At 41.6% G+C, this 72089-nt stretch overlaps 1 long non-coding RNA gene across 3 annotated transcripts; it reads right to left on the reverse strand.

The window, feature by feature from the left end:
* Positions 1–2428: 2428 nt before the first annotated feature.
* Positions 2429–57922, reverse strand: LOC116438579. 3 transcript variants are annotated; one of them, XR_004237823.1, is made up of 4 exons: positions 57797–57922; positions 42731–42885; positions 5735–5913; positions 2429–3897 (listed from the first exon to the last, which is right to left on the reverse strand). It is a non-coding gene; the product is annotated as an uncharacterized LOC116438579 (long non-coding RNA). The 3 variants fall into 3 exon arrangements; XR_004237824.1 differs by lacking the exon at positions 42731–42885; XR_004237825.1 differs by lacking the exons at positions 42731–42885; positions 57797–57922 and adding an exon at positions 25943–26094.
* Between the last annotated feature and the right edge of the window lie 14167 nt (positions 57923–72089).

Here is a 72089-nt window from a genome sequence, read left to right on the forward strand (position 1 = left end):
AACCTCCATCCCCCAGCACTACGCTGGCCTATAGCCCGAGCCATCGGCCGCGGGCTGCGCGGGGGATCAGGACTCGGCCGAGGCAGCCACAGCCTCTCCCTCCACCCCCGTCCTTGCAGCGGAGCTGGCGCACAGCGCCGGCTCTGCCCAGCCCGGCTGCTCGGGCACAGGTTGCTGTCGGGCCCTGCCCACCCTTGCTGTGGAAAGGGCTGTTCGTGCCGAGGGAACCCTGGCTGCGGGACCTGCGGGAGCATCACCCCTGCTCCCCCTTTGCGAGCGAGAAAGGCGGCGCGGGGGCCTCCGAAGGCGGCGGGCAGACAGCAGCCGGGCAGGGCAGCACGGCCGAGGCGCTCCCAGGCACAGCTGTCCGCAGCGGGGCAATGCAGGGATGCTCCCGCACAGCTGGGACAACCGCATGGACACTGCTGGGAAACTGTGCCAGCCTCCCTCAGGAAGCAGCCAAGGAAGGGGCTGTCCTCTGTTAAGCAAGGAGGCGGCAAAGGCACCCGGCGTCTGACAGCACCACCGGCAGCTTCGATGAGACACCTTATCCAAGGCGCTAGGTGCACTTAACCTGTGTCGAAATTCATGGAACAGCTCACTGCTGAAGGAGGCAAAAACAGTGCTGATTCCCTCTCTCACACATATTCACACTGGCCAGCAAGTTTTGTGCTTCTCTTCTTAAATGAAAATGCACAGATATATCCTCACCCTGTGTATTTATTTTTTTCAGAAAAAAAACCCCAAAGAAATAAAGAACAAAGAAATACTGCATACATCATATGGTCACTTGTCACAGTTTTGTTCCCATTCCCTTGTACCACAAATAGGTACAATGCAAGGCATATCCCCATCTTGAAGAGTGGGTTTCTGATCTGCAGGCTTCTGCTTTGGAAAGGTCAACAGCTGCGTATGCAATTGCCATTCTAGGGGTTCCTGTAGATTATGTTTAAATTTTTCATTTTCCATGAAAAGACTCAGTTTTTTCCATGTTTTCTTAGAAATATGAGGGTTTTCAGAACACATGACAGCTTGGGATGCAAATTTCTGGGCATAACCACTGGGATATAACCGTCAGACACAGAGGGAACAAACAGGCACAAAGCAGCCCGTAGTCAGACACAACAGACTGACCATACACGTGGCACCAGTGACTGGGCCATGTAACACAGCCACAGTCAACATAAGCCTGAGCGTGAGTTTAACCAGGACTCATTTCCCATTATAGAAATCCCCAAAGCACTTTGGAGATGCAGGACCTCCAAAATCCTGAGTATGTAGAAGAGAGGTCTGGGTAAATGGTTCTTACAGGTCATTAAACGGTCCCTTTCTGTGTAACAGCTGCCCCAGATGACACTGGTGGGTGGAGAAGAGGGAAGGGTTGATTAGGATTAGAGAAGGGCATTTACATACACAGGCATCCCACAAATTCTTAGAGTGTCCAGGCTGAAACGGGAGCACCCAGCTGCCAGCACTGCATGGTACATCAATAAAAAAAGCTCTTAAATGCTGCTGTCCTTGTTGCATCGGGAAGTGCTTCATGACCTGGCCAAAAGTGCAGAGAGCACTTTAACTCATTCACAAGTACATCTCATGATGGACATATTCCAGATAGAAAACTGTATTTTATTTAAAATTTTTGAGGGCTGCTGGCTGTCCCAACCCCAAGCACCCAGGGCTGCAGTCCATCCTTCCACATCAGGACCTGCCAGTGCTGCCTCACATCAGCTCCACCATGCAGGCAAACTCACACGATCACCTTCAGGCCTGCCTCTGACATCCTGCCCTGTGCTTTGCTGCTGATGTGCCCACTCACCAGACAGTGGCTGGGCCACGCCTTTCTCTGAACCTTGACTCAAATCTAGGGCAGAGAAGGATTCCAGAATATTTTTGCAAACATATAATCAGGATGGAAAAAGTCAGTCTGACCAATTCTGCACCAAAGCAACAGCTGCTAAATGGGTTATTCAATCGGTTATTCCTAAGCATGCTGTTAGGCAAGTGCCACAGAGGTGATGGTCTGTCAGCTGTCTGGCTCTTACTGGGTAAAAGCTCTCTGTACACTGCCTTTCTTCATGCTGCTCTTGAATGATCATCTCCACTTACCCCTTGCAAGTCTAATGCAGTCCAACATAATTTTTTATAAATTAGAAATATAAGAACTATATATTTTCCATAATTTATATTATAATAATATATATGTTTATATAAAATAAATATTCACGCTAATACTATATATTAAAATATAAATTAGAAAAAAATTAGCAAATTAATTTGTCATTTAGTCAGACATTAAATGTGTTTCTTATCAAGCAATCAAGCACAAGGCAACAACAACATAAGCTAATAAAGTAGTCCATCAGGAACATGCTAACAGAGGAAGAAGATTCTACAAACTTAAAGAAAAAGAACAATTATGACATTTCAGTAGACTAAGAAATTGTCATATATTACTGGTGCGATAATGTGTACCTGAAACAAAACCTCCTATCTGTTACAGGTTTATGCACTAAAAGCTGTGTGAACAGGCTGTTGTAAAGGGAAGCATTTTCCCTATTTTCTACAGGTAGCTGTTTATTTGGTTTGGTATTTTAGCCCAGCTCCCAGAGGGGAAGAAAAATGAAATTATTTCATCCACATAGTGAAATCTTACAAGAGTCCTGATATCATGCTGTGAAAATGAAAGTTTTAGACATGGAAGGCAGTGAGGAGGAATTTTTTTCTCAGACTTCCTGGTGCTTCCAGGTCAGTGCCAAAAAATATACCATCTCTCAGGTTCAGGCTGGTGACTTCACACAGAGAATTTCCCTGAGAATCAGAAAAGAAGTGCCAGAATAAAATGGAAGATACTGAGATATAGATAGATAGATAGATAGATAGATAGATAGATAGATAGATATACCCCATTGTCTCCATGCGTAAGTTTACAACACTTCTCTGGAGGCAAGGGGTGGACAGGGAGAGGGGAGGAGGGCACAAGCAAACCAGGGAAAAATAAAAAAGAAGGAGAAACAGATCCAGACCACCAGAATCTATTTTCAACCATATGTGCAGTAACAGGTCTGGCTGAAACACGTGTAGGAAAACCTGCTGCAGAAATCATATCATGTTCAGGGTTAGATGTCAAGTTTTCTTAGCCAGGGATTAAAAAATGTTTGTTTCCAAATAAGTTTATCCTGCACACTGTCAGGAAATAGTTTAACGACAGCTGTCACTCAGCCCTGTTTCTTTTGCCATGAAGTAAACAGTAGCACTACTGGGAACACTGAGAGTGGCCACTGGTTTCTGTGTTATCTGCTGGAACTTGTTCCTGGTGCTTACCCAGCTCTACCTGATTGACTGCAAGCTTGAATAAGAGCTAGCACTAAGAATAGCTCTAATCACTGCTCAAACATTTCCCTCTGCAGGCAAACCAACACTGATACAGTTGGTATGATTCTACTTCAAACTTCGATAAATGTCCTCTGTTTTTGGGGTACTTACAATGTTTTTATTTGGTTGCATGGTAAAGCAGAAAATCTGTGCAGTTACCTGTGGAAATAGCATGCTGAACACACTATGCAAAATAGCTTTGCCATAATTGTAAAGCTTGAAAAAACATGGATCATCCTCTGCTTCACCAAAAGATGGGAATGTGTATTTTGACTGGTAGGTCGATTTATATTGTTTTGTATTGACAGTGCTGTCTAGAGGTGGAAGAGAGAGAAAGAGGGATGGAAGTATATATATGGAGAAGACTTACACTGAACAACGTACAATGCAAACTAAAAGAAACCTGCGAAAACAACAGTGTCTTAAGGAAGGAAAAGGAATCTGAGCCAAAATGTGACTGCTCAATGGGAGAGACTGAAGCAATCAGTGCTTCTTTTTTGCTTGCAGAGGGCCTCTGTCACCTGCCTGTGAAAACACAAACAAAGCAGATTAATAGGCAGACAGTGTGCAGAACTGACTGTGGCTGAACCTTAAAAATATGTCAGTGAGATAACCGACAAGTTCATGCTTTGATAGCACAACAGTGTTACCCCGAAGCTCTGGGCTGTCTGGCTGCACCAGGACAGAGAGGAGCAGGGAGGTCTCCCCATGGTTCCTTGTGCCCCGCAGCCAGGAAGGTTTCGTTTGCTCACAGTTTCCTCACACCACATTCCAAACAGAGACATGGGATTTTCCCCTCTGCACGGCCAAGAATCACACTACTGATTACAGGACTAAGGCAAGCCCAGGGCTGAGGCACTCCCCAGCCACCACTCATGTGCCTCACAGAGCAGAAACACAGACTCTGGGGCAGGCATGTGCTCTGCTGAACTGAAGCCTGAGCTGATGGCCCAGGAATGGTGGTACAAGAAATGTTTCTTACATCCAAAGGTTCCAGACGTGGCTAGAAATGACCCAAAAAAAAGCTGGTGTAACAGAAGTGCAAAGGGTCTTTTTTTGTGATCATCTCCAGGCTTTCTACCTCAAATACTCCTGAAAAATTTGCCCTTCCAGTTATCTGAAGTGGAATTTAATATTCATACAAGTGGTATTTTGTTAAGAAAAAAGCCACCCATAACATTCTATAATTAATATTGACATTTTTCATATTTTGTCTTGGTTTCATTAAGCCTGCTTTATTTCTTCATCAAAAATACCATTTCACATTTTGTCTTTCATTCTGCATTTTAACTTCACCAGGAATAATCAACAGCAAGTGTCAGTAATTCTGCCTTTTCTTCTGGGACCCCACCTCCCCTGCTTTTCTTTAGGTTATACTCCAATAGTGATAAAAATAATTTCATCCCTTGTTTAATAAACTTATGTATTACAGATACAAAACTAGCCACCACGGAGAAGTGTTATTATGTCAAAATTTTAATTGAAGCCTTTGAGAATTTTGAGTGAGTACTTAACAATGTCTTGCAAGAAAGCTATAAAAGTTTGATACAGTCTTTAATTTTGAACTCTTTTTTTTTCCCCCAAATAAGCTTTGTTTGTGTTTTTATATATTTAGGTGTTTTTAATGTATAAAAGAACAATGTATAAAAGAACAAATGTCAGGATTAGCAATAGTAAAGTATACCTTGACATTTTCAAGGCTTTTGACATCCAGAACACTTGCAAACAATTTGAAAATGAGGACGGGCTGAGTGACCCATAGGGTAGGCTGAGGAACTTTAAGGAATGCTCAGGAAAAATTCACAGCCTGGCTGGCAACAAGTCAGGTGTGACGTTTCTCAGAGGAGAAGGAGGCTCCTGGAACTAAGCACCTCCCCAGTGCCCTGGGCAGTGGGACACAGTGCACCCTCAGCAAGTCTGGGGAGGGCAGCAGCGGGTGCTGGCAGTGCCCCACAGCATGCAGGCTGGCTGGGCTGCACTGGCAGACTGAGGGAAGGGGTGATCCCCCTGCTCAGTGCTCCTGAAACTCCCAGCAGAGTACTGTTCCTCCTGTAATCACCCAGGCATTAATAGAGCTCATCAAAACATGAGCAGTTTTGAAGAAGTAAAATACTGAGGGTTCAAGCTGAGTTCTCAAACCAAGCTCAAGAGTAACTTTGGACACTAACCAACTAAGAAAAAATGACTGAAGAGTCAAATGAGAAAAAATGAGGCAGGATTATTTTTTATAGTACCTCCCTCGCCTCTATCTGTTTTGCAGTTTTTCAGTCTGTGTGTAAATCCTCTTGCAGTAACAAAAATGATGTGATAACGAGGTAGTATTAACCTCTTGATAAGCTGAATGTCGGAGGTGAGAACACACCTTGGAAATATCAGGCAGATGATACCAGCGATGTGGATGGAGAAGGAAATGCTGTCAGCAAAGCTTCATGTTTTGATCCACTGAGTGCACGTACAACATAGGCTCCTGCTCTTATCTTGAGGAAGCTTTTTCTTCCTATGTCTCTCACTTGTTCAAGAGGTGAAAGTAAGCTGGTCTGCCTGAAAACAAGAAGAAAAGGATAGCAGTCCAAGTTTTCTGGTGGCAACAAACCCTCTAGTCTAGCCATGTTCTGCAGTGCCCCTCTTGCAGTTTGTTCCCCCAAAGGCCTTTCCTGAGGCTCCTGTGCTCCCCTCCTCCTGCATGCCAGACCAGTGCTCCTCCTCTGTGTTCACATCAGCAGCAGAGCCAGCTCACACATTCCTGCTGAGCTGCCCATTCCTGCGCTTCACATGTATAAGGCCACCTGACAGATCAGATGCGTGAAATGATGGGGGCTCTTCAAAACCTTGTCTGGAAATCCTAATTCCGCCAATGTACTTGATGAATGCACTCATTTCTATTTAATTACACTTTGAACAAATAAGATCAAGGGTATGTAATACTAGTTTTATCAGACTCATACAGCTCTGAAAAATTATCTTTGATTATCACGGAAATAATTTCTTCTACAAAAGTACACAGAATAATATTTCACAGTCTGTTCTCCATGTACACTGGTGTGCTGCTTTCTTTCAAAGAGTTAAAAAAGAAGAATTATATCATGCAGCATAGGATAAGATGTTTCAGTTGAATAATCTTTTTGGCAAAAATGCAGATTTGGGTACAACTATAACTGTTTGCAGACAGGGACATGATTAGTTGATTAGCTTCAACTGAAACAGCCCTAAGAGAGGGAAAATGTCAATAAATGTTTTGATTTTTCATTTTAAAAATAACTTTGATTAGAAATGTTTCTGGATATAACACTGAATTTAAAAAAATGCAAACAAAAAACTCCTAAGGTAATAATATTTTTACGTCTTTGTCAGTTCAACAAAATAAGAATATATGCTTAATTTTAATCACAGACAAGATTTAAAATGAGAGTTCATCCACAGACTAAAATGACTCCTAGAAAACCAGTTGCAAGGCGACACACTAGAGAAATCTCCCACAGCCTCAAGAACATCAGTTGCTTGAGATTTAAGCCTGCTTATATATTGAACCGTAAACTCTTATGAGTCTACTGCCAGCATTAAACAAAACTTGAGACAGAGCTACACTTCTGGTTAAGTAATCTCCCAGTTCAATACAGTCAGCTTCCATCTGGCTGCTGGGTATCTTAAAAGAAAACAGCTTGAGATTTGGCCTTGCACAACAGGACTGAAATTTAAATAGCAGCTCCCTTTGGTGCTACTATTATATTCTATTAGGTTATGTGAATGTTTGCTCAGGAAATTAAACGTTATTATCTTTTTCTTCTCATGCAGACCAATTAGCAGTGGAGAACATTTAAAGAATTAATACTGAGTTATTTGCTTGCTCCTGAAGGAATGCTGAGTCACCTGTGGGGTTTTTGACTATCCCTTATTAGAAGCAATTATTTTAGTTTAAAAAAATGGATAAATAGATAATAAACTTCCAGGAGAACATTTTTCCAATGGAAAATATCTATTTATGTATGTCCAGATGTTTTGAATAGGGATTGCAAAGAAAATTCAGGAGACGGCTGCCAGCAAATTCCCTGGACCCCCCAGACACCTGCCTGTGAGGCTGCTGAGAGTCCTGCCCTCTGGGACTGATATATCTGCACTATATACCCTCAATATGGGAAACTGATTTTCCTAAGAAGCAAGATCACATTTTAACAGCTTTGCTTAATAGAGTGTTTCTCAGGCCACAACATACTTGTGATACAGTGGATCACTCTGACACTCTTCTCTGTGCCAAAAAGGTGGGTCCGGAGCATGGCTCGTACAGCTCACCCCACCAGGACACAGCTTTCAGCCAAAGCCACTTCACAGAGCAGCTGCCGGGTTTATCCTCATATGCTGCCTGCCTTTAGCACCTTCATTATCTTATCAGTTTCAGCATCATATAGTTATCTAAAGGCACCTGTGAGAAAGAGACAGTCTTGGGAAAAGGGCATTATCCCTCCTTTCAGGTCTGACCTCAAGACTTTTTCCCAAGCCTCAACATTTGTTATGACACCAGTTTCAAACCTTTGCAATAACTCACTGTGATCGAGGAGGCAGAAGCCAGAGCTCACACTCTTCCCAGGGCCAGGAGGCTGGAAAGCCCTGCAAATCACCCTGCCATGTTCTCCACGTGGCAAAGGGCTTTCAAAACTCAGTGGGCCAGCATGTGTTGCTACGAAAAAGTAGAGGCCAGTTCTGCTGTGTGTGTGCAGGATGTGAACACTGCCACCGAGGGACACTCTGGAAGGGCACACAGGTGCACTGTGTGAGGTTGGGACAGCATCCGTGCCTAAGGGTGAATCCTGCACACACAGACACACCCAGGGGGAACTGGAAGTAATTTCTTCATCCCTCCACCGGGTCTTGCAGTGTCCCTGCCTGTTGTGTCGCTGTCTTGCATGATTATGGATGCTAGCACATGCTGCGAAATGTCAGAACTAAAGGAGGAAGTAGGCAGCCTCCAGCTTTACAAGAGAGGAAACAGACTCACTGAGCTCCTTTGGGGAAGGTCACACACAGAGAAATACACTGTAGACAATAAAAGCAAAACAGGTCCAAGGAGCATATCCAGATTAAAGAGAGCAGTACACAAGAACTAGGATGATATTTGTATGACATTAACATGGATTTGATTCCATATTGATATGGCATCATAGTGATGTCACCATCTCACATCACTACATAAAGTGAGAAAGTGTTTTTCATAATATTTATGCTAATCATTTGGCCATTGAACAATAAGTGTGTTGTGAGCTTCCTACAAACACTCTGCAGTAAACACGGGCAGCAAATACTGCCAGCAAATACTATTTCTTGGAAAACAGAGAATAATGGGTTACATGAAAGACACAGGCCAACATCACGCCTTCAGCTGCCCTACAAAGGCAAAGTAACCTGGCAAGCTCCTGCATTTCAGCAACTGTAGAGCAAAAAAGGAATTTTTATTCCAATGTTACTTCTGGTAGAGCACAACATAAATGCTATAACCCAGGTTCTAGCCCTATTAATATTCCTGTTCATGTTTTTTTTTTTTACATACAAAGTGCTAAGAAATAGTCTGTAAGGCATGTTTTCCATTGCCTGCAACAAAGATAAACAAATCCTGCCACAATCCTCCACTCCAGGCTTGTGGTACTTGGGATGCTAATGGTTTCCCAGAAGCCTTTTCTGCTGACCTTCAGACTTCTAGAAAGAACTTCTAGAAAAAGTGCTTTGACCCCTGTTGGTGTTGCTTGATCACAGACAGACCCAAACTTTTACGCACCTCAGTCTCCAATTGCTCTTTAAATGTCCCATAAAATTCCAAAGAAAAGTAAACCTCACTTGAAAGTACCCATCAGACCCTCAGACAAAAAAATATTCTTTTCACTTTGTACATTCTCTCTAATATTTCCCAAAGCCTATACTGACTCAGTCTTAAAGTGGTTTTTAATGTTACACCACACTATTTTTTTTGAGACTTTTAACCTCCTCCTCCCTTGAAGGAATAAAATTTCCATTTCAGGTTTATGTCTTTGCTTTGATAGATAGCATGCAAGCAAGTAGTTCATGATGACACACTGGCCACACACTTGCTACCAGATAAACTGATTTTTCATTAAGGATTTTTAACTGCTTAGAACTTTGTCCAGCAAAAGCCATGGCAAACTGGAGGGAAATCTTATTCCTCATATGTGATGCCAACATTATGCAACTATTAGAGAAGAAAGACATTGATATTTTACTTAATCTTATGGACTCCTGGCAACTTTTGACTTTGAAGTATGACAAAAGACTTGGTATAAAACCAGTGTAATTGATTCTCCACAGGGAATATGAGGGAGCATATGGTCTCCTGTCTGTAAAACTGTTTTTGCTATATACACAGAATACACTATATACACCATAGTGTAGTCTCTGGTACTGGTACTACAATTGCCCCAACACTGCCCTAGATCATTAGTCCAATGTGTCTTCCCTAAATGTCAGGGCAACAGCAAATACTCTTCCCCTCCTGCTGATTGCAATTATGTCTTTACACAAAAGCATAGAAGGGGAATTTCAATTCAGTGTTTATAAAGGCCCTGTTATATAGGTGTAGACAACAAACTGTGACTTATTGCTCCTTTCTCTCTCTTTTTAAAAACAACTTTCTAACAGCTTTTTATGACAAGTTTGAAAAACCATACTTAAAATTATGCCTGAGCACCATATTCACAGCACGTTCTGAGGACATATACTGCCAGATGACATTATGAGAGTGAGCATCCTTTTTACCATATGCAAACCCAGTGCTTCAGCCAAGGGTGGCTATTGCTAGTAACCAACAGACCTCATTTGTAATTTGTTGCCTCTGTTTCCACTGCTCATTTCTAGCAGTAACTGAATTTTGAGTCAGTCAGTCAATGCCTGTGAAAGAATCAATCATTGAATATGTTCATATGTCATAACTAAAATATGCTGGTAGTCTGAAATTGTTCACATGTGGGGATAAACTGCTTCACAGGTAGCAGGAATAGCATGGCAATGTTTATCCAAAAATTTTAAACACAGTCTACTGTGACCAAAACATAATTTTTTAGGTGAGGTTTTACAAAGAGTGCTTTAGAATGAGAACACAAAACCTCTTCCTTGGAGAGTATTTTCTGGTTTCATTTTAAGACTGAAACCAGTGGCTGTGAGAATCACAGTTGTCCAGGAGAATGGATATATCTGTTACAGTTGTCCAGTTCACAAACCAGCTTACAGGCAGCTCTCTGGAAAATAACATATCTCCCCACAAATGAGCAAAAAAATAGCCATTCTCCTTGAAACATTTGGTGGAGAAAATTTTCATGCCCTAAACTGGTGTAGATTGCCTTAGCATGGAAATGCAGGGTGGCAGCTTGCACTATTTGGCAAGATGGTTCAAGCGGTGCATTATCACATGTTAGCTATAGAGACCTGCCCCGATCTGAGAGATCTGAGTATCCCCATCATGATCTACCCTGAAGAAATCGAGCTAGGCATTCCTGTTTTAATGTTTTCAATGTGAAAAGAAAATCAGGTGAGATGAGGTTTTGGGGTTTATTTTTTTTCAGAAGTGAAAGTTTTCTGTGGAATTTCCCAGGGGTTTTTGTTTGGTTGGGGTTTTTTGGTGGGTGGCGGGGCATATTTGGGGAGAGATTATTTCCAGAGAAAGTTTCCCTGCTTTGCTAACAAATTGTATCCAGTAATGTGCAATCTCACCACAGAGGTATCAGCTTTAGAAAAGAATGTGTGAGGATATCATGGTGCTCAGCCATTTTAAGACTTCCATTATTACAAAGACATCCTAGTTATAAAAATGCAGGTGCAGACACAGCCTCATATTTGCAACAGAGCCCACATCTAAAGGCAAAGCTCAGCCAAGAAACACAAATACAAAAACAACCTGCATAATTTCAAATAATTCTACATTAAAGATCTGGTCTTATTTGCACCAGCATGAGTACACTGAAATCATATGTCAAGTGAGGAGATGCCGAGCCAGAGCAAAAGAATCCTTATGCCTTACAATAAATTATGTTATTGTGTTTAAATACTGTACCCTTCTGGTAGGCAATACACAAACAGAGTCAATTTTATGTGGGAGCGGCTGCTATTATAAGCTCTGATATATAGCAATCAGAGACTAACAGAGTCAGCTGACAGGCAGAACAGGTTTCAGTATGTTATTCCAGACCTTTCTACCACAAAATCAGCTGTCTGAAATGAGAGAAAAATACAAAGAAACCAAGTTCTATTGAGCGATGTCAGCTGTCAATCCTGACACAAAACATGATCTCTGCATTATCTTTTGGAGCTTTTGCCAAAAGCCTGCAGACCCTACAGTCCTTCCAAAAGAGCATGCAAGAATACATTTACCAAGTTTTAAGAATCTGCAGGATAAGGCTTCAGATTTCACCCAGAAAGATAGGATTTAATGTGGGTGCCCATCCGTGCTGAATACAGGTCACGTAGAGCAACACAGAGATTAGCAACCCATCAGCTAGGCTATAATCTTGAGCAATCCCTGATTACAGAATACTTTGAAGATTTGGTACATCTTATTTTGCCATAGAGTGTTGCCCAAAGCTCCCAGTCATTTGGGCATAAAACCCTTGATCCACAGAATGTGGATTGAAAGCATATTCCCATGGACATAGTGGCCCAGGACAGGGGAAACAATGCAATCTGAGCAGTGCTCCTGGCTGCTAATTTCTCATCGTGAGGATGGCCAAGTATCCACACTTGTGCTTGGGTTTGGATTGGAGATGTTTGCAACACAAACTGGCAGATGCAGGCCAGCTCCGCCCATGCTCCCAGCCTGAACAGGGTAATGTAACCGTGTCACCATCACACCAAGCCCAAGGTAATACATCCTGTCATTGCACTCCGTCTCTCTCAGCAGGCTTAATTACTTCAGCCTCAAGTACCACCCTGAAGTGGTCTGTGCTGGGTTCCTGTAGTAATCAGTAGACACAAGCATCCATCACTTCCCAAACTCCATTTCTGCTGGTCCTCTTATGGCCACACTTCATACTCACTCTGCATTTCCTGACCAGACAGCTAACACCAGCTTAGCATTCATCCCACAAGGCCTGTGTCCTCTATACAATTCATTCCAGCTCTCCTAGGCAGATCACCAGGCTACCTGGCAAAGCATCTGGGGAAGCTAGTTCCTGGGACAATGTGGACACACAGCAAAGGGAGAGCACTGCTGGTGACTGCCTCCCTCCCATGAGCTCTGAGGCATCTGATGAAGTCTTTGCTTCCCACTGACCCCGGGCCCATGACCTCTCTGTAGGCAGCTGGCAAAATGGAGAGAGGAACCAGGACATGTCAGCATGCAGAGCAACCTCTGAAGCATGGCAGTGCAAGGAAGATTAAATGTGTGAGGAAGAAGCTTTCCACTGGCAAAAGGGAAGGGGGAATTCCCCAAGGCATCTTTGCTTAGTCTTCAGCATAAGGCAGCAAGCAACAGGCTCAAGTGTTTTCCATTTCAGGATGTGTTTTACTTGCCTTCATTGCCATTTAGTTAACAATAAATCAGAGGTTAACTTTTTATGTGGCTTGAAGGAATAGGAAATTTAGTCTTCTTCCTACATGAGCTTTATGTAATCAAATATTTGTAGTATTTGAAAGAAAGCCAAGGTAGCACACATATTCAGAGCCTGCTGTGCACAGCACATCAGCCTCATTCAAGGAGAAGCTAGAATGCAATAGTGCTATCCATGCTTTTCCTTTTTTCCAGATTTATAGAACAGAAGACTATTAAACCACACCCAAAGATCTAGAATGCTCATTTATAAAACACTAACCATAAAATTTCATTTAATTATCCTGTATTGAACTCGACAACATGCATCTGATTAAAACATAACTTTTCTAGCTGAAGCTTACCTCCTGTGAAAATGAACTGTCTTGTTTTGAAGGAATGAAACTGTCCGTTCTCCTCTTCCTCATTTACTCTATTGCCATTTGCTTTCCACAAAAAAACCATGCAATGTACAGGCAATTAAATATTAATTGTAGCTACTTAAAAAATTTATATCAAGTACTACTCAGCCCTCTTGTGCTAAATAGATTGCCTAAGTTTAGGCTGGTCACTGACAGACTGTCCTTTCAGCCCTCCAATGGCTTTTGTAGCCATTGTCATCATTGTCTTCAAATTTGTTCTGCATTTTAGGTGGACTGTGGAGGTGCATACTGTATTGAAGCGTCAGTGCCCTTTCTCCCTTCCCTCCTTGTCTTTACTGCACTCCTGATTACAGCATCAGCCCCTCTTAGCCCACAACTGTGGTGACAGGGTATGGAAAGGGAGAGACTGGCTCCTACAACTTTTACAGACTTAACACTTTGGACTTCTCATTCAAGGTACATCCTTCGTTGCCTGGTTTGTCCTAGCAAACTGTCTGTATTCAGGCCTGCTGTGCTGAGACATCCTGACTCCTCTCTCCAGCTCTAATGTCCTCATCATTGATTAAAACCCTGCCAGACTTCATAACATAAAATCACAGTTATTTACAACATCAGAATATTTGCGCCTAGATCACTGACGAAAACACAGAATAGTTTAAGGTTTCATGATAATCTAGGACATGGTAGAAATAATTGCATTTGGTGAGGTCTCCCTTTTTGGGACAACTTTTATTTCATGTCACACTTGTTTTTATTCTGTGTTAATTTTAAGTTAGAATGTTATACAGCACTAATACTGTTACTGTTTTTGTATGCATTTTAATGAAACAGTCAAATTAGGTTTTCTTTCTACCAAATAATGGAGAATAATTCCTTTCTTCCAAAATTATACTGAATTTCATTAAATACATTCCCTATACTTTAATCTCTTAATCACTGAATCCCCATATTTCTTCTTTTCTTTCTTTGCAAGGGATGGCAAGACAATAGACTAATAACTTACACAGGACATTACACTTGTCTTTTTCAAACGTCAGTCCTCCCTCAGACTTCCAGTATATACTTGCTCAATTTTTACTCAGAGATGCATGACTTCTTCACAACTATAGAGAGTACTTTTCACCAGTCAAGCAAAGCCCATCCAAGCCAATTTTTCTTGTCCTAATTTATCCAGAACAGCTTATTTAAAACAAAGGAAAGAGGAATAATTTTCCAACACACGTTCTTCAGATATCCTCATGCCTATAAATTTTAAGGCAGTTTTCTACCTCTTCATGACCCGAATACATCATCCTGATTCTTTCCAAACAAAACAAAAACACCAAAAGCACAACACACAAGAGACAAGGAAAAATCATGCATGATTTCCATATTTTCTTCATAGATGCTGACTCTTCAGCACCTTGTAAAGTGAGCAAACTAATAAAGGGAAAAAACTCCACTGTGACAACAAATTATGATTCTCTTTCAGTTGAAACAGAGACTCCACTGTGGTTAATTGAGCTGTGAAAATGAGAAGTGAATACAAACAAGTTCTCAAAAATTCAATCTCAAGTTTGGATTTACTATATACACTCCTTTTATTACCCTCTCTTTGCATGTCCATGGTTCTCACAGGGAGACATGCTCCTAATGGACCACAATTATTTATGCAGTTGAAAGTAGCAGTATGAAGAAATCATGATGCAAGTACTGTGAAGACATCCCATCTCCTTCCTCACCTATAATCCCAAAGTAGGGAGTCTAATGGTAGTTGGGTCTTGAAACAGTCAACAGGTCTGTCAGAAAAGACTTTCCTTCATCGTTCAAATGTACAAACATCAAAGAAACACAGAAAAAAGCATTCCTTGGTATGACTGTGCAAACCTTCATTCCTGAGCAAGCTTTTAGGTCAATCCAACCAAGAAAGAATATAAGGGGTTTGTTTGCATAAATTCTTGAGGAAAACAAACTTTGAACTCAGCACATAGTTCATTGGAAAAATATCTTTTCCACAGGTAAATGGGAGTAGTTCTTTACTAAAGCTACAAACTGAAAGCTGCTACAAAGTTGGGATGAAATTAGGACTTGTGGCTGGCATCAGCATTGTCCCAAGCCAAGTGTCTTCAACAGAAGAGAGGCTCTCTGAGGGCAATATTTAGATTCATTTTCTGTTCATTGTGTTACTAACCACAGACAAAGGTAAAACTGTAAGAAAGTTTAGGTCTAGTGTATCATGTTAAGCAAAGATGTTACTACAGCTACCCAGGTACCTCACCCACTACTGGAACCACACAATTATTACATCCAAAACATTTTAAGCATTGCATGGTAAAAACATGCAAGGAAAGAATTATAGAAGTTGACATTAATCCATATTGGGTTTTTTATTGCATGTATGGAGTAAGGTTTACTAATATTTAGGCCATAATCAGTTGCACTACTTCTGAAAAATCTGCAGTTAGTACCAGTACTTTTCTGTGAGATGCAATTCCTATGCAAAAAGCTATCTAGTACAATACACAGCACCAGACAATTTTTTTGTTGATCCAATAAGCCAGATAAGGATCTGAACACACCTTCACAGATGCAATTACTTCATGAGACAAGAGCAGATTAATTTTAAAACTCACTCTACCTGTACTATCTCAGGAGACCAAGCTCCATACAGGCCACTCCTCTGCCAATCCCCAAACAAAACAGTTTCGTGTTCTTTAATGCTCCCGTCCTCTGCACTGAGGGTGCATGCAGCCTCTGCCAGCTGTTCACAGCCACGCAAGGGTTGGTCTACAAGGACAGCCCGTGCTCTGCCCCCACGGGTCTGCTACACCACTGCAGCCCTTTTTTAACCCAGGAAACCCCAGCAGCACCACCCCAGGTGGTGGCAGCCCCTGGCATCCAGAGCACAATCTGGGGAGCCTCCCTGACATCAGCAGCCCGACAGGAGGCCTTTCACCCTGCGCAGTACTTCCATATCAACAGCTCCCACTACAGTCATGGACATGGAAGCCCCATATAGGCACCTCTGGTCTCTATATAGACCATCATCTGTAATCACATCTCTAAACCAAACCACAGCCACATGTTGCTGAATTGGTGCGAACTCACTTTTGTGGACACAAACCTATTCCAAAGCATCTAGAGGGGGAACTTTTTCCCCAAACACCTTGCCAGGTCAGGCACGATCCCAGGGGAGCAAACAGGCAGCACAGACTGTGTTAACCACACTTTCTAATGCAATGACAAGGATGTTGGTCTGTTGCAGACCGGTCTGGCTGTCAGGTGCTCTGAAGCACACAGGTTAGTGCACACAAATAGTGAACTCCTGCCACTCCCCAAACTGCTGTGAAACCACAGCCTTGCTCCTTACTGCAGATCCACAACTTCTAAAGCCAATGTTCCTCCTGATTCCTCACATTCCTCTACTGAGATCAACATTTCAATGAGAGTCAATGCAGAAAGAATTTTTACCATTAATGGTAAATTTTGCACACCATGTAGTCTAACAGTTATGTGTAACATCTCTAAATTGTCATTTGAAAATATGAAAGGACAGAAATTTACTGCCGTTCTTCCAATGGCTAGATTAATTCTACTTTTTTTGACAGCAAAAATTTGTGAAAGGGGAAAAAAAAGGACAGGTGCTGAAAAAAACTGCTTACAGGTGGCTGCTCTTATTCTCCACCCCAAAATGGGAAAAAAATAGGAAAGTAAAAAGAAACCTCACCCCACTCCTCTTTATCTAGTGAGGATCTATCAAGCTGTAGCCCTGTATTTAGTACTGGTTTCACCTCTCCTCAGTCACTAGCTCTCACTATCGATACACAGTTTCTCTTCCTTCTCTGTACATTGGCCTCCAGATTAAAAGATTCTTTACAAGTTTTTCTTCTAACTTTTTGCTCATTTTTGTAAGTACTGAAGAAAAAGAATTTAAAAGGCAATGAAGCCATTATCAGAATCAAAAAAATTCCAAGTTAAAGTCCTTTTAGACAAGGTATTTTTCTTCTGAATTTCTAGAGGCACAGGGTACTCTATCAAACAAAATAGAAAATAGCTTTTTTAAAATCTCACTCAAATAGGCTTATTCCTTCAACAACAAAGAAAAAAAAAGTGCTCTGTGAGCTACAGAAAGAGGCTTTGATCTCAGCCCTGTTTAAATAATAGGACTTTGGAGAAAAGTTTTTCTGAAGTAGAATTACCATAGGCAATCAACCATAAAAATCACTATTTAGCTTATATAAAAAAGTATTTTATCAGCAACTTGTATTGGACAAGACTTAAATGCTAAAAAAAGGCCTTTTATTAATCATAGAATCATAGAATGCCTTGAGTTGGAGGGAACCTTAAAAATCATCTAGTCCCAAACCCCCTGCCACGCACCACATTGCTCAAAGCCACACACAACCTGGCCTTGACACTGCCAGGGATGGGGCATCAGCAGCTTCACCAGGCAACCTGTGTCAGTGCCTCACCACGCTCACAGTAAAGAATTTCTTCTTACTACTTAATCTAAATCTACCCTATTTCTGTTTAAAACCATTACCGCACGCCATATCACTACAGTCGTGGATAAAGAGTGCCTCCCCATCTTTTCTGTAGCTCCTCTTTAGGTACGGTCTCCCTGGGGCCTTCTTTTCTCCAGGCTGAACTATCCCAGCTCTCTCAGCCTGCCCTCATAGGGAAGGTGGCTCAGCCCTGGGAGCACCTTTGTGACCTTGTCTGGAAACTAAAATAGCCTGAATTTATTCTTTCTTGGATCACAGATGTCTGGGAAGTCTCATGTCCAGTGACCCTTCCTGTAGACATCCCAGCTGCCATGAGAGCCACAGCTCTGCCCAGGCAGAGCTCATGGTGGCCTCAACCAACTGCAGAGGTTTCAGTGCCCTTGTTACTAGGTACACCTTCTCAGCAGACGCCTGCACTGCTGTCTCTATGACAAATTGCTCTTCCAGCTGTGGTGAGATCATGCCGATAATTTCAATTAAAAACTCACCAAATTCTTCCCTTCTGTCACTTGTCCTCCTCTTCCTTGCAAACTACCCATGAGAAATCTTGTTTGTTCAGGGAATCACAGTCAGAGAGAATAGCAGGGAGTGCCTGGAGAATTTTGTCATCTGTGTTTCTTTTTGAAGAGAAAAGTAAAAGTGGGCATAATCAAGGAAGGAGACAAGACATAGTTGCCAGGATGGATGGGGTTTGTTTTCAAAACTTTTATAGATGTGTTATTTTAAGAAGACTAAAGGAGAATTAGCCAAAAATCCAAAAGGAAGGTACGTTTGTTATATGCAAAAAATGCATATATGTATATATCCGATTTTGTTCTTTAAAAAAACGGAAGTTATTTCTTCACTGACATGTACCAGATATTCTTGGAATGAGCAGTGAAAAACAAGGTAGAGGAGGTTGCTGCAAACACCAGAAACTCCATGAATGTGGAGAATACTTATGATGCAATAGCAGCCAATTCTTGCTATTCTGCTTCTGATTATCAAAGTTTTGAATACTGTTTGATAAAAGGTCAGACACGTAAGGAAAAAAAAAAGGATTTTCTATTCCAACACACACACTCCTGACAAGGTTGCAGAATCCAGGGCTTGTTGAAGTGACAGGTAGCTGCTGATGTGATTTTAAAGAGTTGTTATAGCAGGAGAGGTATTACAGCAGGAGAGGTATTACAGCAGGAAAGGCATTGCAGAATTTTCTGGAGTGAGGTGCAAATGTAGAAACTGGAAGAGAACTTATTCCAGGCTCACCATAACTCAGAGTAAAAAAAAGTTGCGCAAATAATCATGAGAGTATTTCTTTTAACATATGGTTTTGATTAAATGTCCTGTCAGTCTGCATCTTTAAACTTGAGGTACAGTTTATGACTAGAAGAAAAGAGCACACCTGTTCATGCCAAAAGGCAAGGTGGTCTGTCTGGGAACCCAGAGTGCAGAGAATATTCCTCTGCCTGTTTTGAGGGGTTTCACCCCCCTGAACAACACAGCTTTTGGACAAACTGCCTACTATTAGAGAAGAACTAGAAACTACACTAGTGTAAATTAGGTGATAGACTACTATGTAAGATTGTCACAGGGGGAAAAATTTAGAGGTTTTGGGTTTGTTAATGTAGTAAATAGATAAAAGCAAAAAAAATCAAAATGGAGGATTTTTGTTGTTCTCCAAACCTTATCCTCTTCTTCCACTCCATATTCCGCAGTAAAAGTAGTTTGGGATGATTGGACAAAGAATTCAGCAGTTGCTGGCTGTGTTATTAGATAATTGGCAGAAAAGTAAAAATAATGTATGTTTTAGTAACCATTGGTTGATTTACCTTTAAAAAGGCCATGAAATCTTGATAATTTGGCTTTCTCCTGCATTCTCTGCTTTGTGCTATGTCTGGATCATGCCAGAGACTGTTTCTCTGGTAAGATTTAATAAACAACTATCAAGAAGCAGCGAAGGCTGAGAGTCCTGTTTGTCTCTCGAACCCCTGGCAAGGACTTTATAAACTCTCTCCCATCAGGAGAGGTTTGATCAGTGTCAGTCTGAGCTGGAAGCTGAACTCTATCACTCACAGACCTTTGCAACAAATCACTCCTGTGAGTCAATGAGTGTGTGCACTGAATATAGTTTTTGATAGAAAAGGTTCTTCAGTGGATGCTGTGGCCAGTGATAGAACATCATCTTGTTTTTCCCACTTAGTCATTCTCCAAAAGTGATACATTTGAATCAAATCCACTGCCTCCTTCTTCACTGATGAGTTCTTAGGTCATCTAGGTAGCTACAGTAGATTACAGAATAAGTAGAGCTGCCAAGTTTTCTGGGACATTTTTTGTGAGGTCTTGTTGTGTTTTACTTTGTTTTTAATTTTCTTTCATTTCATTCCATATACAAAACAACATTTGACTGAAAACTGCCACTTGAAGACTACTTCATTAAATAGCTGTATTTAAGGATTGAGGGGGAGCTGCCTATGCACACATGGAGTCCTTTTAGCACATCAGCTCTCAGCCCCAACCCATGGGCAGGCAGGAGAGGAAGCCTTGCCATAGGTACTCAGCACTGCAGTGCTCCCCTCAAGGTTTCTTGGTGGCACAACAGATCTGTCCTGGTAACAAATGTCCTCAGCTTTGGCTTGTCAGAGGGCAAACAACCACTTCAAAACAGAGCATGACCTCGACAGTCAAACCCAAAAACTTCTGCCAAAGTCTTTCCTTAAAATTTCCAACACAAAACACAGGTTCTCAGAAGAGAAAAAAGTAATTTTCTTGAAAACATAAACATTTCCACTAAAAGATGGAAGCATCAAGTGTAGCCTTCAGCAATAGAAAAAAGTATTTCCTGTGTAAAGAAAAATAGGGTTTTGTTAAAAGATAATTCAGAAGATTTCTAATAAAAATATATATTAATTCAATATGTAGTAATCTAATCCTTGTGACTGCCTTGTTTCCTATGAAGAGAGGAGGCAAGCTTTTATATCTCGTTTACCCTCATTTATTAAACCTAAAACTTACTTAAACTAAGTTCATCATCTTTGTACACAAGGATAATTTTAAATTGGCCTAGCTCGACTATACATCACTTACTTTAGATATCCATAAGACACCCAGACATTGCACTGGTCATACACCTCCTCCCTGCTCAGCCTGGCGCTGGGCCAAAGCAGTAAGTGACAATGAGGTTCTTTCAAAGGGCAAAGCAGGTTCGGAACCAGTCTGTGTTTGTCAGCTGTGTGAGGTCCTAGTTCTTTATCCCTTACTGCCCTTTTGCGAGCACTGGCTGCGGTTGTTGTCTTGAACTGGACACTGGCCAGCAGAACAGCTGGGTATGAACGGAGAGGTCAGAGAACATCCAGCCCCATGCTCTGCCTCCAGCAGCATGACAGGAGACACCAGTCACACAAGCCTGCTACTCTTCTGGCTTCATTCTCCTGAACCTTCCTCCCACACCCTCAGATGCTGTGTCAGGGTTGTTAGAGGATACATGTCCCTTTTTGTGTCCCTTAGACCTTTAAGTTAACTGTTTCCAGCCCTATTACCCATTAAATTGTCTAATGTATATTTGAATATGCTGATGGCATCTGCTTCTACAATCTTCTGCAAGACCAAATTCAGAAGTTCACTACTCACACAGCGGAGTGTTTGCTCACAGATTTAAACTGATCTCTGACCAACTTCAGTGACTGGGACTGACAAGTCCCAGTACTTGGGACTCTAGTTCTGCATTAGGCCTGTCCACCTCCCTTCTGATTTTGTAGGCTTCAGGCGTAGCACTCCAGCTTCTTCCGCTCCAAGATGAGGAGTCTCTTTAATGTCCTGTATTTTAATATCTCCTTAAAAGACACTGATCTTGATTGCTGCCTTCTAGGTTGTTGTTGCAGTGTGGAGAATGGAATTGCACACAGAACTTAAATTGTGCACACACCAAATAAAAGAGTCCCTTTTACCTTCTTCTTATCACCCCGCTAGTGCTGACTAACATTTTGTTGTTAGCTGCTGCTGTTTCATATGGAAAGTTACTTGAAGAAAGCCCTCAACAGTGACTCCAAACCTCTTTCCAAGTTAAGCATCATGTAGACATGGTAAGATTGTTTTTTCCCAGATTCATGGCCTCATATTTATCTACTTTAAACTCATCTACTAACTTTTTTGCTTGCTTACTTATTTTTGCAAAGTTCATTTGGAGTCCCATTTCATCAGCCCATTTGATTACTTCCTCCATGATGGAAATTGAATATTAAGCCCATTGAAGCTCTGTCTTTTGCTGGGCAGATCTTCTAGAGGAAAGAAAGACTTCTCTCTTCAGATAAAATAGCACCTATTCACACTTACATAGCTCACTATTAAGCACAATACTCTTCAATCATCAAGGTCTGTCCATGGAAAGTGTTCTGTTGAAAGTGTTACAATCATATGCAGGGAGTTGAATAGTACAGAAATAAAAGAACTGGAAGGGGAAGAGATACATTCAAAGTTTTTGCATAAGAATACACCAGCCACTAAGGAGCTGTGGATTATATTTTTTCTATTTTGTTCAAAGGCACTTGCTTAATGCCACTTCTTAATTTTGCATTTAATTTAAACACTCTTAGAAAAGCATTTTACAAGAGGCTACATAAAGAAAACAAAACTTTATGATTGCAAACAGAAAATGCCTTTGGTTTCCACCACTTGTGAAAGGGAAACTTCCTCAGCTATAATAAAAAGAGAATTTGAAGTATTATTATCCAATAATAGAATTAACAGTTAGACAGGTTTTTATTTGCCTTACTTCTACTTGCACCAAGATAATTTCCCCAGGACAAGCAGAAAACAGACTGAAGTTTTCCTGACAGCAGTTCTCACCCTCCCAAGAGTGCCCTGCTCAGAATGCTACTTTACATAATGCCACAGAGTTCCTTATCCCTTGGTGCCCTAACAACATAGGACATCTGTGTCCATACTTGAGCATCGTGTCTAAAAATCAGATTGTTTTATCTCCACAGCCCACCAGAGAACTCAGAGAAGAGCTGCCAACAGTATGTATCCGCATAAATAATTTCTGTGGTAGTATTTTCCCCTCATATACTCTTCCCTCTCTTCCCTTTCTACCTGCATATTTCTGCTGTCATTGTACTGCTGAAAAAAAAAGTGGGATATAGGCCTTACAGAGGAGTTTGAGGTAGTTTTACCGTAATACTACTATTTTCCAAGGTGTGCAGTAAACCAGAATATTTTTTCATAAGGTCTGGGATGGTCCGGCTGGGATTTCAAACTTAGGTTTGACTAGGAAGTTTAAACAGGGACTGCATGCCGTGTTAAACTTCCCAAACAGTATGTATGTGCGTATGTAACACTGCATGGTGGATTTTCCAAGGACAAGTCATACCACACAAGCTGGAGCAGCAGCAGCATGACCACAGCAGCTGTGTATCTGTTCCATGACGGTTTGTCAGTTCATAACTAAATCCTCATTATTAACTAATCTCCAAACTCTGCCCTTGCTTGCACTGCCCTGGCACCTAGCACTGTCTCCCAGAGCAGAAGGGTTGAAGAAAACACCCTTTCCATCAACAGGGAAACAGGGATAGTTTATAGCACCTAAATTCTGGCAGAAGCAGGGGTTCATTCCCCAGCAGTGCCTGAAAGAAAACCACACCTGGTTATATAATGTATACAGCATTCTCATCTGCTTCCCAGGCCACTCCTTCACATTGTGGCTGCCTTGGTTCCCTCCTAAGGTAAAAAGCTTAAAAAAAAAAAAAAGAAGAAGAAGAAAGGAAGGAGAGGAAAGGGGAAGGGGAAGGGGAAGGGAAATTGGATGTTTTGAGGCTTCTCCTGTAAGACCACTTTTGCATAAGGGGGCTACAGCAGGTGACAAAGTGCAGGGAGAGCTGTGCTGTCACTGCCATAGTTTGAGCACCTTCACCCAACAACACAGCACTTCTGAGCATCAGAGTGAGGGAAGAACTCACTGGGGGACTGCAGACATTTGTTAGTGCATCCAGAAAACTGCACATCTGCAGTAAACAAACTTCCTTCTCACGTTTGTAAACTCAGAGCAGAGAAAAGGTCAGCCAGAATTCAGCCTCTCTGTGCAGATCTGATCTACTGCTCAAAGTACTAATGAAGTGACCTGGTAGAAACAGTCACTGTAATTTTCTAATTTCCTTGGGTCTCTGCTTCAAATAGGAGAGAGACAAATTAGCAACAAAGTACAAGGTCTAGGCATGTGCTCTTGAACAGCAGAATTAATAGATAACATGATTAGTGGAGATCAGTAAACACAGTGTGTCCCAAAAATAATCTCTCAAGGACTCTACCAGATAAATTTAAACTATTTAACAAGGATAGCTTGTCTACAGCAGCAGCAGATTAAACTGCAGAGTTTGTTGCAGGCTTAAGGGCTCAACTATGCAACCTGTATTTGCATTGAATTTAATTCCCTTTTGACGTAGAAGGCTTGGACAAAGTCCTCTGTGCCACATAAGCTCTGTGCGGAAGCAGGCAAGTAATCAGCATGTTGCATAGCCAAGGAAATTCTGGCTAGCCTCACAGCTGGTGGCCATGCCTTGAGCTTCAAGAGTTCTCCTAAGCAAAACAAAGGCACAGAGGCTCAGTCCTTGTCCCAGTGCCAGTGGTGACTGTGCAATCTCCTGGCTTCATCAGCAAGAAGGGGAAGGTTCTTTAAACAAAGACTTCCTTATGAATTGCCATTTTCTCCCATGTGAAGTCAAGTCTAAGTGCATAACATACAACATACATAACATAACATACAACATACAATGTGTCATGGTACAGTTGTGCCACTGACACTAGGTCAGATTTGGGCCCCAGACACAGATGGTTTAGATGCTCCAGGCACTACACACAAGGCTTCTGTGTCCAAGTTGAGAAAACAACTCCAGCTCCTCTGTTGGCATATGAATATTAATTACTTTGGAGATACTAAAACTAACACTAATAAGGGCTCAGGGAGCTAGCTTACTCTTTATCCAGCCTAATTTTCAGTGACCAGAAGGGCACTTAAGGCTCAGCACACAAGTTAGCCTAAAACATGTCATAACAGCTCCAGTGTAAAGTTTCAAATCATCTGCTGGAGAAGTAGTGGAGGAGGCACCCTGTCCTACCATCAGCAACCCTACCTGCTACAGAACAAAACTTTTTTGCTCAGGAGAGGAGGGTGGCACCTACCTCCAAGGCTGGTAGCCTTTCTAATCTCATAGTCCAAAGCCAGATCTTCAGGCTGGTTCTGGATATCTCTGCCTCTTTAATTCCAGTACAAGACCACTTGTTCTTCTGGGGCCCTGGATAACTCAGCACCATGTTGCAGGTTTTTATACCATGGTTTCACCTAGAGCTACCTTGATGGCTCCCATTGCCTCCAGCAGGCAGCACGGACACCCTGCCCCAAGGACTGGCTGGCTGCACAAGTCATTGCCTTGACAGTACTTCCATATCAATTTTAGGGCCTCTTTGTTTTTTTAAACACCTAGATAACAAATACTCCTTTTCTTCCTTTTCTTAGTTTTTGCAATAGATCCCATGCTACCAGCTGCTTGTGCACCTCTGTGTATCCAATCTCCAGCTCTGCACACAATACCTTTTTAGTCCTCTAAATGCCCTCTGAGGCTTTACAAGAGAGGATTATTTGCCTATTTTAAAGTAAGGAAAAACCACGGCAGAGAGCCAGGGCCCAAGACCACAAGGTAACTCTGAACTGGGTCCCAATGCTTGGGTCACCATACTGTTGACTTCACCCAAGTGGGGAATGAATGACAGGTAACAACTTTTCATCTTCCCTGAACTGAATCTGCTCTGGATCATTTTTGTTTTATCCATTGTACACATAAAGAGTGGCTGGGCAGCTCAAAGCACTAATTCCCTGAGCCCAAGAATTCCTCTAAGCAAAGAAGCTGATTTCCCCCAGGAGTTAAAGTATTCAGCACAGTACCAGAGAGGATTAATGCGCCAGACTTACCAGCAGCAAGAGAGGCAAGGGAAAAGAAACAGGGTTGAGTCCAGGCACCCATGAAAAATGGCTGGGTTTTGTCTGGAAGAAATTGTATTCATATATCATATCTCCATACCTACTGTGGAAGAAGGTACTTTGATGAAAGAAGTGACAGGAAGATTTTCAAAGGTAACATTTCCTGACAAAGTGCCAGTAATTACGGTATTCCAATAAAAGATGTTATTTTTGAACCAGTGCCATGCAAGAGCCTTACTTTGCATTTCTTCTGCAACTCTTGTCAGCTGTGAGGGGAAGCACATGGTGCCCCTGAGAAGGCAAGCTTGAGATGTGGCAGTGTAGAGGAAGCACAAAGAGGCAGGTCCCTGCAGGCTTCCCTTGAGAGGTAGCTCCATCCTGCACCCCTCGTTCTGCTAGAAAGAAGAACAAAGAAGAAGGACAGTGTCTTCTGACTACCTGCTCTGTCCTTGCCTCTGCTTAGGCCTCCACAGATGTCACAAGTACCTTTTGAGCCCCAGGAAGACCAAAATTGCCATAAAACAAAGCCAAAACAACTGGATGAACATTAGAGCAAAGCATTTCAAAGTAAGCAGAATCTTGAAGAATTTTAAAATCTAGCACTCTGACTGCAAAAAGCTTTGTTACTGAAGGTAACAAAACAGGTTTGACAAATAAGTGTTTTTAAAAAGGATCAAATTAAATGTCTGTGGGTTTTTAGGATGTGGCAGGATTAGAACATTATAAATATAAGGGACCAGGTAAGTGGCTTTATGGCTTTTATTTTCCTTTCAGCTTCCACAAAATACCTTCAAGTAAAAAACAGGTAAAAGTCAGTGAAGATTATCCCTTCACAAACTCATAGACACCGCCAGGAAAAATCAACCCTCATTCTGGAGCTCTGACTGATTTTTCAGAGATCAAAACTCTTGTTTGTGGAAACTTTTTGGGTTTGGGTATTACGACTTGCTAAAAGGGACAAACAAAACAACTACTTTGGCAGTTAAGGTATTTTTAGATAGAATCATCTGGATGGCACAAAATCTGTATGGTAATATTCAAAGGTAAAAATAGTAAAATATTACCAAGAAAGAAAATGTTAGCTTTGTGATAAACATTTACCTCTATTTCAAGGAATGCACCTTTCTACTACAAACAAAAAAAAAAAAACCTTAAAATGTTGTACAAATAAATATATTGTTTTCTCCCAAACATAATAAACATTTCAAAACAAATTTTTTAAGAATAGTTGTAATATAAAAAAATTACCGTGAGAGCCATTTCAATCAAGATGTTACAAGATTCAAGGAGCATCAGGAGAAGTAATATAGAAAAGCCATACAGACATATAGTCATATAGAGACCCAAAGAACTTTGTAAAACAAATGGATTTCTTTAACCTATAGATGTCACAGGACAGGTATGCATCCTAACTGGTCTGTTGTGTTCAAGTATTTCCATGCAGGTCAGCAAACTTGGATATTTGAAAATCCTTACATATGTCACATGGGACTGCTCACACACATTACAGCTGCTTGATGGATGTAAATTATATGTTGGAGGCTCAACCACAGTCCAGCCTCTAAAGCATTCACAAATAGAACAAAATAGTATTTCACCTTTCCTTATGCAAAGAAGTTATCAAATACTTTCTCAGTCCTAAAGCCATCTTTATTGTTAGGCAAAAAGGCAACACCTAGTCCCAAGTTAGCACTTCAATGTCTACAATGGCTCCTGACAGCATTTGAGCATCCTGAAATGCTCCAGAAAATCAAATATGTTTACCCAATTTGGGGGCCTTTAGAAATGTCAAATGTCTGAAGGGAAAAATTTTTCTTCATTTTGCAGCAGCTGTAAGCCCTTTAAATACTAGAATTAATATTGTTTATTGAGTATTGGTTACACCCCTCCACCAACATGTTTTTTCAGCTGGTCTATAGCTGAGCAAGGCACACCGGCTGCCAAGGCCAGCATGCTTTGCACAAAGGCAGCAAGGACATTCCTGTTTAAAACTCAGCCTGTTTATGTGGCAGAAATAATTAATCCACACTCCTGGACTTGGTTTGGCAGGCAGACCATTGTTGTTTGAAACCCTAAAAAGGGCCTTTTAATGAAGAACCAAGATAAGCCAGCACAAAAAATATTATGATAGGACTTTTTTTCACCTGTGCTATGTGATTACATTACCCTGGTTCAAACTCTCAGATCTGTTGTGCACAATGAACTAAACCTCTAATGCCTGTCAGAACATCTCCAGTCACTAAAGTGTAGATATCTTTGTCGAAAAAGAGGGAAACACACATTTCTAAGGACAACAAGAAGCTTGCCCATCCTAGAAAAAAAAAGAGATTACTTACCCAAAATGCTGTGGAAGGACGTGTGGGTGAAAAGACATTACTCAAAAATTCTAACAGATCTGAAAAGCTGTGGCTGTAGCCAAAATTTTCCTCTAGTTAAATGCAAACATTTCTACAGTATTTCTCATGACCATTAACCTTTGCTTTTACTTCCAGAAAGGTGGTGCATTTTACAAGGAAATTATTGCGCAATTAATTATCAGTTACTACTCAAACTATAACTGGGGACAGGAATCAGCAAACCTACCAGGAGATATCAGTTAGACATGCCACAATTTGCTAGCTTGTCTCATAAGGAAATTAGAATTCTTTATCTCTCTCAGGATTTGATGGCAGGTCAGTAGTGTGATTCCATGGGTATAACAGGAGACAGGGAAGAAAGCCTCATTTTTTTCTCTGCTGAAGATTAATATATTTAAAAACATAACAAGACAGACTGGTATAAGATTATGAGAAATTTGATAAACAACATGGATCCACATCAAAAGAATAATATACAATTTGTTCATCATGTAAATTATGCTGTCTGGGATAGAGAAAAATCAAAGGAAAAATAAGAACTGAAAAAAGAAAGCCCTGTCAGAGTCGTTAATTATGAATTCTCCTGAAGTCTAGTGAAGTGACCCAAGCAATGAACTGGGTGATTAAAATCATGCTATTTTTTCAAACTAGAAGAGAAAGTATGAATAAAATTTACGGTTTCATCTGTTGAATCTGTTGTTTCACAAAAAGGTTAAAACCCTGAATTTCTAGCTTCAGCTGCAGGGCAAAATGCTTTGACACTGAGACAGAGCCTGCCCAGGACCATGGTGAGAATCTTTGTGAGGCAAAAGGCCTGTCAAAAGCCTCCCCAACAAGGATGAATTTCAGCTGGAGATCAAAGGAGATCAAAGAGTATCCACAAGCAGGTTATTGCTGTGACATGCTTCCCACCCAGCTTCAAAGGGAAGGGCAGTGCTGTGGCAGAGGGAGTGGGCTGCTCACAGGCTGCATGGGAGCAGCTGCTGCACTCTGGTACTCCAGGAGCTTGGATCTAGGATATTGGAACAAGACAAAAACCCAGTCACAACTGTCTGAATAGATAAAAGACAGATGTGTTTCCCCTCTCAGAGGCTGGGTCTGGGCTCTCCCTCAGCCTTCCTCTGTTGGATGGCGGTGTACATGGGTGGGTTTTAGGACTCCTGTCCCTGCAGCAGGACCCAGCCAACAACTTGGTATTGCTCCTACACCCAATCTGCTGCTCAGCCCCAAACACTCTTCCTGTCATCGCCCTCGGCAGCACTCCTCCCCCTCCCTATACTTGTACCACATCCCTCTCTCATAGTCCATCTTCCTACATGAAAAAAATCTGTTTACTTCCTTTCTCTAGGTGTCCATCCCACCTCTACTTTGGCTGAAATGGAGGGGTGGGGTTGTGGTGTGTGGAAAATAGCATTTGTGATGTTAGCATACCCACACCTAACTAAAAACTCACAATTTATTTCCTTTGCAACGATGAACAGGCTTTGCAAGCACTGAAAGGTCACACTGAAATGCTGAATAGTAGCCATTAAAGGCCACCAAGATCCAGGTTGGTGCAGTCTGCTTCGCTGCTGAAGGGAGGTCGGGTGTACCCCTGTGTGCTACGGACCTAGGGGAGCTTCTGGGACCAGCCCCAGGCTGTGGCTTTCCACTGCCTGACTGCCTGTGCTGGCAATGCCATCAAAACTGCCACCCCTACTCTGCCTTAACTTCTGGTGCTGACACAAAGTGTGGGAGAGAAATATGTTTTTCCAGTAACAGTTCTCCAATATCTGGACATATTTATTTCATTTTAACATGGGCTAGTAATGAAGAGCACCTGTTTTTAACTATGAACTGAGACTATGGTGGTGGAGAATTATTTAAAAGCTAGACTAACAACCAGCTGAGGTTAAATTAATTTTTATGGAATTTGAAACTGGAAGGCAAAGATACCTGCTTCCACAGCTAACTTATTCCTGAGGTAATGGGATTGATACTAATGGGAAAAGTATTTTTCCCATCCCCAAAATATTTCATGGAAAACATTAAGCAGTTGAAGGAAGAATCATGTATTACTCTTTTGGGATTCAATGTTTTTTCCTATTCTCTTTTCATTTTCCTTGTCTTCTTTTTTGTTTTCTTCATTATATAAAGCAGTAGTTATCAAAATCCAGATGTCTTCCACCATCATTGAAAAAATATTTTGGAAAGGAAACAAGCAATGCTGGATTCAAAGGTTATTGTGCTGGTTCCCTGGTATTCTGCTTCTATAAAGATGTACACACCTTTAATTCACAGTGACAGCCACATGGTTTCAAGATGACTCGGTAGGGAACTGTAAACATTAAAATAACCATGAGAGCAAAAGGAGAAAAGCTTTTATTAAATATCTAAGTTCTTAGAAAACACTTGTTGCTTCCAGAAGTCTTATACGGTCACTGATATAGGTGAAAAAAGATTGACTTTGTATAGAAAGTATTTCCAGTAATTTGGGATCTACAGACATGTGGAGCCAATACCAGGTAATTTCCACTGCCTCCTTGGGATGATGAGCATTATTACTCCCTTCTCACAGACAGAGATCAGAGGATATTAACTGATGCCCAAGATCTGTCTCATGTTTGGCCTAAATGCCATGACAGACACTATAGGGAATAAATGTTTTTAAATGTAAATGTCCTCAACAACTTTTTGGTCACACTCTTCACTGGAAACCTTTCTTCCCACACCTCTTGACTGGCTGGATGGCAGAATGGGGACTGGGGGGGAGCAAAGTCCCTCCCACTGTAAGTAAAATTCAGATTTGTGACCACCTGAGGAGCCTGAATGTACAGAAGTCAATGGGACCTGGTGAGGTGCATCCCAGAGTCCTGAGGGAAATGGCTGATGTAGGTGCCAAGCCACTCTCCATATTTGAAAAGTCATGGCAGTCAAGTGAAGTCCCAGGTGACTGGAAAAGAGGAAACGTACTACCCATCTTTAAAAAGGATAGATAGGAGTACCCTGGGAGCTACTGACCTGTCAGGGTCACTTCTGTGCCTGGGAAGATCATGGAACAGATCCTCCTAGAAGCTGTGCTAGGGCACATGCAGGACAGGGAGGTTATTTGAGACAGCCAGCACAGATGCACCAAGGGCAAGTCCTGCCTGACCAACCCAGTGGCCTTCCATGGTGGACTGACAGCATGAGCAGACAAGGGAAGGGCTGTGGATGTCCTGGACTTCCGTAAAGCCTTTGACATGGTCCCTCACAACATCCTTCTCTCTAAATTGGAGAGAGATGGATTTGAGGAGTGGACTGTTAGATGGATAAGAAATTGATTGGATGGTCACATCCAGAGGGTCGTGGTCAAGGGCTCAGAGTCCCAATGGACACCAGTGACAAGTGGTGCCCTCAGGGGTCTGTACTGGGACCAGTGTTATTTAATGTCTTCATCAGTGACATAGACAAAGGGATCGAGTGCACCCTCAGCAAATCTGAAGATGACCCCAAGCTGAGTGGTGCTGCACATCTGAAGGATGGGATGTCATCCAGAGGGACATGGACAAGCTGGGAACATGTGGCCTGTGGGAATTCCATGCGATTTAATAGACCAAGTGCTGGTGCTGCACCAGGGTCAGGGCAAACCCTGGTATCAACACAGGCTGGAGATGAACAGATCAAGAGCAGCCCTGCTGAGAAGGACTTGGGGGTGCTGTGGGTGAGAGGCTGGACATGACCCAGACATGGGCACTCACAGCCCAGAGAGCCAAACGTGTCCTGGGCTGCATCCAGAAGAGTGTGGGCAGCAGGGGAGGGAGGGGATTCTGCCCCTCTGCTCTGCTCTGCTGAGACCCCACCTGCACTGCCGCACCCAGCTCTGGGGTCCCAGCACAGGAAGGACATGGACTGGTTGGAGCAAGTCCAGAGGAAAGACACTGAGATGACCAGAGGGATGGAACACCTCTTGTATGAGGAAAGGCTGAGAGAGTTGGGATGTTCAGCCTGGAAAAGAACAGGTTTCGGAGTGACTTAGTGGTGGCCTTTCAGTACCTGGAGGGATCCTACAAGGAAGATGGAGAGGGACTTTTTACTTTTTTATGTAGTGACAGGAAAAGAGGGAATGGATTCAAACTAAAAGAGAGTAGGTTCAGATTAAATATTAGGAGTAAGTTCTTCGTTGTGAGGATGGTAAGGCACTGGAACAGGTTGCCTAGAGATGTGGATGCCCCATCCCTGGCAGTGTCAAGGCCAGGTGAGATGGGGCTTGGGGCAACCTTGGCTAGTGGAAGGTGCCCCTGCCCACGGCAAGGGTTGGGGGGGGGGGGGGGAGTAGATGATCTTTAAGTCCCTTCCAACACAGACCATTCTTTGATTTTATGATTCTATGTTTCTGTATAACATTTTCACTCTCCTAAATAAGAATCATAGTCCATGTTAGCATAAAAGGAGACAGATAGATGAGGACTCAAACAAAGAAATGAAGGAAACAAGTAAATATGGCTGAATAGAGATAAATATAGATGTAAATGTAATATACTTACATGGGGTTTGAACTGCATCATTAAGATCCAGCCATTAAAAATCACAGCTCAGATAAAAGATTATGAGTTTAAAGTACCCAGAATCAAAAATGCAAAAGCTGTAATTTTTTTTCAACTGCTCTATTGCAGTTCTGTTATACAGTGCAAAGGAACATGGCAGGTATATGTGATATTTTCTTCATATACATTTCCTTTTCCCTCATAAACAGGATTGGTTTAGGACTGCCCCAGAGATTCCAGTCAAGGACCTCAGTTTTAAGGTCCTTGAAAAACAAATTTCTTTTTATTACTCGCTATGCCTTTAAGTGCACATCTTCTTTATTGCCACATTTCCATAATTGCTACAGCGCTATTCCTCCCTGCAGCAGTTTTCCTGATTTCCAATTAAACCAGGAAATACGGAAAACAAGAAAACCTGTAGAATTTGGCCCTCTGGGGGCTTCATCTCAACTGCACAATTTTCTGTTTGCCTTTTTTTCCCCTTTTTCTCCTGCCTTTCAACCTGCACTTCTGGCTAAACACTCATCCTTTGAGGCCAATGCACTGAAAGTGAGGATCACGATCAACAGGGACATGGGTGATGCTAAGATGCTTGTTTCCTTCTGCTTCTAACACCATATTAGCTGTACTCAGTCCTGTCCCTCACCTTTTCTTTTAAGATGTTGGTATTTTCCCTCCAAACCTGTGACATCTGCACCTTAATTCTGGACATTTCTCTACTTCCCAGCAGGAGCCAAAAGCAGATTCACATCAATTTGGGTTGTTGCTTTTCACACAGATCAGCAGAAGAGAGGGAGATACAAGGTCCATCCAGGAAATACTTTCCATCACATACAAAAGATTTTTTCCATTTTCATATTGTTCAAAGAATCTTCTGCTTCCACTGAGTTACTAGTGGAGAAGGATGCCAACAGTTGCTCTTGCAAGCCTAAAGGCTTGCACAATACAGAGTTTGTTGAAGCCCAGAAAGCAGCCTTCCTCCTTTAGGACTGGGGTCTCAGCTTTGCTCCAGACCAGTCCCAGAGTGTGACCCATCTTATTCTTGCCTTGCCCCCACATCTTCCTGGATATCTTTATTGATGACCTGGATGAGGGGATTGAGTCTCCTATTAGAAATTCACGGACTACACCAAGCTGGGTGGGAGTGTTGATCTGGTGGAGGGTAGGAAGGCTCTGCAGAGGGATCTGGACAAGCTGGATTGATGGGATGAGGCCAGTGGTGTGAGGTTCAACAAGGCCCTGGGTCCTGCCCTTGGCCAACAACAACCCCAGGCAGTGCCACAGGCTGGGACAGAGAGACTTGAAAGGACCTGGGGGTGCTGGTGACAGCAGCTCAGCATGATCCAAGGTACTGGAGTGAGTCCAGAGAAGGGCAATGGAGCTGGGGAAGGGTCTGGAGCACAAGTCCTGTGAGGAGCAGCTGAGGGAGCTGGGGGTGTTTAGCCTGGAGAAAAGGAGGCTCAGGGGTGACCTAATCACTCTCTACAACTGCCTGAAAGGAGGCTGTAGCCAGGTGGGGTTTGGCCTCTTCTCCCAGGCAACTGGTGATACGTCAAGAGGACGTAGCCTCAATATGCACTAGAGGAGGTTTAGACTGGACATTAGGAAGAAATCCTTCTCAGAAAGGGTGATCAGAGATTGGAAAGGGCTACCCAGGGAAGTGTGGAGTCACCATTCCTGGAGGTGTTTAAGGAAAGGTTGGATTCAATGATCTCAGAGGTTTTTTCCAACCTAATTGATTCTGTGATTCTCTGTGATACTGTCATCTTTGGAGTCTGTCTAGTGGGGCTGTACAGAGACACCCAACGTGGAAAGAGTCTCCCTGTTGCCATTTTGGGAGGGATGAGGGTATCAGACTCATTCTTCATGTTAAAAAAGACATACCTGCTTCCAGTAAGTACAGCCCAGTATGTTCATTGCAATGGACTTCTAAGGGAAACCAATGCTCATTTCTAGCAAGACATTGGCACTAGCATTGTGTTTCTCATCAATGCAACAAAAAGAGCAGGCTAATACAGAGTAACCCAATAGGAGAATGCTTGTTCCTCAGTTTTGTTTGAAGTATGATCTGCATCTGTCTCTTCAACATCTGTCCCCAGCAAGAGGTTTTCTACTCATTTGCTGCCTTTTCTCTCCCTATACAGTATCCTTCTCCATCTTGTGTCCTCTCACTTTTCCCCACTCCCCTTTCCCTACCTGTATTTAAAAGACAATTTTATTTTTAAAATGACTGCTGAAAACATTTTTCTCCTACTGGATCCCTAGCAGCACAGCATGGTGACAAGATCTGCATGGCACATAGCACCAGACTTGAACCAGTCCTGCCTGTCCCCCAGATCCTGGAACTCGGAGGACAATACAAACCTGCTCAGTCCATGGCTCTGGCCATGGCTCAGCTCTGTGCTATTGCAGTCATATCTTCCTGACCAGCACTGTCCACCCACACATCCTGCACGTCAGACAATCTCCGCACTCACCCTTCACAATCTTGCAAGAGATGAGACAGGAAACCTGCCTATGTGCCCCTTGTGCTTCTGTATCACAGACTGTACACCCTGCCTGCTCCCTGCATCTCAATTTTGTCACCTCTTCCACCTAAGCTTGGGGGTTTTTTCATGTGGCTATCTCCACTAAAAGCAACTAACATTTGTTTTGCAACTAAAATATCTCTCAGTCCTCCAGAATTTCATGCCCAACCCCACACTTCTGTTGCCTTACTTCCATCCTGAATTTGCACTCTCTCTATAGACGTGTCTACCTTTTCTGTTGTTTCTATCACAGGCTGCAAGGTTGTAAGAACAGACTTCTGCCTAAATTACAGGCATTCCTAAGTTAATTTTATTTAGTACTAGAGAAGCACATGCTTTTTATTAGATTTTTTTAAAGTTGTTTTAACTTAGAGAAAAATAACTCAATATTCATTAAAAAAAAAAAAACAACAGCAGCTTAGAATGATTACTACCATGGGAACCAAAATATAGTATCAGCAAATACAACTGAAGTGCAAAAGGTAATAAGATTTATAAGCCTCTGTAATCAAAAAGATGGATCATCATGCTGAAAAAAATACCCAGCAAGTATATGTTTATCAGAGCTTTTGGAGGGCATGCTAGCTAAACCCTACAAGACTAATCATTTTCTTTTCCAAGAAAACAATTACCCTTAAACGTATGCATTTTCAGCAAAGCATGTCCATTTATATATTTGTTAAAGCAATTATATCCAAAATTACCTTTATACTCTACAATACAATTATATACTACTATTCCCTGAATGTGCCTGGATTTATCAAAGCATGGCTCAAATGGAAAGTTTTTCAGCTTCAAATATTAATCTGAATGTAACTCTTAAGATGTGTGAGAACAAGGCCTTTGTTGCAAAAACTCATTTGAAATTTTGTGGGGTTTTAAGAGAAAATAGACATTGAGGCTTGTAAGCAAACTGGAATTCAGAAAACTACACTTGAATAGATAACTGCATACAGTGTCTGACAAGTTACGCTATACAGGAACATATACAGTGTTCACATGGAATCCTAAGAACTATCTATTTCTTAATCCCTATATTAAAGCCCATTTTTTTTTAATCACTATTTATGGGTAACTTCTAGGAAACGCAGCCTAGAAATGTATAGAGCATAAATTATGTACTCATGCAGCTGAGGAACCATCACAAAAGGGAAGCCGTTCTAGAGCAGTGCCCTGAATTTCAGACTTTCAAGGACAGTTCCACAGAACTTTTATTCTATTTAAATAAAAAGTCTATTTTCTTATAGATAATTTCTCATTTAATACTAACATGAAAATAATACTTTAAAAAAAATACAACAAACCTTGTCAACAGCTCTTGCTCAATGTTTCCAATATCAAAAAAAGTAAGGGGTTAGAATAGGGCTTTGGCTGAAAAAATGTGTCAGACTCAAAGCTTTGGCATAAGAAAAGTCAAGTCAGAAGCAATGTATTTTCAAATAAATTTGGAAAGGTTATATTATACATACATAGCTCATTTTTAGATTATGGAGAGGTAAAAAAGCTGTTTTCAACATGTGCTTTCAGTTCTCAAATGGAAATTCGTTGGGCTGCAGTTTAAAGCACAGACAAGACATAAGGCCCATATACTCCAAGGGTTACTACATTAAAAAATTTAGTTATCAGAAAAATCAGTAGAGTGGAAGTTTGACTGAGATTCCCTCTTTTGTCTCATCTCTTGAGTCTCTGCAGCTCCTCAAGGGCAGATCTGCACTTTGGCAAAAAAACTCGAACGGTATTTTTCAGACAGGACACTCTGCAGAGTTTGAAACCTGAAGTCCCCTTACCCAACCCACTCCCCTGCTTAGGAATCTGACAAGGGCTAGGACAGATGTGACTAACACCAAATTAAGTGACCACAACCTATGCATTTTGCACTACTGCCCATGAGGCAGAGCTGCAGCAGTGCTGACACCACTGCACAGTCATGCAAAGGAACCTACTCAGGGTTAAAAACAAACCAAACTGCAGTGCAACAAGAAACATCTGCCACAGCCACTGGGTGCTTTGCTCCTGATGCTGAGACCTTGAGATGGACCAACATCACCTGAACGCACCAGGAAGTGGCCAGTGGCTGCAGGGCCAGAGCCCAGGTGTACTCCAGAGCTCTGCAAAAGGTACTGTGCTGCAGACTGGTGGAGGTGAGCAGGAGCGCCTGATTTAATGATGCATTTGTTCATTCTAAAGAGAACGGGCAAGTGTTTTGCCAGTTTTACACAGTTCAGCCTGAAACCCCCGCGCTACACCCCATGCCTGGCCTCACATTGCTACTTTTAGCCCATTAGACAGAGTTAAATGGCAGATATCGCTTGGCTTAAAAGGAAAAACTGACATATTAAAGACATTTCATTCCTGCAATACTATCTCTGTATGGAAAATATAGGAAGTCCTGATAAACTTCAGTGGCAGCAAACATCAAAGAATTGGCTGCTGATAGCTCCAACTTCCCTCTGCTGGTGCTGAGCCTAAACGCATCTTCTTCCAATTTTTTTTCAGGGCCACTTTGCAAATATTTTCCTGGGCTATATTTCCTCTTTTATAGGAGACTGGGCTATATACCTGCTTATCTTTTTCTGCTTCTTTTTGTATAATCACTGATTTTCAAGAATTGTTGCTATGGGGGGAGAAATATTTCTGGGACTGCAAGAGCCATTCCAGGAAACAGAATTCTGTCAGTCTGTGCGGCCACATCACTACATTTCTGTGATGTTTCAACAGGCTGCTAGTAATGCTTCTAATTAGTTTAAAAGCAAACTGGAATGGAAACATCTCAGAGAAAATGGCTGAGGGTAAAGGTCAGTAATCTCCTTCTAAGAAGTCTCTACAAAGCCTGAGATGTCACATGATATATTGATGACTGTTTTCTTCTGCAAAATTCCCCAGAGTCCCAGAGGTAGCTAACACACCATGATATAACAGCTGATGCCCTCCTCCAATTACATCTTTTATTAAGTCAGGCCATTTAATTAGTGTAGCTTGAAGGTCTGTAGCATTTAAACAAGTCTTTTTTTCTTTCCTTCATCTCTATCACCTTCTCTTTTTAAAAGGGATAATTTTTAGCAAAACACCTCAGTTGCTGCCATGTCCAGTTCAGTTGATCTTTTAAGGGCAAATCACCCCAGAAGATGCACAGCTCAGCAAATGCATCCAGCCCTGAAAAGAGACCACCAGAATACCAACCCACACTGAGATACTTTGTAGGGACACTCATCTAAGGACAAGCTCATAATACTCACAATAAGCTTATAATTCAATTTTGGTCTGCCTTCTCTTCTACCTTTTGAAACACACAAATTCATGCAAACCAAGTAAGTTCCTGTACATTCTTTACTCCTTTATAGAAATAAAGTTATATTATACATGTCAGGGAAAAAAAATCCTTTAGCTACTGGTGTGTGTTATTTGCCTGTCACAAGTAGCACTGATGCATTATAAGGCAATGGATTTAATAGAAGTGGTAAATTATTCTTGAAATAGATATCAAAGTTATCACCAGCCATAAAGCACTGCAGGAAAATGGGAAAATCCATGTCTTCTGTGCCAAAACTCCGAGCGGAAAGTGCCAGCTCTCTGCCTATCTAAATCCTAGTCCCATGGATGCTTGTTTCACATCGTGGCCAGAGGTAGTTTTAGGAGATTTCTGTGCAATTTAGGATTTACATCCAAAAGCCTTTTTAGCAGATTAGTGGGAAGTTGTTAGCAAGGAAATCCAGTCATCTGTGAAGAGATGGGACACTTTCATGACTTTTTCTTCCTATAGTCATGACACTGTCCAGACAAAAAAAAAGGTACAAAAAAAATGTTTTCTCTGCCGTGTCTGAGCATGGGAAAAAGTGTAAAATGTTTCACTGGGTCTGAAGAAACAGGAATAACTGCCAGGAATGTTCCATGATGCTTATTTTCCAGCTTCGGATCCCAAACTTTCTGGACATGTCTCAACACTACCATCACACTAAATCTGTTTGACACATTAAGGGAAGAACCATTGAAGCTTCAGACTATGATCTGTAGGCAGAGCTACCACTAGGAAACCACGTCCAGGAAGTAAAAGCTTGCGAGCATTCTCATGTTCAAAGGAAAATTTTAGAAAGGATAGCCAGAAACTCGTTTTAAAACTAATTTGTACAGTTAATTTTGTCTTCAAGTCTCTTCTGAACTAATCACCAGATGCTGCCTTTCACTGGCATGCACGTCTTTTGCAGTAGATTTCATCTAGTAGTTGCAAAGGAGCAGTATCAGAACCAAGAGGAGTGTCTTTGCAAATTCAGTCCCTATGTAGGTGTAAGATCATTAACCACCAAGTAATGAGGAGTAGCTATACACAGATTGATGTAAACAAGTGCATACTTGGTTGAGCAGCTGCCAAATGTTGTCACAGTTATTGCAGTCAGGAAGATTTCTGGGAACAAAATGGGATCGGGGAAAGGTGTGAGAAAGCCTAAGAAAGTAACAGGAAAGCTCCCAAACAAGCTAACCCCCAAGGTGCTGTGAAGAACAGCATACAGGATTGGAAGAGAGGCTGAAAACTTGAAAGGTTAAAGATTGCAGCATAATTTATGCAGAAAGAAGCTCCCCAAGCTGTTGTCAGAACAATCTGACTGACAGTGCTTTTGAAGAGGGACATCTCAGCAGGAACTGGGCTTTCCTACAAGCTTGGCCCTAGTTGCAGTCTTGGGCTGAATTTGTGGCACAGAGCATCACTCTGCAACACACCTACAAAACCTGCCAAACCAGAAAGGCCAAAATAGACACAGCAGTAGGACATCCTTAAGACAGGGTAAGGAGGGCCACTACTCCCCAACACCTCAACATGAAGCAACAGCTCCTAAGGTGTCCATGCTCTCTGAACACAGTAGGTAAACACTGCTTCGTTTAGGTATTAGGGCTTGTACTCAGATATCCGTTCCAGGGAGCTTTGGGATTTGTCCAAGTCTTGCCATCATTGCTACTCCCTCAAGCACATACCAGTCCATTGAAGTCAAATTCCTTAAAATCTGAAACGTTCTTGTCATGGTACTTACAGTTCTAAAGTTAATTTTATTCCTCTTCATAACCCTTAAAAAGTTCTTCCTAATATTTCTTCTTTGGCTTATTTTCCTCTAACGCATCCCTCTCTTTCCTTCAACTCTCTGAAATATTCCTCTTCAGTATCTTCTTATTTAGGGATTTTTAAAATATATCCCCTGAAATTTTCTAATCAAAAGCACAGTCATACTACAATAACAATCAGAAATTTGTTATTGTGTGTATCTGAGAGCAAGTTCAGAACTTGCCTTGTCAGCCCAACAGCTGCTTTGCAGAGTGACATTACTTAAACTTGAAAATAGTGGCAGCACAGTTGTGGCGGTTTGGCCAAACTTAGAAATATATCCCCTGAGAGAAGCAGGCCGCAAACCACCCCTCCCCACCAGGTTCGGGAAAAATTGAATTTTCCTCGAAGGAAAGTGAAAGAGATAAAAACTATTTATTTAACAAACACACAGGAAAATAATAATAATGTTAAATAATATAATCTCTCACTGTGGAGACAAAAACCTGGGAAAATTTTAGAGTCCTTTCGTAGTCTCTCTCTCTCCCCCTCCTTGGAGCTGGGACAGGGTGGTGGGACCACCTCTAGGGCCAAGGCCTTGGTGGAAAGTCTTCCCAATGTATTCTGATGTTGAAACAGTCCAGCAGAGAAAAAGGGAAAAAAAACGAAGTCCCAGGAAAAAAAGTTCAACTCTCCGGAGGAAAAGGAGCTGAAAAACTGGCCAAAAGCTGGCTGGAAAGCAAGCTGGCTGCTTCCTCACCCTCACTCTGCAGAAGCAGACAGACTTTATCTCTGTGTCCTTGGAACATGAAAACAAACTGCTTTGAAAAAGTACACTTTTCTCTCTCCCCTCTCAGGCTCAGTTTAAAGGCATAGAAAGGCATATATACTAATTTCTGGGCATAGTGCAGCAATAGGGAATACAACATCAAGTCACCCCAAGACAACAGTGAAGATTGCCAAACATGCTGAGAAACATTTTGAGATTTATCTGGGTACATATGGTGGTATGAATATTGGCATCTGGTTGAGCAGACTGATAATGTTATATGGATAGTAATTCCTCTTTCCATTCTATTATCTCTGCTCTCCAAAGCTGAGAAACCCCTCTGAAAAGAACAAAACATTTTATCCTGTGGCACAAACCCAACACCTACCATTCCTGAAAAATTCCAGGATTTTGGCTAAGTATCAACCCTGTCAGGTCTTAGCTCCTAACTCACCTCTGCCCAGAAAAAATTCTTACAGGCTATTTTTCCTCCTTTTTAGGAGGTATATAAAACACAGACTCAGGTGTACCACTCTAGAGACATAATGGCAGGACAGGATGAAAGACACAAGGGACACCTGGCCCCACTTACATAAAGTACCCAAAGACAAGGGTGTTGCCATAAACATCAGCTCTCTGTGCATTTTAGCATGACAGCATTATAGTTCAGACAGAATGAGATTGTGATGACATGTCAGAACCAGGCCAGCAAGAGAAAAGGCATTAGATTAGCTGCAATTTTGCTAAAGCCACATTAGGACACACTCTTCCTTTTCCATCTTCAGATGGACACAGTCACAAAATGGAACATGAGTGGCAGCAAGACACACCAGAGTTTGGAAATCCCTTCCTGGGGTCAGGTCAGCCCAGGGCAAGGTCTCACAGATGGGCTCCACATCAGCCCTCTCCTGAGCTCTGCCCTAAAGATCTTGACAGCCACATTCAACTCTGACAGCACAGAGGCAGGATTAATATTTTACCATCTCATGTGGAGACAAAATCTAGCCTGGCTTATAAATACATTATTGAAAAAACATGTTCTCTATGCTGGCAGAAAAAGAGCCAATGTTTGGCAAATCAACTTGAAAGGCCTGTCCTAAAATGACCTGAGCAGTGAAACCCAAAACACTGCTCCAGCTGCTTACTGGCACTGCAACCATGGTTGCTGGCATGGCTTCAAACCAGCCCAGAGACTCAGGAGAAAGCCCAGCATTTGTTGAACCCAATGATCCTAAGGGTCTTTTCTATCCTGAATGATTCTATAATTCTGTGATTTGGGAAGAGCATCGAGTGAGTTGCCCTCACCATTGCTGCTCATTCAAAGGAGGAGGGAACAGTGCCACGTTTTAGTTTGTTTTGCATAGTGTGACTGCCTCTGGCGTCTATTGAGAGCTACCATAACTTTAAAAAGGAACTGTCAATGCAAACAAACAAATAAAATCAGACAGAGAATAGACGGTAATGCAAGAGGAAAAACTTGTGTCCCAAGTATCGCCAAAATAATAGTTAACCATGATGGCTGCTAAAACCAGTAGCATAATATATAATCTTTTGTTAAATGAATACTAAAACAAGATCCACTAAACAAAAACAATGTACTGCTTTGGCAAATTCCTTTCTCTTAGAGAACAGATATACAAACTCTCTCACATGGCCTTTACCCAAGAGTGTCCTTGCAGCTCTTACCAGGATATGATGAGAAATAGCAGGGGTATAGGCAATGGGAGACCAGTTTTACAAAGACAGTACAGACACAAGGCAGAGTGCTATTCTAATTTTTAGTTCTATCTGTATTGCAGGACTTGCAACTGAAAACAAGGAAGAAAAGTACAGCTTACATGTTTGTAGCACCCTCGAGGGAAACAGCAGAATAAATTACAAATGCTGGTCAGCCAAGGTTATAGGTTCCCCAGAAACAGGTAACGGTGGTGCAACCAGGAAATGCCTAGCCTAGCTGAACAGCCAGATATGGCATTACCATATCCCATAGAGCCTGCAAAGTAAAATACACATAGGGTCATAGAATGATTCAAAATGGAAAACACCTTGGTATGTCATATAGTTAAAACAGAGACAACATTTGGCCTTGCAACACCACATGACCATATTCACGATGAGAAATATTTAAGTGTCATATCCAATACAGAAGTCATATGTTATAAATTAATCATATCTGCTAAGATGAACAGAAAAGTGACAAGATAGTATTTAGATGAGCTACTGTAGCTGGTTCGGTTTGTAACCAGGCAGAAACACCAATTTAGTGTAGTGGTTTGGTCCAAAATACTCATTACTGTTTATCTGCTGTGAGATAAGAATTAGGAGAAAAGCCAAGAAGGCACCAAACTTGAAAGAATATAAGGAAGTTTATTAACAGATCTAAAAGAGGGAAAAAGAAAAAATAAAATCATACCACACCTTCAGAACTCTTCTCCTCCCCCCCCACCTTTCTCCCTTCTCCCACTGACAATGTAAAACAACCCTTGAGATGTTCAGTCTGTTTACCACTTCCGCAATAACCTTGTTCAGTCCATTTAGAAAGAGGAGTCTCTCTTGCCCATGCTATGGAGAAATTATTATGAGACAACCGCCCGGGTTGGTTCTCTGCTCGCATCATGTGAGAGTCCCTTCCCCCCACTTGCAGCTTTTCCCACAACTGCTTTTGAGGGTCCAATCTTGAATTACTGGGGTACAATTTTAAGGTTGAGCCATTCAGAAAAAAAAGTTCTCTTCACCCATCTCTGGGAGCATTTCATCTCTAAGAACAGAGGCCCTCCTCCTTCCCTGAGAGCAAAGGGTCCTCCTCATCTTCATCTCCAGGACTATCTCTGGGACTATCTCTAGGAACAGAGATCTTCCCCTTCCCATGTGGAGTAAGAGTCCTCATCGCTTCCATCACTCCCTGTTCAAACTTCTCATCAAATTACAGCTGCTTCAGCATCTGCCTATCTCAGCGCAGGTGCTTTTGCTGACAAGTACAAGTTGAATGCTCCACCCCCCATGTCTTCATGAAATTACAACAGGTACTCTGATACATCATAGCTTCACAACAGAATTTCAGCTTTAAGCATCTCCTCTTTCTCTTCTCTCAGGTTTTCAGCTCCTCACAGCACTAAAAGGGTTAATCTCCCCCAGGCCTTGCAGCTGGAATGTCCATTATTGCTGTTGGTCACATGATCTGTGCCGGGCAGCGGTGGGCAGCTTTCGGCTGAATCTTGGCCGCACTGGAGAGGGGGAGCTGGGCCGCTCCGTCTGCACAGAGCAGGGCTATGGGGGGTTCTGCAGGTGGAACAGGGCCCATCGGCTCCAGGATGGCCGTGGCCCGGCCTGGCCTGACCCGAGCAGGGCCTGGGCCGGGCCCGCTGGCCCCACACAGGGCCCGCAGCCACCTGTCCCAGCACCGGAAACGAGAGAGAGCTCTGCCCAGGGTTTGTCTATTCCGAATGTGGATCACAGAGGCAGTCACAATCTTAAGTGGCTTAAAAAATTGTCCATAATCAAACTAGGCAGCTGATAGGTTCTGTCAGGTCATAGAGGAGCTGTAAGAACCCCTTTGCAAGAACATCACTTCCGGGACTATGCTTTGCTGACCCATGACAGCTACCTACTTCATGAATGAAGACTAGAGAATTACGTGCCTTGTGAAAGACAAGTTCTGGTTCTCCAAATCAGTTGCCCCAATGTCATTTCCACATCCGTCACAGGCAGAATCACTGTTTGGATTAACAGGAGGAACCTTCCCACTGAGACATCACACAACAGCCTAAGGACAAGGGATTTCTTTTCCAAAACTATCCTTGACTTCCATCTTGGTGCATTGGTGCCCGATGCTGCCCATACAAGTCTAGCATTCAGGCTACTATTATTTGCACCTGTGTCCTAGTCTTCTGCAGAGATATATCAAAAGCAGGAAACAAAACCAGAACACTTTTTCCTTCTATCATTATGTATTCTATACTCTTTGCCCTGGAATCTCCTTCAAAAATGGAATCTTTACCAATTCATTTATACTGGTTTGCAATCAAAGACTCTTATTTTCATGTTTATGAAAAGTCATGAATAAGAAGCTTCAGAATTATCCAATACAGACATCCTGTAACCTGGACAAATTTCTCCGCAACCTCATTTTACTTTAATGTCAATATACTTAAGACTTATATGATATTTGGCAAATTATGTTGCTCATTTAAAAATTTAATAATAAGTAACCACACCAAGAAAATCCATAACATAACTGACTAAAGTCTCTAATAGCCTTATGTCACAGAAGTATGTTTCCAATAAATATGTGTTTTCATAAATCTTCATTAATCCTCAATGTTGGTGCTCCTAGAATAGAGGAGACCAATCAAAAAATAAAAAAAAACTGGTTATTATAGTTTGCATTAGGAAGGAAAGAAGTTCCAGTGGGACAGGGACTATGTTATTATGAGAACTGAATCATTCGACTGATTTCAACTAGTATAGAAATTAACTTTGGCTTCATGGTGCAATGTCCTTTGACAAATGTTCAAACCAATGGAGAGTGGGATTACATTTAAGAAAAAACCCTTACCAACAATATCAGTGGTTTCCAACGGGCCAGTCCCCATAGATAATATCAAAACTGCTATTAGTGGTCTCCAAAACAACCTACAAATAAAAACTTACTAACTTTCTTTTAGCCCTTAATGCTCTTCATTTAGTCCCATCACTCATGACGGATCCAAGGACAAGGACAAAGAGCAATGAACACACTTCTGGTTTGGTTTGGTTTGGTTTTTGGTTTGGTTTGGTTTGGTTTGGTTTGGTTTGAAGGTCCCATCCTGCAAGAGAAACTGGAATTTGGACTGGTTAATCTCTGGAGGGTCCTGTCAAAAAATTGAGCCACTACCACCACCCTTTCTGTCTTTTTCTATATAGTTAGTATCATTTTGATTCAAAAATATCTTACTTATAGTTGTACATTTCTCCAAATGGGGTATAGCCATCACTTTTAACATAGTAAAATAAACAACAGCTGTTCTAGAAGAGTTATCTGCTGAAAGGTACACAGGCTAATGTACACGTTCTTAATTTGGTGTACATACATGGAAAGCAAATAGAGAAGGTTTACACACGGACTTCGTTAAAATTTCTGGGTAAGCAGAGCACCTGAAGTGATACATGCAAAGATGAAAAAAAGCTGGTTAGCTTAAACTGGGAATTTTTTGGCGCAGGGAAAAATGGTTTGATTTGAAATGGAGTCATTCATTGTAAAGGAAGTGCCTCAGGGAGATACAATGGGAATTAACAGGGGGAGGAGCTACATTCAAGTGCAGTTTAGTGTCCCAGGGAATGTACACACATCCTTACCCAAGCATGCAGTTAAGTGCCTCTGTCTCCCCAAAATGAAGACAGGTATTGATGGGACAGGTGGAAGTTAAGAGATCTCAGTGGAAATGGCGCAGAAGTACCAATGGAGAGATCCATCATTGCAGCTGCTGTTACTGCTGCAGCTGCTGTGATAAAAATAGGGAATGAGGAACAGATTTATGTACATTTCTGTTGCATAAATCTTAACATTCCTTTTTTGATAACTTAAGCTCCAGAACTGGTTGGATCCGAAATGTGCCTGCATGGTGATCTCAACACAGCTCACCCATAAACTGGAGGTTGGTGGAGGGTTAGAAAGCAAAGTCATACAGAGTTACATGGTGGCAGCACTATAGCCCAGTGCAGACCTTAGTCAAGGCAAGCAGTGTTGGTACTGAGTAGCTGGAGCCATGTCCAGGCTGGCTGGGCTCAGCTGGGAAGGCTTCACAGTCCCTCACAGGCAAGGACAGACAACACAGTGTGTGACATGAGACAGAGCCTCTTCTGCAAGCACAAAAATTGAGCCCAGATAGGGAAAATACATACAAATGTATTTAAATGGTGGAAATTATTTTTCTTGTTATACCTTTTTTTTTTTTTTTTTTTTTTGAGAGACAGAAAGAGAGAGACTATTTAAAGAGAGTATGGTTTTTAACTGGTGATAATAGCTCCCTGCTGATAAAAGCTATCTGTGGCATACTGAGCAGATGGCAAAAAGTAACAACAATCTGTTTCTCCTTATGTATCCACCATAGCAGCTTAGAAAGCTGGTACAGGTGAAATTTAAATATATTTTTTCTTGTTTGTCCTTTTCTCCCCCTTCCTCTTCCCAACACACTGCACAATTAATTCCATCCCTCTAGTGATCTATACATTATTTCCAACCACATACAAATGAAATTACAAGCTGAAGAAAGAACATAAAAAAGAAGCCAAGAAAAAAGAAAAAGAAAGAAAGGGGGTTGGGAGAGGAAATTGTATGTACATAGAGTGTGCCTGCTGTTTCTCAGCTGGGAAATAGAGGAAGAACACAATGTACAATTTATTCCATAAATTGAATGATCTTCCCTCTTCTCACATCACAGTTGTTCACAGACACACCAGCAACTGCAGATACACTGTGTAAATACATCACAATCCACCAGTTCACTGAGATTCATTCACCTCAGATTGTTGCAAAAAGTCCAGCGCATGGTCAGCCATGCCAGAATCTCTCTAGCAATGATTCCTGACCTACAGCTGGTTTGTTTGTAATACAGCAAGGAGTCTTCCAACAAACCTCCCACATAAGTGCAACATACACTGTGAAGAAAATAAAATGGCTGAAACTAAGTAGAAGAAATAATTTAAAACTGGAAACATCACCTTTTTTAGCCCTTGGAAAAACACTGACTTGAGAACAACACTGTGTAAAAAGAGTCCTTGGACTTCCTTAAAGCTAGGAATTCCTTCAAATTAAAAAATCCCAATGAATAAAAACCCCAAACCTGGACAGAAAAAAAAAGTGAAGTAAATGAAGTGCTGTTTCTCCCTTTCCAGGGTATGGCTTCACTTTTATCAGCAAAAAGAAGCCTGTTCACGTAGAGAATCTCTGAGCCATTTGCAGAGAGAAGGAGGGACTTTTTTGGCCTGCTTTCTAATACCTTACAACATCTATCTGCTGCAAAAGGTACTGAAGAGCACCTTTAAGTATTTGAAATATGTCATGATAGGTATCTGAAAAAAGTTATGTGCATATCACGCAAGTCTGGTCTTTATAAAGCAATTCAGAGGACGTCTCTTAAAGGCAGAACAACCTTTTAATCTGCCCTAGATTTTACCAGAGAAATATCCTCTATCCCAAACTTTGCAAGTTGCTGGAAAATAGAAAAATATTGAGAAAGAGCACAAGGAAGGAAACAGCTTGAACGTTGGTTGATGTCTCAAAAAACTTATCCAGGTGCTTGCTGTCAGCAGAATTTAGTTTTTACACCCCAGTCATGAGGCAAGAGCTTGACTTTGGGAGTAGAGTATAGACAGAAAGGATGGGGTGAGAAGAAGAGCAGGGGAAACCCTGAGGAGAAGGGGTCAGAATGCCTTCATTGTCCCATTGGCAGAACCATGTCTGCTCACCTACACATGTCTCTGGCTTGCACAAATCAGGATGCATGACAATGGCTCAGTTATGCAGGCAGCACTGCAGGCTCTAACAGCCAATGCTTCCCCCATCCTTAGAGCCAGGTCCCACTTGGTTACACACAATATCCAGTGATAGGACTCAAACTGGGAAGAACTTCAAGTGTGTAACTATATTTTTGCTACAGTCTTAGGTATGAAAAGGTTTTCTCACAGTGGAGTAATAGCAACACCCTAATCCCAAACTGTAAAAGTGTTTCAGTGAACTATGGCCTGTGGAAACAACCCAGTATTGCAGTGTTACTATACCAAGTAATAGTGACACACAAAATTAAACTCATCTACCAGAAATTTAAACACCTAAAGCACTACTCATGCTTGACCACTTTCACTTGTTTTCCCCTGCTAAGGATAAAAAGAGCTCAAAGTGACCTGCTGAGATGTGGACATGCACCTGTGCTTGTGTACGGTTCACCAGACAAGTGCTGCTCATTTGATGATGATGCTGCAGCAGTCAACATAAACATAATTTGCCTGATCTAACGTTATGTGCCAAACAATCCTCATGAAAAAATATACAGGTAGTGATTAAGCACAGCTAATACTTTTCTAAGTATTTTCAAATAAAGACAGTACTGATCTGACATCACTGAAGGCAGTGCAGTGAGTTATGAAGGGATGGGAGTTCTATCCTTTCAAAGACACAATTCTCAGAGAAGGTGATTATTACCTTAGAAATTATATATGTTAAAGCTTTTCCGTGGCATGTATTTTTGCACAAAACACAGTTCTGTCTGCAGTGCAAGTTTTAATGGCTCGCATTGTATTCGTCATCAAGGCAGGAAGAAAAATATGCAATTCCTCTTTGGTAGACAGAAAACAAAAGTCAGTGATGGCACATATGTTTTCTTTCCAGTTTCAGATAGTTGAGTCATTTCTGGGTTTTTAATACATTTATCTGCTGTCTGGTTTTAGAATCTTTGTGGGGAGCACGAGGGATAAGGAGATCAACTTGTAGTAAGAAAAATCCACCTACCTATATTATTAGGTGATGACAAGGGAATAGAACGGAAGGAGTCACATTTGTCAAATTTAAATACATTTTTAAAATTAAATTATGTATTTTCTATTCAAGAATTTAAAGAATTGCAAAAGTCTTCTATTATGCAGAGATTCTGCCTCAGTGCATGGGGTGAAATTGTACCTGCTACTTGCTCCTTAAATTCAAAGACAAGTCCTTGAGAAAAATCCTGCTAATGTGGATTTTGAAAGGCAATTTGAGAGATATTGACATTGCCCATCTTCCTGCTTGATGCACTCAGAAGAGCCAGGTTTGCAAAGAAAGACATTCACCACTTTCTGCATCCTCACTCAGGGAGAGGAGGCAAAATATTAACAAGAATATTTGAAAAATGTGGCTGTCCTGTAAGTGGGTTACAGTGGGTGGGAAATTGGGGATGTGGTTTGAGGAGGAAAAAGATCCACAAACTCACTGTATTATTGATGTGGATAAGCACAGACTGACATGATGAAAAGCATGTGCGCACTGTGGAAAAAAAGCCACCATCATGTCCCATTTTTTGCAGCTCATTAATCTGAGAACAAAAATGTTTAGGTTAGTCAAAAAGAAAACAAAATCCTACTCACAGAAAGTAAAGGGATGGAAAAAGATTAAAAAGCTTTTTCAGAACTTCATAGTTCAGTGAACTACGCATTTTTCAAGAACAAACCATGAACTGAAGACATACAGGCAAGTTTCAGTTGTGTTATTTATGAATCCAAATTGTTCCTGAGCATGCTCATTTATAAATTTCATGTCTTCCAGTAAAATGTTTTGGACCCCAGAATGAACGATCCTTTTGACTTATTTTTGTCATTACTGCAAACCTGATATAGTCTGCTTATCTACTTTGAAGCTTCCTTAGGACTAATTAGCTGTCTCACTTCACTGTCTCAAAACCCCTTGTTTTGTCTTCCTTTCAGGATTTTCTAAATGACTAGAAAGAGCACAAAAGCCAGGAAGAGAGATAAGACTTTAGAAGGCTATAAAAACAGTGAAAGTCATTAAACCTGTTAATCAACACACTACATGCACATGAGGGAAATTATTTTTGATAACATTGTGGTAATTTTCCCAGAAAATGAAAGAACTTAAAGTGGGATATACATGTTCATATTAATAAATATAGTCTTTGTAATTAGAATCTGCTCCTATAGCACTTAGTTATGCTCCTTTAAGACTGACCCATTGTCCACCACGTGCAATGGGACTACACCTATCACAATGTTAACCCCATAATTTGGATGTAGATAAAAGCAAGGACAGGGCCTATTTAGGTCATTGGACAACTCATTTATTCAAAACTGAAGGACACATTTGAATCACAGACAAGTTTATGAGTCATGTCTAAGAGCCTGCTTTTATGGATCAAGATCATCAACTCATACATGGAGCGCTCCCTAGAAAATTCAGAGTTTAACAGCCACATTGATAAGCATACTTCCTGCTGGATGAGACAAAACAGACTTTTCATCTAATTTATTACATGGTTTTCCAGAGACCTTTCACAATCTCTATGACTTAGAAAAATGAAGCAAATGATTTTTGTGAAGAAGCGCTCCATGTAAAAGCTAGCTGTCTCAGCCTATAAGAGGAATTAATGCTCCTAAATTGCAGGGGTTGCCTGAGATTATTTTTTTCCATGAAGCAGGATCAAATTCTTGTTACAGCAAAGTTTTCCAAAGACAAACTATTTCCACATAAAATCTCAGCTTTGCTGGCAAGGAGAACACTGGTTCCCAACACAGTTTAAAATAATTTCACTCTAGCTGAGTCCCAAAACAGGGTCTCACCTAACACCAGTACCACTGAACAGACTGTAAGAGCTGTTGTCCACTCCAGGGTCTTAACACACCAACTAGAAAACAAGAATATTGCATGCATTTTTAACTTTTATTTAAATATATATATATAGGTTTCTTAAATCCTTCATTATATTTTTGTATTTTGATGATTGATTACCAAAATAATTATTAATCATCTATAGATTTTAATATTTTATTTTACAGCTAAAATCACTACTGCTCGGCTTATGGGAACATGAATGAAAACGGGAAAGAGTATTTCATTCAGGGGCTCTCTAATATTTTAAACAGAAATTAAAGGGAGAATTGAGAACTTTAGCAAGATCGTCATGATGAACATGGTAGATGGTCTGTAATTAAAAATGGAGCTTGACAACTGACTTCAGGTGGCTACTGAGTACTCAATGTTATATATTTTTATGAAGATATTGGGTCTGCGCCGAAACTAGAGGAAGAGTCTTCAGAATTGCCTCAAAGTTATAAAAGCACGGATCTCTAAACAAAAAGAAAAATGAAATAAAGTGCAATTGAACACATTTCTACACCTATGGAAAAGGGAAACCACCTGAAAATTACTGATATGTAATTGTATTTCACGTTCACTTTCCCTCTCAATTCATATTCCTCTCTTCAAAAATCCTTATATAAAAATACATGAAATCTGGAGCTGACAGCTTAGCGCATTTGCCCATTTTTGTCCTCAAAGCAGTGGATTCTTTTCCTTTCCATCCCTGTCTCAGAGTGATAGTGCCAGCGTGTGGGTGCTCAAGCAGTATTATCACTAGTTTAGCCCTTTAAAATAACATTTCTGGTGTATAAACAAGCAAATAAAGAAACAAAATAACAGGTAATTGTTTCTCTTGCCACTGTGTGCTACAGCAGCTTCCTCTTTGACAGAGCCCATACTGAGTGGCTGTGCCTCAGGCTTGGATGGATGGGTTTCTGTTCATAATTTCATCCTTCTGTGAGTTGGATTAAATTACTGACAGTTAACAGTCAGAAGGATTTTCAACCACTGTAAGATTAGAACAGACATGGTCAAAAAGGGTTTCTTTTGTGTTCTCTTCCTTTTCATGACCTATTAGGTATGCAAACATCTTCCGGAGTAATAACTCTCTAGCATTAGATTGCAAATTTTGCTGCAGGTGTTGACTACTCTACTAATGGATTATAACTCATGAAACTACTTCTTTTTGTGATGCAAGGAAATATTACAAAAACAGTCAAAAAAATCCCAAACCCTGCTAAGCACAATCCAAGTTGTGCAAAGCTGTAGTCTCCAAACCATAGAAAGGCTTGCACTCCCGCAGCATGCCTGCAGCTTATTGCCTGCCAATAGTCCCAACAACTGCAGTGAAACTATTTGTAATCTTAGAATAGAAAAGGTAGGCAAGTGCTCTGCTGGACTTGAATGAAAGTATTCCTCACATCAGAAAACAGGGCTGTAAACTCATGCCAACTGCATTACATGCTTGAAGGTCTAAAGAGTCCTCAAAGCACTGAAAAGCATTGTCAAGTGAACTAGGGTCAGCTCAGGGTTTGAAGACCAAACCAAGCATAACTTAATTTCTTTTACTCAGGCTTTCTCTGGAGCAAATTCAACCAAAAGTCACTCAGGATATTTCATACAGCAGATAAAATGCAACAGTAAGAATTAATCTATCATTTCATTCAAGTTAGTTGGAGAATTTATTTATACCTGTTCTGTGATATAAATTAACTACCTTCAAGCTCTCTTCCATCCATGAGCTCAAAAAGACCTTGTGAGAGATGAGAGGACTCTGATCACCATTCCTTAGTCCATTTAGGGAAAACAAAATCCTTTGTGCACCAGGGCAGTTTAATCAAGGGTATTAACGTCCCGGATCACTGAAAACTTAACACTCCAGCAAAGGAATAAAAAAGCTCTCAACCCAAATTCGGAATTCGGGTATTTTTTTGGGAACCAGTTGCAAATAAAAGGATTTTAGAGTGGGCTGAAACACAGTTGTATTCATCTGTGTGCTGCCAAGAGAAACAGAGGAAAACAAAGAAAGCCTGAAAGAATTGAAATAAATCCAAGAGCATGAGCAGACAGTCCCAATGAGCAGAAGCCTGGCTGAAAGCAGAGAGCTGAGTTGCATGTAGAGAAACATCCCTGTGCATCTGCGTCACCTGAAGGCCATGAGGATTTGCTAAGTGGCAGCACGCAGTGCCAAGAAGAAACTCCCTGGGCACCTCCCGTGTCTCAGGCTGGCAAAGGTGAATGGGCCTTTGTCATAACAGAGCTTTCTAGGGCAGCTAATTAGCATCTATTGTGCAAGTTCTGTTTAAACTGTTGCCTCTGCAAATGTGGTTTCTTCCCTACAGGACACAGGTGGCCCAACATATTCCTGTTCCCACGTGTGGCATTTCAGCCTTGAGAAACTGCCTCATCTGCAGCAGCAAGCAGGGAGCTGCTGTCAGAAGAGACCTTCGCTATTGACTGTAGCAGTTAGTAACATCCTGACAGCAATTCATTGAGTCCACAGGACTCAACTATTCCTACAGGCAGACCACAAAATATCCCCTATTCCAATCCAGAACTGGTGATCTTACAAGTCTACTGCACAAAAATAAGCCAAATTTTCCCGTGACTATTGCTTCCATTTTGATAGTTGGGATTAAAAAGTGAGCAAATTTGAAGCCCTTGGGAGGAGCAGGAGCTAAAGTAACACTATTATCCGAGGGATGGGTTCAGTTTTTACAGGCTGTGACTCTTTTAAGAGGTTGCATCATGTCAAACTGCTGCTGAGGAAAGCAAGTAAAGGAGAGAGAAGCAGTGCTAAAGGCCACAGATGACATACATCTACCTGGCTGGCCAAGCTGACAGGAAGCCTCATGAAAAATTGTTACCTCATGTTGTCACTTGGGTTAATTTGCGACAGTTTCCTGAAGAAAACAGAAAAAAAGTAGAGCTTACAAGAACTAAAATGTTCAGCATTTATAGGCAGTGGGCACCCTGTTGCTACTGTGAGCAGGAGCTGGGTGAGTCTCAAGAGCAGCCCCAAACAGATTAACACTACACAGACTTCCTTTCTATCAAAAGTACCAGCAGAAAATGATTTTTAGGTTAACAGGCACTTAATAAAATGAAATAGGTGCATCAAGACACCCATGAAAAATTACTCAGTATTTAATGTCTTTCATGGGGATTATTTCAGTGAATTATTTCACAAATTGATCCTCTGTTCCACAGTTTTATCCAAATATCAGTCTCTGAATATCTTAGAGGAGTTTTCTACTGAGTTGTTTCCTCAGAAGTGTGTGTGTTCGACGCAACAATCCATGGATGTCAATTTCAAAAGGCAAAATTTTTAACAAAGCACATGGAAGCATCAAGATGTCTTTTGTGCATACAGATAAACTCAGTTTACTTGCTAGAAAATAAAAAATATAATTAAAAGGATGTTCCTTCCTGTGTTTTCATAAGGACCAAAGTAACAAAGCTACATGCAGAGGCATGGAGGAGCTGGGCTACTGTCTTGGGGTGACTTTATGATGTGTATCCCATTATCGCTGCCCTATGCCCAGAAATTAATTTTTGTGCCTTTCTATGCCTTTAAACTGAGCCTGAGAGGGGGAAGGAAAAACTGAGCAAAATTTTTTCAAAGCAGTTTGCAGCTTGTTCAAGGTCACACAGAGATAGCAGTTTTTTTCCAGCTGCGGCAGGGGAGGGAGGAGGCACCCGGCTTGCTGCTTTCCAGTCAGCTTTTGGCCAGTTGTTCAGCTTCTTTTTCTCTGGAGAGACTCTGAGAGTTGAACTTTTTTCCTTCCCTGGAATTTTGGATTTCCTCCCTTTTCTGCTGGACTGCTTCAACATCAGAGCACATCAGGAGGACTTTCCACTGGGCACAGAGGGCCAGGCTCTGGGCCAAGCCCCAGCTCCGAGAAGACCAAAGGGAGAACTCTAACACTTTCCCAGGTTTTTTCTCCACAGTGAGAGATTTTATCATTTAGCATTATCATCCTTTTCCCGTGTGTTTGTTAAATAAATAGTCTTTATCTCCTTCACTTTCCTTCGAGGAAAATTTATTTTTCCCGAACCTGGTGGGGGAGGGATGGTTGTGACCTGCCTTCTCTCAGAGGATATATTTCTAAATTTGGCCAAACTGGAACAAATTTACCGTGAGGCACAGGGTAGGTCTCCAACCATCCAGTGGTGGCTTCTACCATCGTGAGCACATAGCGCTTGCCTTGATGTGTTTGAGGCAGTTTGATTACAGCTATGCCTCTTGCAGGGCGATTACACAGCACCAACACCTTTCCAGCCCCTCACTGCTGAGAGTCTATTCACCAGAACAGCCCCTTCACCAGACCTGTTCTACTGAAGTGCTCAAATCAGCAGCAGTGTGATACAATTGCTAAAGATTTCTTTTTCTCCCCTGCTCCTGGACATCTTCTGTCTGAGAATTTCCACACGCACAAAGCCCCCATCTCAAAGCCCCCGTTCCTTGCCAGCAACATAAAGGATATACCTCATGCTGCATTTCCCCCACAGGAGAAAGCTCAGGGGGTCTCAGAGGCTTTAAGAAAGCCTCTGAGAGGACATATGCAGGATGGGACTGCCAGATCCTGCACAGAGTGATGGATCACTTACTCCCTCATTAGGAGGGAGGTGACTGTGTCACTCCTGCACTCTCCAACACCACAAAATACAGGGTTGTTCCCACCCTGTGTCCACCCATTCTAGGATGACACAGTGACCAGCTGGGAGGGATTGCAAGAGGTAATTTCATTTTCCTTTTTGCCCAGGGCAGGATGCTGATGACGTTCCTGGCAAGTGCTTGTTTAACCAGTCCCTAAAAACCCCCACCACATGCCCAGGCATTTTGTCTCACAACATCTACAGCCCAGTGCAGGAGTGCCACTACTTCTTGCTCTATTCTCTGCAAACCAGACTGTCTGTTTCCTTTCTCTTGGAGTTTGAATGCATACCCCTACCCTTTCAGAAAAACCTGAACAATCTCAAGGCATTGCACCTTCCCAAAGATTTTTTCCTGTGGCTGTTGCTCTCACAACCAAATGGCCAGGGATTCTGTTCCTGAAAAATTTCAGACTTCTACTGTCCACCTAATTTATATTTCTATCTTGGTACAGGTGATTCACACAGCCTTGCCTTGCTGCTGTTAAGAGCTGATATCAGGAGCATCAGAGCCTTCTCCAAGTTCCTCTGGCAGAGCAGGACATCATTTCTACCAGAAACCACATTTCAGGAACAAAACTTTTACCTCTTCAAAGGAGCCAGTGCTTCCCATAACACCCAAACTGCAGCAATCCCAAGGGGCTACCAATTCTAAGTGCTCTGGGCATTAGGAAGCAATGCAGACCTGTTCTTTTTCTCTTCCAGCATTCATACACCCTTGGGATGATGCTGAACCAACACAAAAACAGAACGATATTCGAGCTCCGCAGGAAAGGAGGAGACACTTTCCCAGAAAGAGCAACACAAAATACACTTTTGCATCCACAACAGAAGAGCTCCACATGCACAATTGACATTAAAAAGGCTAACTGAGGAGTGTCTGAGAAAATACTGCAAGGTCTTGACCATGAAACTCTACAAAGAAAAGAAAAAGAGACCAAAAAATCCATAAATAAAAAAGGTCAAAAGGGACTCTTGCCTTAGGGATTTAAAACATGTTAAAATGGAAGCCCCAGGGTCACACTGTCTTAATTCCTTAATGTTTCACAGGAAATAAATTTATGATAATATTTTCCTGAAGACAGTTCATTATTCTGAGCTTATTAAAAATCAATAGTCAGGAAGACTCCACTGCTATGCTGCCTTCTGTATACTAATTAAATCCTTTAACTGCATTCAGACAGAATAATTACACACTCCAGGATGCATGAGTGCCTTGTTAGAGCTTTCTCCTCTGCCTTACAGTTTCCCAGGGTGCTATAGTCTCATTTCTAGCCATTTCTATCAGTCCAACAAACCTCCAGAGCAGAGTATTATTTCTCCTGCAACAATTATAGTCCTATCTAGGGTATCTTGACCAAAATCAGACTGCTTTTAGAATAGCACATTTTTATTAAAAAGAGAGCTTTTTTCCTCCTTAGGATAAAAAGAAGAATCTGCATCCTAATCAAATATGAAATAACCTCATATAAACTTTACCTTTCAGGGAATTTAGAGCTTGAGCGTTTTGTTTTTGTGGAGGTATTGCAGGTGGAAGAACAGCTTATTATGCCTCAGACATCTGATTTTAACATAAAATGCTCTAAATAAAGTACTAAAGTGTACTAAATAAAACCCTGTACTTTCACTTTCTCTGGTATGAGTAAACAGTTTTCCCTCCTGGTCATCTGCCTGCCTGGATTCAGTCACACAAAAAGAACACCAAAAAGCACAGTGCAGTTTTTTATCTTCATTTCTGATATATTTAACAAACATTGGCTGCTCTACTTACAAGCTTCCGCAGAGATGCGTCATGGCTATATTATTTAAACAGAAAATTCATAGATTGAAGCAAATGTGTATTCCATCAGTAACCTCAAATTGCAGTAGCCAAAGAATGACAACAAAATGAAAATTTTAAGAAAAAGCTAAGGCTTAATTTGCTCACCACGTCTGCTAGCAAATTGCTAATATTACTTGTAGTCTCCATTCTCATAGCGGCTGCAAAGAGACATCATTTCAAAGTAAACTCTTCTGATCATATTGGGCTGACTCATGACTAAGCACAGCCGAAAGGGCTCACCCCTTGTCCTGGCAGGATAGCTTTTGGGTCTGTGAGTTTAAACAGACCAGCCTCATTACGAAGCTGAACACTCATCTCTAGCCCTCAATTAACTTGGCCAGCAAAGTAGAAAGAATTGAGGTTAGAGAGAGCCTTTCTGGAGACAGCACCATCCTAGAGAGCTTATACTGCCTGCAGAATAGCACTGCTCCCTTTCTTTGTTAATCTCTCCTTACTGGAGCAGTAGTAAAATCTCAACTCCATTGCTGTTACACTGGGCAGGAAGACACCCAGCAGCTGCTCAGTGCTTCTTGTAGTTGTACTTCACCATTCCTGAAGACCCAGTATTGTACAGATGCAGCATTAATAACTTGACCCTGTCTGAGGAACTAGCATCCCATACCACCCCTTTGTGGCAAGAATCAAAGAGTAGGGACTCAGAGGAAGACCCAAGAGGGAGAGCTGTAGGCAATGATTGCATCACTCCAACTTCCATTCAAGTCACACTCATGAAACAGGTCTGCTTCTGTTTGTTGGGGGGTCATTTGTAGTGAAATTACCTAACACCTAGGATACTGACCTTTCTGGTGGAGAAAGTTGACCGTTTACCCGAGCATAGTTTTTACACTGCCCAAGAAGTAGTTCATCCTCTTGCTTATTGTACTAAGGAAAGCACACATGGGGCTGGGCTGCTGCCCCATCACTATTGAAGGCCTGGGGTTGTGCTCTGCATTGCTCAGGGCCCAAAACAGTCCTGCTGTAGCCAGTGAGCAGCACAAATAAAGAAAAGGGTGATAAAGAGGAGAAAATATGCTGACGTAACCCTCTGCTGTCTGAATGTTAGGTAATATTTCAGCCTCTGGAAAATGCTGTCTCTTACTTGGTCTTTTTGTAAGTTTCTGACACTGAAGGAGGCAGTTTATCACCTGCCTCCCTCCCTCCCTCTGCTCCAGTAAGGTAAAGCTAACTTTACTTTCAAAGATTATCAAATTGATACATATCTAATAAATCTGTGAATGTTTTCAGCTTATGCTTGCATTTGCAATCTTCTACTTCTGTTTTAGATGCCAAAAGGAACTTTTTGAGCTGTACAACTTAGGCTAGTAAAAGATACCACCACCACTGCAGTTCTTTACTGAGAGCCTCATTCATCTGAATTCCACTGGCATTGAGCCTTGTTCTCTCTTCTTTTGGGTCACAGCTCAAGTAAGGCCTTTGTTTGAGTAACCTTCAGTGAAATGAAAAAATCCTGAGTTAAGCAGAACCTTCTGCAAAGCCCTTAAATCTATTGGCAGTTTGAAATGACAGGTGTGCAGCCCTCTCAGTTCTTGTGCTCACTGCTTGCTAGCAATGCATTAACAGCCTGAATGATCACTATAGGCCTTGAATGTTGTCCTTTAAAAATCCATTGCAGCTGGGGTGACTTTGGTCTGATGTGTTAAACTACTTGTCACCCTGCTATGGTTCACAAGTTGGGAATTTCTGAGAGCTGAACAGTAAAATATAGAGCAGATGAGCTGCTAGTTTTGTGTAAATGTTGGGGCATGTGTATAAATACATTTAATCACCAAGAGGGAAGAAAAAATTGAGAGAGAAGGTAGCTTTTCATTCTCCACTGTGTAGCTGTAATACGTATCATGTGTTACACGTGCTGTCTGGAACTTGTCTTCTCAGAGGAGAATAGCAAAGGTAACTGTTTTGAGGGCCTTGGCAGCTACAAGAGCCCAGGGCTCTGCTCAGACCCCTGTTCCAGCCTGTGGGCTCACAGCTGCCTGGATCTCAGAAAACTGCAGCCAGTAGCAGCATTAGTCACAGATAATGGGATCAACTTACAGGATGCTGTTTCCTGAGGTGTGTGTGATTGCATCTGCACAAACAGCTGAGCATTATGCCAGTGTTGGTTTGGAGTTGTCTGCCATGCTGGCATAGCTTTGCATCTGAGCCAGAAAGCTGCTCCACAGCCCTGCTTTCTCGTGGGCTGTGCTTCATTTTGGTGACTGGAGCTGGCTTATGTTTGTCTTTCTAGCAAGCGGCAGAGAGGCATTCAGACCTGTCTGCACTTGTTGGAGTAGATGGATGTGCCCTATGGCTGTGACTGAATCTTTTCCCTATAAGCCTCGTTTGGTCAGATTAAAAAGAACTGTTTTCTTACGTGGAGCTCTGCTTTGTTCTTTTAGCTTAAGATAAAATCTGTTTTTGGAGTAGGCTAGCTGAGAGTCCCTCCACTTGTAGAGCCAGTTCCTCTGCTTGATCCCCTCTTCATGTCCTGTGCAAGTCTTTAAACGGAATTTCAGTGCACTTAACAGTACACTAACACAAGGCTTCCTAAGTAAGTTAAACTGGTGTAATGCTACCTTGGTCCAAATAGCAGAGGGATTATGAACCAGCTCTTGTAAAAGTCATGTTTCTAGGTTTGGTTTCAGTGAATCCACAGACCTCTTTTTAATCCCTGTTTTGTAACATTTCTCCTTCTTGAGAGTCTCAGCAGTGCAGCTCCAGGAAGGCTGACTGGGCATGATCTGCCATGTAGGCTGCCTGCAACAGTGGGAGCTGCCAAATAACCTACATAAAGCTTTTCACAGATTGCTTATGTTAAACTTCACGGATATATTAAAATAGGAATCAATGGCTTCAGACCTGTAGGGTGATGTAGTAAGTGGCCTAATTGTGATGTTGGGAATCATATGTTGGATGCATCATCTTTGGTGGATAAAGACTGGAAGGCAATGACGAGTGCAGTTGCCCCGTGTCCTTAGGGTAACCTTCCCAGGTAGCCTGAGCCATTTGCTCCAATATATAGCTGCTAAACGGGATCCTTGAGCCTGGCTGCTCTGTGTGCATATCCAAACAGAAGCCAATGTCTCTCTTCTGTTGCCTTTTTTTCAGTTTCTCAAAACCAAGTAAACTTCCAGGACTGTGACATTTCCTTTGCCACTGAAATACAGCTGCCTCTGACAAGTTCATTTCACGTGCTTAACTGAAGTGTGAAGGTGGAGCTAGAGTGCTATTTCTTTTCATTTCATATTTGTAAACTTTTTTTGTATTCATTGATGTTACATTCTCTGGCATTATATTTTTTATTTTCTGAAATTAGAGTTTGACACTGCATTGTATGTATTTCACCATCATCTGTCCCAGACCTGCGGTGTAATGCATGTAAGACATTGTTCAGGCAAGTCATGCCAGCAAAGTACAAGCATATCATACCACTGTAAACTAGTCATCAGTCTGTCATTGCAGAAACACTGATGATGGTTTTCAACTAGCTCCTGGATGAAAAATATTGTACCTTTACAAGGAGAATACATCAGCCCAGTACATTGTTACAGTTTGGTAGGTGAAGTTGAATAACCCCAAAACTGAAGGAACTGCACTGTTTTCTTCATCCACTACTTTGTGTGTAAGGAATGTCCAGAACACTGAAAAGACACCAGCTCAGGGAGAATTTTAATAGGGGAAACTCATGAGCCAACATATTTAAAGTGCCAATGAAGAATAAATTTAAGCTGAGATTGTAAATGAAAAATCCACCACAAAAGCTAGTATGTGTATACTTACGGGGAATTTTGTTGGGATAGGATTACTTTACTCTCTTACAGATAAGACAGTCTAATTGGCTGCAAGAAGTCAATTCTTCAGTTACACCCTCTTATTTTAAAATCTTCAGCTCTTGTGGTTTCTTTTTCTGTCTTTGATATATTACTTGAGGGACCAATTTTGCCAACTCAGTTCACTTCCCTAAAAAGGATGTTTACTTTGGCTTCCTTTTGCCCAGTTGGAGAAAACTACACATCACTTTAAGCTGTAGCACATTTTTCTTCCCATATCAAGTTGTCTCTGTGGCAGAATCTTTTGTAAAGTGGCACATGTGCAAGGGTCAGGTCTGGGAAGAGACTCTGCAAGGGTCTGAGTGTGAAGTCATGGCAAAGATGATTGTGATTCACATGGCACAGAATGTCTTTGTGTACATGACCGTGATCCTCTCCCTGGCAAAATACTCTTTCAGGACAATTTTCTTACAGTTTTTTATTCTAAAAGTTTAGAAGACAACTTACTCAGCAGTATGTGTAAGTGCTCTCTGGGAAGGCAGAACAACATCATGACTTCACAGACTTAAAGCCTACCAGCATTATGATCACCTTCTCTGACTGCTGTAAAGGAGGGGCAACATTTATCCAGTGGTTCCTGATTTGGTCTCATATCTTCCGGCTGAGCTGTGCAGTGTGCATCAGTGCAGCACCATGAAAACAAAAATCTCAAAATCTGGTCCTGTGAGAGTCCCAGAGGGTCCCACCAGTGGTCAAGTCTTAAGGTTTTGATTGGTCATGCATTGACTTTTTTTCTCTGTTCTCACCTGCGTAAATTTGAGGTGTGTAGGAGGCTCCAGCCTGCAAACAAGCAGTGGTTTGTACTAATAGCCATTAATCCTGTTGGTACTAACAGCAAGGGAACACTAAATCATATCTGTGTGCACTTCTGCAGGACCTTTTATATACCACAGGTTAAAGCAATTGCTGAATATAGATGGTAAAAACACTATTGTTTGAGCAGAAACTGAGTAGCACACAGTTTGGTGGAAAACACACTCTTTAAAAAACTTAAGTCATTACCACTTGTGAATTGTTGTTGCAGTGTATATTTTTAAAGCTATATCAGACATGTTCCTACTTGGAAGTATAAATGAATCCCATGGCTGCATTTGCCCAGGGTTGCAGGTCTTTGAGCCTTTGCAATGTAAAGTGGAGGTTGCAAGGCAGAACCCCTTTGGCATCTCATTTTTTTAGCGCTTCCTCCTGCTATTGATTTTAAATCTTCACACCTAATTGCTCCTGTCCTATGTCTTTCTGTGGTTGTAGTAGGCCCCTCTGACTGCTTAAATAGAGCAGACATGTTGAGGAACTAGATTTGCTAAATGATAAAATAATGCACGTTTCAAAGCAAATCGAACACCAGGACACCTCCTGTCACTGACACTGGAGAATGTTCTCAGGCAAAGCACAGGAAGATGGTGGCTCTGCAGTGGAGACATACATCACCTTAACTTGACCTCCAGCGCTGGGTGGGGCTGGAACTTGTGTGCCTGCAATATCTCTGAACGTAAGCCAAAGAGTGATGAGTTAAAAAGAAGAATAGTATACATCTTTCATAGCAAGGACCCTTAGAGACCACTGCTGTTACTTGATGCGTTTTGGAAATGTCTGAACACCTCTTTAAGCACAATCTGGACTGAAACAAAAGAAGAAAAAAAATTTAAAATAAAGAAAGGGAATTTAAAAAAGAAGAGTTGAAGGATTGATACAGGAGTGACAGGCTGGTGTGATAAGGTTTTGTGGCTGGGTGGTCTCCAAACTGGAGACAGAAAAGCTGTAGTGCTGATCAAAAGACTGTCTTTACCTGTCTTTACCTTTTCCATTGTTTCTGTCTGTCACTTTCCCCTTCCCTCTCTTGTTGTATGTATGTTTCTTCAGAGCAAAATCAAATGGATTGTATTTCTCTCTGCTTCTAAATAACTCTCAATTGCCCTAATTGCTCCTGGAGAGCCAGGCATAGAAAGTTTGAAAACAATTGTGAAGGAAAGAGGTTGAAGAAAAAATGCTTTTTTGTGGCTGAGGTGTTTTCTGGATAAAACAGATGGGATAGCAATGCAGCCTGTGTGTTTTAATTCTGGTACTGTTGCCATTTTCTATTGACTGCTTGTAACACATGCTAATTTTGGGACTTTTCCCCTTAGGAGACAGCCATTACACCTAAAGACGAGACACCCTAGTTCTGAGAAAGCCACACTCACCTATGCACTGCAGGGGAGGTCTGGATGACATGCAACCTCAGAGCAGATTTTCCTGATTCTGACAATCAAAATGTCTTCCTTGCAGGAGGTGCGTAGGTCGGTTTTTTTCCCGGAGTTGAAATTGCTTTCGACATTTCTTTTGGCAATCATCTCTTCTTGGAATATTGCAGCATCCAGATTTCACATCACTAAGTCTAGATTCATTTATGCTCCTACCTGGAAAGAGGAAACCCCATGCTATCTTGCCCGCTACATATTTCATTTCACTGAGAATGTGATCTTAAAACTGACATGCATTGAAAATGAAACTAGCAGAGATGGTGGAGGAAAAGTTGTGTTGGAAAAGAGAAGGGAGAAAGAAATCAGCCAGCACAGTTAGCACAATATTTACATGGTTGCAGTGACCTGAAATTAAGAAATTCACCCTGAGAGTCATCTAACTTTAGGTATTCAGGGATTTGCCTTGATGGTAAGAGAGTAGGTCAAAATTATAAAAAAGACTAGATTTTTCAGAATGCTTAGGACAAATGTTTTCCAGCACTTCACCTCACTCTTTCTAACATGTTAAAATCAATGCAAAATACTAGGAGAATGCAAGTAGTGGAGTTTTTTTTCTTATAGCTGTATATAGATACTAATTTAGGTTAAGCAAAAAGGAAATTGCTGAAAAAGAAAATGGGGGTGAGTGACTGAAAGTTATGGATGTTTGAAGAATCCATAGCTGGTAACTTATTCCATTACACTGTAGGCAGTGTATACATAAGGAAAAAGAAAAAAAACAATCTGGATATCTGGAGGTTGACACACTTCCACTTCAGTGGCCATCTTTCTCCTCACAATGCTTCTGTGGAAAGCCAAAGAGACAATGCGTGCTCACAGTTTTTTGCGAGGGGAAAGTAGTTCAGCACAGGTGTCTGTCTGGACATACATGCAGCATTACAGACTAATACAGGCAGGTAAAGGTGGCCAGTGGTGCTTAAAAACAAAGGGAAATTGTGAGAACCATCAGGTGGCCTCTTGAGCCTTTGAACATCCTTGTTCCATTGCACTGCTTTGCCCCAGGCCATGCTACAGAGCTGGTGCACGCAAGAGCATCCCAGGGACAGCAGTACTCACTGCCCTCATGCCACATGCCAAATGCAGAGTTTGCTCTCAGATGTCTAGGTTTGTTCATACTCATCTTCCTCACACAGGCATAGTCCTGTGGGGACAAACATATCTTGTCCCTCACTGACAAAATGACCTGTGTTTGTCAGTGCAAAGAAAGTTCACACAGCACAAAGCAGCACTGTGCAAAAATATCCAGGCAAGCTTTGACAGAGATCAGGTGTTAAAATTACTGGTAATTAATTAAATATTAGTAATTAAAATTATTAGGTTAAATCAGCTTAAAAGCACTGTTCTAATATCTCTGACTGGATTCTGACCATGTAACTAGGTCTTTCCAATCTGAGGTCTCCTCTCTGCACATCGCTATATTGCACCAGAGTGATCTAACCTCCATGACAGGAGCAAGGTGTCACCCACAAACAGAGCTCGAGAGGGTGGCAAAAGCACAGGCAGCTGAGAATGCTGGGAAGTGAAGGTCCCAAAGAGAGGACACATACACTCACATGTGTGCACACACGGCCAAGATCGCCTGCCTGCACATTCCCCTCAGGGTCCTTCAGGCAGACAAAGCACTTCAGAGGTCCTGCAGCAGCTCTCAGAGGTGCAGGGGACTGGTGCTCACACACGGTCATCATATGAATCTTCATCTTTTTGGTTAAAAAACAGAAATTTGAATCACATGTGAAAACTGCGCCCTGGGTCATTCCCACCCTGACTCAAGGAAGAGTGGCGCAGGGAGCCACAGAAGAAAGTCCCAGGCAGCCCCACAGACTCTGTCCACTCAGCAGGGAAGAGGCCACTTCTGCCCTTACCCCATATATCAACACGAAGAAGGCAGAATGTTTCACAAAAGAAGAGGTAAGTCCACATGTGATGAAAAGCACCTCTGAACAATTTCAGCTCGCTGTCTGATGCCTCTCTGGAGTGAAAGAAATACAGCTGACAGCTACTTGAGTGAGATAGACTGATAGTTGCCCAAGGTCATGCAGGCACATTTGGCTTTCTATACACTTACTTGAAAATAATAAAAAAAAAACTTTATTGATTATTTGCATTTTATTGGTGACTGTCTTGAACACTTTTTCTTTTTACTGTCATTTTTCAAGGCTGTAGCTCTAAGCTAAAAAGGGTAATCAAGCATGAATGAACTCTGACAGCAGGAGAAACCAGAAAGAACAGAACAAACATTTTGACCCACATGCAGTGATGATCAATAGGCAGCAGCATGTCTTCTGTTGTTCACTATTACAGCCATAATTATCAGCAATATACAGCCAAGGAAGGTCTGGCTTTGTTAAATGACAAAACATTGCAAAGCACTGGCAGGGCACATGATTTAAAAAAACCACCATCAAAACAACAAAAACCCACAATGAAAAAACCCAAAACACAAAAATGAAAAAAATACCCTACCAAAATAATAACAGGAACCATGATTTTCTAACCATTTATCTAGAAGAAAAGACATCTAACTTCAGCATATATATAGGAAATTTCTAGGATTCTGCTCTGAGAACAGGTTTTATTTTCCACACTGTCCAGGTTTCTCATGAAAATGGGTATTTTCCTTTATCAATATTTCCCAGCTCACTCTATATTTTTACTGGGCATCAAAATTCCAGTTTACAAGTGTGCACAAATTTGTTTCTGAAGTTCCACAGGCTCATTAATAGGATCCTGAAACATGGAAGTAAATAACACTCAATATCAAGTTTTTCTAAAAGATAGCCTCAAACCAATGTAAAATTTTATCCAGAATGATTCTAACTGCAATCATCAGTGCAAGTAAGCAGGCAGAGCTGTCACATATTCTCAGTTATTATAAGTGCTCTTTGACTTTGTTAACAAAACTGACTCAAATGGGAATGGCCTGTCATCCAGGCTGGTTACAGAGCAAAACCCACCTGTCAGCCCACAAAATTTCAGCTATCCTTTTCATTATTCAGGGGAGAGTAAAGATCAGGGTAGATGTCAACATTTACCCAATTGATTCAGAAATCTCTGGCATTGAAGTGATGCACAGCTACAGCTGTAGACCATTTTAACCGTTGCCATAAGGCAGCCAGGGATGCTGTGCAGGGGAATTATACAAAAAAATATACAAAATACATTTTGTGCATTCTTGTATTTATTCTGAGCCGTCATCTGAATCGTACCACCTCTTAACAAGAGATAGATAAACCTAGCACACCCCACTCTGAGAGAACCTGATTTTAAGGAGAACACAACTATGGTTAGGACAATAAACAAGCTCGTAAGAGAGAACAGGTTGTCTCTAAGTCTGACAGAAACCTTCTAGCTTTGACTGATTTCGCTTCCAAAAGTGACAGGAAATTCTTTTAAGACATTATTTGAGGTTATTTATCCAAGGAGTGCTTCAGGGAAGTTGTACAATTCATGTATTGCAACAAGTAGCAAACCTTCAGCAGTTGCTCACTTGGGGATTATCAACAAAACTAAAATATGTTCTACAGGTAAAAATGCACTGCTACTAGGAGATAACCCTCCAAGTGTTATGCCGAGATACCGAATCTGTTAATTAACTAGGACACTGGGTTGTAAGGAATACAGCTAATAATGATTCTGTCCAAGTGGTGGAAAGATTTGATGAGAGCTGGCAAAGTATAACCGAGACAGTCAGCAAATGCCAGTACAATTCTCTCTGAGTTGTCTGTTCTGCTAACTCCACTAATTAATTCCACTAATACCTTTAAGCAGTTCCTGAAAACAACATAACTGTGTCTTTAAACATATACAGCCCAGAAATAGGATTTTTTTCCCATTAAATTAGGAAATTAAATTCCTAAAAATAGGAAATTAAAAGTTATCTTGAGACAAAATTTTATTTGCATAGGCTGCACCAAGTTGCCCTACTCATATAGTTAATAGCTTTGCCAGAGTTGACAGCCAGCAAAATATTTCTTTACAAGAAAAGCTGTAACAAATGCTTGGAATGGGCACCTGCACTTGGGCCTGAAGGCCAGTGTGTCTCAGAAATTAAGTCCTCTGCTTAGGAGCAGGGATCTGCATGTGAAGACAACATGGCTCATGGGCATCCCAAGAGATGGGCAACTGTGTGAATTGACACATACAGGTAACCAGGACGACCACCAAACCGCAGCTGAAATGCAGAGTAGATTTATTTCAGATTTATGCTAACAGTGCCAGGCAACAGAGACACTGTCGGGGAACAGGCTTCATCAGACTGAGCTCCCCTATAGAACAGAGTGGAGGGCCCCCACAGCCTGTCTCAATATATGAAAGGGCTTAGAGCATAAAACCTTATCACAAGGCTGTGCTTTTATGATCTCGCTCTCTCCCAAAAGGAGGCTCAAACATGTTTGTGAGAGTGTATTATCTCTACACAGGTATTCCACTTCTCAAAACAGGCAGAGGATGAGCAACACTAGGCATAGTAAATGGAGTTTCCCCACACTGACATTCTTAGCATTCCCAGCTGCAAGGTCAAGTTGAGCAAAATTATTCCCTCCTTGCCAAGTCTTCCAGTTGCAACCCTTTCCTCCCAACAGCAACACAGAGATCAGCCAATATCAACTGTGTTTTCCTAATGGTGCAGCTGATCAACTCACTGCACTGAAACAAGAAGTAGGGCAGGGGGAGTGCTTTATGCAGACCTGAGCACAAAGGAGAGGGCTCTGTGCCAGACACTAATAGATTTACTGCATTTGTAACTAGTCTAAAAGGTAATAAATATTAAAACCAAGGAAAAGGCTTTCATCCAGCCACAGATGTTATACCCACCCAGGATCTTAGACAACAGAGAAGACCAACCACAAACCTTTTGGTCTCTCAGATGGGTTGGGAGACTTCTTGTGAAGCAAAGCAGCACTCCGCATTTTCTTCTTCCTCACGTTTACCCTCTTTCCTGTGTATGTGTCAGGTTTAATGCATTTCTTGTCTGGTATCTCCAGTCCAGGTGGCCATACAACATGGTTTTCCTCCCCAAGTAATGGATTGGGATTTCAGGACAGGCATTATGGTGCAGTGTGGCGTAGTGCCCCATGGCCATAACCAGGCCTGGCATTTAGGGGCAGCACAGCTGGATTGTGGGGCAGGTGCAGCACCAGACAGATTTCCATCACAGCCATCTCCCCAAGATGTGCCAGGAGTTGTCCCCTCATGACACACAGCCACTGTTCCTCTCTCCTTCAGGAGCTGTGCAGCTAATTATCACCCCTCTCGTCACACTCAACCACCTGTGTGTGGGCTCTCGGAGACACCAAACTGCTCCACAGAACCCAAAGAAGTCTTCATAAGGGAAGCTTATCTGAACAAAGCAGCGTACTCAGATTCTTGTAAATAGGATAATCTTAATTACAATATTGGGACCAACCCCAGTGCCAGGACAGATGGAGTAGCTGAGCAACTATGATGCGGGGAGCAGACCAAATTCACTGAAGAGTGGTGCTGCAAGACTGTGGTTTCCAACCACAGAGTCAAGACCAGGGCTACCCTGGGTGTCTTGGAGGTGTTTCCTTCTGCCTGTAGCTGTGACTTACCTGTCACCTACCACTGTATCCACAGGTGGATATAGATGAGGACAGTCATCCCTTGAATAGAAGGGATCCCAGCCACAGGTGGTGGCCAGCCTAGCCAGCCTGCTGAGCAAGCTGTCTTTGGATATCTTAGAAGAGGTTGTGGATGTTGCCCATGACAAACAAAGCAGGAAAGGTCCCAGAGAGGAAGAGAAAGAAAGGTAAATCACTAGTGAACGCAGGGATAATGAGTGGTTCTATACTGTTCTGTTTTTCTCATTGCATTAGTCATTTCTGTGTGTGATATTACAATACAAAGTCATAAAAAGCAAAATTGCCTAGACTTTGGTCCTCATTCTTTGCCTTTTCTAGAAAACTGATCTTACCTTGGCTGGTGGCAGTTTACACTTACCTGTCATCATCTATTGCTGAGTGATTCATTTTAACAACATTATTCCTATTTTATTTTTCCTTCTGAAAGGACGTTCTTGTAAATTTTTCATATAGCAGTAACACTATCTGATCTAATCACTTGTCAGACTTAAAAAGAAACCCTATTAAGTAAAATCTGAAACTTGTACTTCTCAATTGTTTCAGATCTAGAAGGGGCAGGAAGATATTATCATTCACTGGAACATAAATCTTCATGCTGTTACCACTATCCTCTCATGGTCCTGAGCATGAAATTGTCTCATCTTTGCAGCTCAGGATCTGAAACCCCAAAGTTCCAGGGGAACTATCTTTCTCAAAGAATAGACTAATAAACATCATCAGACTGCATTGCAGTGTTAGTTATCTCAATTAACAAGTAAACAAACCTACTCACTGTTCAAACAGCTTTTTAATTAAAATTCCTGTGTGAAATTTACTGCACTTATAAACCAGAAGAGTAATTAGTAGTGTGGCATAGACAGTTAGGACTTGCGCCATAATTAAAATAAATACAGCTTATTAATAAATAAATTGTCAACAATCCAGTTCTGTGACTCAATAACAGCTTAATTCTGACCATGTGTTTCTTGTTTAAAATGAAGAATCTAAACTTAATGTAATATGGGCAAGAATACAAAGAAAAAAGGTGTCTGCTGAGTTTTTCCCTTTCTCTGAAATTGAAGAACAACAGAGAAAACTGAAATAGAGAGTAACTTTTCTGCCTATTTCTCCACCAAGGCAAATGAATATGAGGCTCTGGGGTTTTTGTGTGATGGTACCAGGCTATTTCTGCTTCAGCTGCATTCAACAGGAATTCCTTCACAAGGATTCATGGGAAAAAGAAAAGAAGGTAGAAATGTCATGTATTTCAAAAGACATGAACTATTAAGGAAGTGAAATCTTACAAAGAAGCAAAGGTTTCCTTAGCAAGAAACCATTCCCTAATTTCCTTACCCAGCGCTATGCATCTGTCCATGATTTCTAGGTAACTCCATTGTATTTGATGCAGTAGTGGCTGCAAGTTGCATCCTAGTTTCCTCTGGCTTCTCATCCCATGCCACTTGCACAGGGCTGTGAGGTTAAGGCAGATATTTCATCCTCCCTGGTGCAATCCTAACCAAATGCTAACCCTTCTTTAAATCCAACAACATTTCCAGTGCCTTTGTGATTGTGGCAAACTCTAAATCAGGAGGCGGCAAACACAAGAGGCATGAGCTGATCCATGCTTTTTCATTCAAACAACTCGCACTGGTGACATGGGACGACTCACCAGAAGGCAGCTCGAGTTTAGGGGAAAAGCCTTGGAAGCACATATGAAAGTGGACCCAAAAACCAATAGGACTTTGGTCTGAGTTGAAAAGCCCAAGCAATTAATTAAATCCTTTTTTTTTTTTTAAAGCAACCCATTCATATACAATCCCACCTGCAATAACACCCACAGTACATTAGGGGTGAATGTGGCAACTGGGCTCTCCAGTCAGTCTGACAAGGAGGAACATCTCAGTTGGCTTTTGATTTCACCATTACCCCACAAAATATTTTTTTTAAATATAGGCAACTTAAGGTTTGCTTTTCTTCAGACGTAACATGTTGGCATGTTAGAGAAACAATCACAGTCCATGAGACACCACTCTGAAATCCAAGTGACCACAGCTTAAAACTTTGGGAAAGGCATTTTTGCCTAACTTGCCTAGTTTTGCATCAGTAATGCAGCAGCACCAGTCTTGGATTTCACTGGACTGTGGCAAGAAAAGGACCTGCACGGCATCCAGACACCACAAATGAAGACACAGCTATGTAGAGATCAATGGCTCTCTGAATCAGTCGAAGGTGAGGTTACCCAGACCTTGCAATAATGATGCCTGGGCATGACCATATTTTCGAGACAGAGTTGTTTAATTGTGCTAAACTTGAATCTGCAAGCTGACTGTTGGGTTTTTCTTTCGGCCACTTCAACCTCCTACGAGCCTGCCCTCACTGCAGGAGCATGGGCATGAAGGAGACTAATGATGGCAAACACACAAGTAGGCTGTGAGAGCTGGGGGTTAAGGGTTTGTGAGTTTTATGTAAAATACCTGCCTCCTAAAACATAAATGAGAACTTGCACCAGCTGAGAAAGGTTAGAGATAAGAATCTTCATCATCTCCACGGAAGGAAACTGAAAGGCCTTCAGTAGACTTTGCTGTTCATTAAGGATACTCAGCCACAGGCTGGCAATTTCAGTGACACAGCAATATTTTAAATGAAGATCAAGAGTCTCATGAGCAGTACACATAAAATGGCAGTAATTACTCAAAGAATTTAAGGCGAAGATGACCTAGAAAGAGAAAAAAAAAAAAAACAAAACAAAACA

The sequence above is a fragment of the Corvus moneduloides genome, chromosome Z, assembly GCF_009650955.1.
Source record: "Corvus moneduloides isolate bCorMon1 chromosome Z, bCorMon1.pri, whole genome shotgun sequence".
Lineage (NCBI taxonomy): Eukaryota > Metazoa > Chordata > Aves > Passeriformes > Corvidae > Corvus > Corvus moneduloides.